The following is a 72,089-nucleotide window of genomic DNA, read 5'->3' on the forward strand; positions in this document are numbered from 1 at the left end:
ACTCGTGCGCCTGCCTATTGAACCATCCAGTGCAGATGACGGCTGATAATATATGATAATTTGCCTCCAGTTTGTTGGAAGAAAACTGGGCTTCCCAAGTAGTGACTTGCGCATAATCAATAAATAACTCATCCAGACAAGTGCGGCCCGGCGTGTTGATATAGACCAGGCCACGAGAGGCGGATGGAAAAGATGACCTCAGCATCAGAGGTGGCTCAAACAGATGAACCGGCCGTGGTGTTGTAAACCGGCGGGGACGGGCGAGTTAACCACGTCGTTTTGATATAGTGAACAATTGTCCTGCATCAACAGTATTGCAGACCAAGACAAAGATAAACTGCTCTTTGACAAAAAATTAATATGTACCAATAAAATATATTTTAGATGGATATCACCTGATGTGCCAGGCCGGAAATAATCCGCCATGAAATTGATGATTGCTAGGTGAGGTTGAAGTCGCTCACGGGTGAACCGGCCGCGGCGTGGTAAACCGGTGCGGACGGGTGAGTCGGCCGCGACGTTTGTAAGCTGGCGCGGACAAGCGAGTTGTCCGTGGCGTTGTAAGGCGGTGCGGACGGGCGAGTTGGCTGGCGCGTTTGATGTAAACGGGACCGCGATACGCGTGTCCATTAAGCTGCGTGGCACAGCCGAACGTGCCTCCATGGTATAATACCACCCTTTTTTTTAATAGTCGTCCTGATATTTTTTTTATCCGATGAATACTGACGCTGGCATTAAATAATGTTGAACAGTATCAGACGACCGCAGGTTGTCATTTGATTTTTGATGTGATGACTTATCCCTTGTAACCACGTGAGAGCTTCCTTGGAGGTCTAATTCCAGTAGATGCCAAATCCTCCACGTGATGGATGCTGGTCTTTCTTGGAAACCGCGCCAAGTGTACAAACAACTAGTACTAATTGTGCTAATAAACATTTTGAGCGGTTGTCCAGAGTCACAGGTGCTGATGCGACCCCCCTTGTGCTGTTTCTTTTGTCTGCCACTGCCAAAAATTATACTGTGTTTGATGGTGACTTGCCAGCGGCGATGGTTCATCCTGGCATAGGCGACGATTTGGTGGTGATGTTATAAGAGAACGGCAGCTTCGAATCCTGCAGCAATGACGGTGAGGGTGGTTCTTCGTCAGTACGTTGACGGCGGCCCAGGGCCGAAGCAAGGCCGCGGACGCGGGCACCGATGATAGCTCAGGGCAGCGGAACCGGGTCGTAGCTGAGACGGGATGAGGCCATGGCGGTTCAGCAATGTCACACTGGCGAGACAACTCACGGCCTGCGGTACGCGGGCAACTCGGTCCTTGCCGACTTGAGGCGACCGGGCGTAGTAGGAAAAGGCGGGGCCGGCGCTCGCGAGCGCTCGGATGGCGAGCCGGTGCTGGCGGCTGTACGTTGACCACAACATTGGCGGCTTTGAGGCAGTAGCAGTAGATGCGAGTCGGACCGCTGTGTGCTCACACCCGTGTGCGCAGAGCCGAGCAGTGGTAGGCGGCGCCAACCCGAGTTGGAAACAGAGAAAGACCGGCCGGCTCTTGACCGTCTTTGACTCCCTTCAGGTAACGGGCAGTAGCACCAATTAGTCAAATCCCCTCGTGACTTGCTAAAACATTGAACTGTCTTGGGATCTCAGCTTAGCCTTGCCTTGGTTGATGTAACCTACGGCAGCTGGTGGGATCAGCAATCCAATTGAGACAAAACTGGACCCTAGTCCTTGGACAACTCGAGGACGCACGACTTGACAATTCCGACTTGACAGCAGTTATCGCTTGGAACTTGACGACTCGGCCAAATAGGTTGCAGCGGAAAACGCCGATCTCGACAACTTTTTTATTTGATCGCTCATCCAGACGAACGACGGTTGATTTGTTTTTTGAACCCAAATCTCGTGATCCCTGATTCAAAGTTGAACAGCAAATTTAACCCGCCCAGTAATTGCTCAGATCTGACTTAGACTGCTGATAAAAAACATAGCCCACGTAGATTTCTTGCAGACTAGCTCCCCTTTACTGTAAAAGCCGTGAATCTCTCGATCCCTGAAAGAGATCCCTTCAAGAACTCAACACCACCGTGCGCGAGCCCCACGGTGGGCGCCAACTGTAGTGGAATTGTCACGGCAGATGTCCTTAGCATGAGGACTTAGTCGTGAGGCCAGCACATCTATGTAGTAGCTTGAGAGGGGTTGATTGGGATGAGAGACGCAGGGCAGATCAACGCACAAGACAAGGGTTTAGATAGCTTCGGGCCCCGGGAAACATCATCCGGTAACAACCCTATATGCTGTTTGAGGCTAGGTCTCATTATGATCATGGGAGAGTCGCCGGCTCCGGCTCTCGGTGTTTAGCCCTAGAGATTATTTCTTGTTGCTTGTCCTCTTTGGGGTGCCCTGCCCCTCCTTATATAAGTTAGAGGGGCGGGTTACATGCGGAGTCCTAGTAGGACTAGGACTAGTCTATCTTCTCTTACAAGTTAATTACAAGTCCGGGTCTTGCTTCCTCGTAAAGGAAATATTCGTCATCCCTTTCTTCTTAAGCCGGCCCATCATAAACGTGAGCCGGCCTTCTGGGCCTTGGGCCTTGTCTTCTATCTGACCCGCCATCGGGGCCATCCATGAGTCGTCTGGTTCATGAGCTGTCTGACCAATGATCCGCCAGACCCATGAGTCGCTAGTCCTCCGCCGGGTCATCAGCGAAATGCCAAGTCCGGCCGGGTCATACTTCCGGCCGGGTCATACCACGGCGTATATCCCCGACAGATCGGGTCTTCCCGGGAGAAGGTTTATCCTTCGTTGACCGTGAGAGCTTATGATGGGCTAAGTTGGGACACCCCTGCAGGGTATTATCTTTTGAAAGCCGTGCCCGCGGTTATGAGGCAGATGGGAATTTGTTAATGTCCGGTTGTAGAGAACTTGTCACTTGACTTAATTAAAATACATCAACCGTGTGTGTAGCCGTGATGGTCTCTTCTCGGCGAAGTCCGGGAAGTGAACACGGTTTGAGTTATGCATGAACGTAAGTAGTTTCAGGATCACTTCTTGATCATTTGTAGCTTCGCGACCGTTGCGTTGCCTCTCTTCTCGCTCTCATTTGCATATGTTAGCCACCACATATGCTTAGTGCCTGCTGCAGCTCCACCTCATTACACCATCCTTTCCTATAAGCTTAAATAGTCTTGATCTCGCGGGTGTGAGATTGCTGAGTCCTCGTGACTCACAGATTCTACCAAAACAGTTGCAGGTGCCGACGATGCCAGCGCAGATGACGCAACCGAGCTCAAGTGGGAGTTCGATGAGGAACGTGGTTGTTACTATGTTTTGTTTCCTGATGATCAGTAGTGGAGCCCAGTTGGGACGATCGGGGATCTAGCAATTGGGGTTATCTTATTTTTATTTGGATTTGACCGTAGTCGGTCTATGTGTGGATTTTGGATGATGTATGAATTAATTTATGTATTGTGTGAAGTGGCGATTGTAAGCCAACTCTCGTTATCCCATTCTTGTTTATTACATGGAATTGTGTGAAGATGACCCTTCTTGCGACAAAACCACAATTTTGTTATGCCTCTAAGTTGTGCCTCGACACGTGGGAGATATAGCCGCATCGTGGGTGTTACACGTCCCCTATGCCTCGGCCATAGGGTCTATTATGTATGCCATGCTGTGTACCAGACCTGATGTAAACCTTGCCGTAAGTTTGGTAGGAAGGTACCAAAGTAATCCCGGCATGGAACACTGGACAGCGGTCAAGAACATCCTGAAGTACCTGAAAAGGACCAAGGATATGTTTCTCGTTTCTGGAGGTGACGAAGAGCTCGTCGTAAAGGGTTACGTCGATGCTAGCTTCGACACAGATCTGGACGACTCTAAGTCACAAACCGGATACGTGTATATTTTGAATGGTGGCGCAGTCAGCTGGTGCAGTTGCAAGCAAAGCGTCGTGGCGGGATCTACATGTGAAGCAGAGTACATGGCAGCCACGGAGGCAGCACATGAAGCAATCTGGATGAAGGAGTTCATTGCCGACCTAGGAGTTATTCCCAATGCATCGGGGCCGATGACTCTCTTCTGTGACAACACTGGAGCTATTGCCCTTGCCAAGGAGCCCAGGTTTCACAAGAAGACCAGGCACATCAAGCGTCGCTTCAACTCCATTCGTGAAAATGTTCAAAATGGAGACATAGATATTTGTAAAGTGCATACGGATTTGAATGTCGCAGATCCGTTGACTAAACCTCTTCGACGAGCGAAACATGATCAGCACCAGAACTCTATGGGTGTACGATTCATCACAATGTAACTAGATTATTGACTCTAGTGCAAGTGGGAGACTGTTGGAAATATGCCCTAGAGGCAATAATAAAATGGTTATTATTATATTTCCTTGTTCATGATAATTGTCTATTGTTCATGCTATAATTGTGTTATCCGGAAATCGTAATACATGTGTGAGCACATAGACCATAACATGTCCCTAGTGAGCCTCTAGTTGACTAGCTTGTTGATCAATAGATGGTCATGGTTTCCTGACCATGGACATTGGATGTCATTGATAACGGGATCACATCATTAGGAGAATGATGTGATGGACAAGACCCAATCCTAAGCATAGCACTAGATCGTGTAGTTCGTTTGCTAAAGCTTTTCTAATGTCAAGTATCATTTCCTTAGACCATGAGATCATGCAACTCCCGGATACTGTAGGAATGCTTTGGGTGTACCAAACGTCACAACGTAACTGGGTGGCTATAAAGGTGCACTACAGGTATCTCCGAAAGTGTCTGTTGGGTTGGCTCGGATCGACACTGGGATTTGTCACTCCGTATGACGGAGAGGTATCTCTGGGCCCACTCGGTAATGCATCATCATAATGAGCTCAATGTGCCTAAGTAGTTAGTCATGGGATCATGCATTACGGAACGAGTAAAGTGACTTGCCGGTAACGAGATTGAATGAGGTATTGGGATACCGACGATCGAATCTCGGGCAAGTAACGTATCGATTGACAAAGGGAATTGTATATGGGATTGCTTGAATCCTCGACATCGTGGTTCATCTGATGAGATCATCGTGGAACATGTGGGAGCCAACATGGGTATCCAGATCCCGCTGTTGGTTATTGGCTAGAGAGGTGTCTCGGTCATGTCTGCATGATTCCCGAACCCGTAGGGTCTACACACTTAAGGTTCGATGACGCTAGGGTTATAAGGAAGGTTTGTATGTGATTACCGAATGTTGTTCGGAGTCCCGGATGAGATCCCGGACGTCACGAGGAGTTCCGGAATGGTCCGGAGGTAAAGATTTATATATGGAAGTCACCATACGGTCACCGAAAATATTCGGGGGCATACCGGTATTGTACCGGGACCACCGGAGGGATTCCGGGGGTCCACCGGGATGGTCCACCTGCCCCGGAGGGCCTTATGGGCTGTAGGTGGAAGGGAACCAGCCCTAAGTGGGCTGGGCGCCAACCCCCCCAGGGCCCATGCGCCTAGGGTTTGGGGGGAACCCTAAAGGGGGGCGCCCCCCTTGCTTGGGGGGCAAGCCACCTCCCCCTGGCCGCCGCCCCTCCCACCAGATGGGATCTAAGGGGCCGGCCCCCCTCTCCCTTGCCCCTATATATAGTGGAGGGGTGGGAGGGCAGCCACACCTTTCCCAAGGCGCAGCCCCTCCCCTCCCCAACACCTCTCCTCCTCCGCGTGTGCTTGGCGAAGCCCTGCCGGAGAACTGTCACTACACCACCATCACGCCGTCATGCTGCTGTTGGAGCCTTCTTCCTCAACCTCTCCCTCCTCCTTGCTGGATCAAGGCGTGGGAGACGTCACCGCTCCGTACGTGTGTTGAACGCGGAGGTGCCGTCCGTTCGGCGCTTGGATCATCGGTGATTTGGATCACGACGAGTACGCCTCCATCAACCCCATTCTCTTGAACGCTTCCGCTCGCGATCTACAAGGGTATGTAGATGCACTCCTCCCCTCTCGTTGCTAGTAAACTCCATAGATTGATCTTGGTGATGCGTAGAATTTTTTTAATTTCTGCAACGATCCCCAACACAGCGCACCCGCGGTTTTGGCGGAGGGGAAAGAGGACCCACCAAATTCATACCGCTTTTTCTGCGCGTATTTCCTCTGCAGCCTCAGCCATCCTTTTTCTAATTTCTTTGAGGCGTTGATGGTGGCGTACGAATTCCACCTCTTGGATTTCACGCCAAATGCAATGGCGTGCATGGAGATTTTTGCCCATCTGTGTGAGAACTTCGTTGGAGTAGCCCCCAACGTGGATTTGTTAAGGCATTTCTTCGTTCCACGGGTTGCAAAGAAGGCCCACCGCTCTGGAAACATAAGTTGGATCCCCCGGGAAAAGTGGAATGCTTGGGATTATCTTCCTGGTCACCAGCGAGGCAGATGGGAAGAATGGCAGGCGGACTAGTGCTGGATCCAGGATGAGGATGCTCCAGAGTACTGCTGGGCACAGACAGAGTGTGTCGTGTGTGGCAACGAGTGGAGAGAACTAGGCCTCAACGACAACAGGCTTCGCCCGGTGCTGAATAGGATTGCTTGTCTTAAAGCTGTCGGGCTAACCATCAAACATGTGGGGGACGATTTTCTCCGACGCCGCATCACGCCACTGCAGAAAAGGGATAGGTTCGCCTGGCGGTATGGATACGCTGCGGACAAGATGCGCCTGTATCTAGGCCTCACCAATAAGTTGTCGGTTTACGCCCACGGCTGGTTGTGCGAACAGCTGTTTGGTAGCCTTGGGCTGTTCAAGTTGCCGGCAAGGGTCGTCCCACTGAATATCAATTTTGCTCGGGACTAGATTTTGAAGTGGATGCCTGATTGCGATGCTTATGGGGTTGCGGCCAATTGGCAACTACCCGAGCTTGATGCAGAGCTCGAGTGGGTCTCTGGTCTGGAGGAAAGGGCCTCCAGAGTGGAGAATAATATGTTCAAGCGCACCTCCACGGCGGAGGCGGAGTTTATCAGGAGGTGAATTGAGGAGGACAAGGCGCTTCGAGCTACCGAAAAGGCAAGGCCCAGAAGAGCAGAGGAGGAGGAAGAGGAGGAGGCCGAAGACGAGAACTCTTCTCAATGTAGGAGAGAGGGGCACGCCACGGAGGAGATTGCCGAGGACGATCCTGTTGAGGGCGATCCTGCCGGGGTCGAGCCTGCCGGGATCGAAGCCTTATATGCTACAGCGGCAGAAGCCCAGGAAGGGGACGAGGCTGAGGAGGTGGAGCCACCCAAGGAGGAGTGGCTCACAGCAGGCCCACAAGCCCCTGAACCTGACTTGGATCAGCGTCCCGTAGGCGGGTGGCCAGACGGAGAACAGCGGCTCCTGCTCCTGCGCCTGCTGCCAAGAAGGTGAAGAAGATTGCCTCCAAGAGCAACAAGCCGGACGTGGCACACCGCCATTCTTCCCGCCTTTCTGGGGCCAAGACCCCTCCCGCCACGCGAGGGGCGGCCACGGGGGACGACCCCAGCTCCCAATCAGGCTCGAGGTCCTCGCGTGGCTCGACCTCGTCGGAGCCCCCTGCGCCTCAGCAGGTCTTGAAGCTTCCGGGAAGCACTGCCCCCTCGACCCTGAAGAGGAGCAGAGCGCCCCTACCACATATGGAGTTTGTGCTGGGCTCCATGCTCATTGATTCAGAGTAAGGGAAACACTTTCTTCCCCTGTTTAGGCCTTATGCATTTATTGGCTTGCTGATCCAACCTTTGTTTGCTGCCTTCGACAGGGAAGAGGAGGAGGAAGAAACCCTCATCCACTGGGCCAAGCGACCCAGGCAGGTGGAGTTGCCAAGGCCCCTGGAGGACATGGGTTTGGCGGGAAGCATCGTGAACGATCCAGCGCCAAGCCCCCAGCCCAGCCCCTGGCATGAAGTCATGGGACAGGCCCTCCCCGCCAGCGAGAGCATGGGAGGGCGAGTCCCTTCTTCCACCAAAGGAGAGGGAGAGCTTGTCCAGAGCGAGGCTCCGCAGGAGGGGCTCACCCTGCCCGATGCCCAAGCCGAGAAATCCCCGGCAAAGGTCTCCATGGAAGGACTGGCCCATGCTGGCGTTGTGACTACTGAGGAAGGGGGCGAGGGTCATGCCCCGACAATGGTTGTCGCCGGGGAAACCGATGCCTTCCCACGGCAAGCACTTCAGGTAGTTCGCTCGCTCTTTTCCTTCGGTCGCTTGTTTTGTTTTTGCTTCAAGTCTCTGGATTTCTGATGCATATTGTTTCCTTATCGTCGCTTGCTGACCTCGTTTGCAATCCCGGTGGTCGAGCAACCAGAGCTGCTGGAGGACGTGGCCAGTATCGGCAAGGATGCTGCTGAAGAGGCGGCCAAGATTGCTGCCGCAGAGGGCCAGGAACGCACTGCCGGGGATATCCGACAGGCCCCAGAGAAGGCCCCCGGCAGTGTGCCAGGACTGGGGATAGTGGTCGAAGAGAAGGTTCCCCTTCAGACCATAAGCCCTCCTCTCCAATTTGGTGCCTCGGTCGTAGCCCTGCAGCCATCTTTGAGCAGTCTGGCGCTGGTCCTTTCCCAACCTGGACTTGGAGCCCCCGACTCGTCTGCGGTTGTAAGCACTGACCTTGATGAAGAGATCCAGCGCATCATGGCACTGCAGTCCCAGCGTGCTGAAGAGGCTGATGACCCAGTCAACGTAGTCCTGGACCTGTCCTTTGATGTCTACTACGCAACCTTCTCCTTGTAGACGTTGTTGGGCCTCCAAGTGTAGAGGTTTGTAGGACAGTAGCAAATTTCCCTCAAGTGGATGACCTAAGGTTTATCAATCCGTGGGAGGCGTAGGTTGAAGATGGTCTCTCTCAAACAACCCTGCAACCAAATAACAAAGAGTCTCTTGTGTCCCCAACACACCCAATACAATGGTAAATTGTATAGGTGCACTAGTTCGGCGAAGCGACGGTGATACAAGTGCAATATGGATGGTAGATATAGGTTTTTGTAATCTGAAAATATAAAAACAGCAAGGTAACTAATGATAAAAGTGAGCACAAACGGTATTAGAATGCTAGGAAACAAGGCCTAGGGTTTCATACTTTCACTAGTGCAAGTTCTCTCAACAATAATAACATAATTGGATCATATAACTATCCCTCAATATGCAACAAAGAGTCACTCCAAAGTCACTAATAGCGGAGAACAAACGAAGAGATTATTGTAGGGTACGAAACCACCTCAAAGTTATTCTTTTGGATCGATCTATTCAAGAGTCCGTAGTAAAATAACACGAAGCTATTCTTTCCGTTCGATCTATCATAGAGTTCGTACTAGAATAACACCTTAAGACACAAATCAACCAAAACCCTAATGTCACCTAGATACTCCAATGTCACCTCAAGTATCCATGGGTATGATTATACGATATGCATCACACAATCTCAGATTCATCTATTCAAACCAACACAAAGAACTTCAAAGAATGCCCCAAAGTTTCTACCAGAGAGTCAAGACGAAAACGTGTGCCAACCCCTATGCATAAATTCACAAGAGGAACCCGCAAGTTGATCACCAAAACATACATCAAGTGGATCACGTGAATATCCCATTGTCACCATAGATAAGCACATGCAAGACATACATCAAGTGTTCTCAAATCCTTAAATACTCAATCCGATAAGATAACTTCAAAGGGAAAACTCAATCCATTACAAGAGAGTAGAGGGGGAGAAACACCATAAGATCCAACTATAATAGCAAAGCTCGCGATACATCAAGATCGTGCCAAATCAAGAACACGAGAGAGAGAGAGATCAAACATATAGCTACTGGTACATACCCTCAGCCCCGAGGGTCAACTACTCCCTCCTCGTCATGGAGATCGCCGGGATGATGAAGATGGCCACCGGTGAGGGATCCCCCCTCCGGCAGGGTGCCAGAACAGGGTCCCGATTGGTTTTTGGTGGCTACAGAGGCTTGCGGCGGCGGAACTCCCGATCTATTCTGCTCCCCGATGTTTTTAGGGTATATGTACATATATAGGTGAAAGAAGTCGGTCACGGGAGCCACGAGGGGCCCACGAGGGTGGGGGCGCGCCCAGGGGGTAGGGCGCGCCTCCCTGCCTCGTGGATTCCTCGAAGCTTCCCTGATGTCTACTCCAAGTCTCCTGGATTGCTTCCGTTCCAAAAATAACTCTCCCGAAGGTTTCATTCCGTTTGGACTCCGTTTGATATTCCTTTTTCTTTGAAACACTGAAATAGGCAAGAAAACAGCAATTTGGGCTGGGCCTCCGGTTAATAGGTTAGTCCCAAAAATAATATAAAAGTGTTTAGTAAAGCCCATAAACATCCAAAACAGATAATATAATAGCATGAATACTTCATAAATTATAGATACATTGGAGACGTATCAGCATCCCGAAGCTTAATTCCTGCTCGTCCTCGAGTAGGTAAATGATAAAAGATATAATTTATGAGGTGTGAATGCTAGCAGGTGCACAAGTTTGATCAATGATAATTTTAATCACCTTTTCTAGCATCATTATATGTCATAACAGTAGCTCAACTCATAAAACTTTTCATGATCAAGTAACAAGTTATTCACATGTTAAAGCATAGACCATAAACTTTCTTGAAAACTAACAAACTATGTTCTCAGTCATCAAACAATTGCAATTGATCTTATTTTCAGGAAGGGTCTATGTAAGAGCTTTGATTTAGCAAATCCCACATACTCAACTATCATATAGTCTTCCATGATTGCTACCACTCAAAGCATATGTTTAGAACAAATAGCATTCATCGAACACAGAGAAAGATAGGGGCTTAATGTTTCGCCTCCCAACTTATTTATCATATAGATAATTGTCAACAATAATAATTCATGATCAAATATATTTGAATGGTCATATATGCTTAGATCTTCCATCACATGATGCTTGCCAACTAAAGAGTAGGTTGGAATGAGAAGGAATACTACTGACTCTTGCATAAAAATAAAAGATAGGCCCTTCGCAGAGGGAAGCAGGGATTTGCAGAGGTGCCAGAGCTCGAAGCAAAAACAGAGATGAAAATAATTTTGAGAGGTATGCTTTCATTGTCAACATAACGACCAAGAGTTCCCAATATCTTCCATACTAGATACATTATAGGCGGTTCCCAAATAGAAAGGTAAAGATTTTACCCCCCCCCCCCTCCACCAACAATCACACTCCACGGCTTGTCCGAAACAATGGGTGTCGTCCAACTATCAACAATCCTGGGGGAGTTTTGTTTAAATTATTTGCAATTTTGTTTTTGATCTTTTGATCGTAGGACTGGGCATCCCAGTTACCAGCCATTTTCTGGTGAATGATGAGCGGAGTCCACTCATCGTGAGAATAACCCACCTAGCATGGAAGATACTGACAACCCCTAGTCGTTACATGAGCGATTCGGGCATACAAAACAGATTATTATTTGAAGGTTTAGAGTTTGTCACATGCAAATTTACTTGGAACGACAGGTAAATACCGCATATAGGTAGATGTGGTGGACACTCATGGAAGAAACTTGGTTCAAGGAATTTGGATGCACAAGCAATATTCCCGCTTAGTGCAGATATTTTGGCTAGCAAAGGATTCTAAATAGCAAGCACCCCATGTTAGAGGATCCATAACAATATAACTTGTATACAAATATACCCAAGCATAACTCATTATGTTGTCTTCCTTGTCCAACTTCAACTAATTTGCTCAGGTTTGAAAATAATTAATGGGGCTCACAATCATAGAAGATGTCCAAGATAGTATATGAATTGTTCAAGTGACCAATACAATGTTTGCTAACCTTCAATAAATTTACCACCTCTACTTCTTATATGAGAAGTCATTACTCCCCATGGGATAAGCACATGCAACATATATAATTTCAGATTTATGACATTCAAAATCATTCAACCATTTACTCATAGGATATATGTGAAGCACACGAGTAAATGACAAACTACTCCAAAAAGATATAAGTGAAGATCAATGAGTAGTTAAATAATTATGTAGCTATGTGAAGACTCTCTCTCTCATTTAAGAATTTCAGATCTTGGTATATTATTCAAACAGCAAGAAAAACAAAATAAAACGACATTTCAAGGATAGCACTCATCATGGGAAGAAGCAAAAACTTAGGCTCAACCGATACTAATCGATAATTGTTGAAGAAGAAAGGTGGGATGCCTACCGGGGCATCCCCAAGCTTAGATGCTTGAGACTTCTTGAAATATTATCTTGGGGTGCCTTGGGCATCCCCAAGCTTGAGTTTTGTGTCTCTTTAATTCCTCTCATATCACGGTCTCTCTAAATCTTAAGAGCTTCATCCACACAAAACTCAACAAGAACTCGTGAGATAAGTTAGTATAAACCAATGCAAAAACCTTATCATACTCTACTGTAGCAAATCACTAAAATTATGATTCAACATTGCATACTAAATGCCTCTGCATATTTAATAGTCTTATCCTCAAATATAATCATTAAACAAGCAAACATATGCAAACAATGCAAACATAACAGCAATCTGCCTAAAAAGTACTGTCTGTAAAGAATGAAAGATTAATCATACTTACCTAGCTACAAAAATTATGAAAGAAAATTCCCACTGTATTAAATTTCTCAGAGCTTATTATGCAAAAGGTTTCAACATTTTATCACATTCTGACTTTTCTAGGGAATTTTTGCAACAGCGGCAAACTTTCTGTTTTGAAACAGCAACATGTATACTTGCAAAATAAGCATGGTAAAGGCTATCCTTGACATTTTTATTGAAAATAGAGATGCAAAACATTATTATAAATAACATCAAGAAAATACTAACAAAATAAAATGACACTCCAAGCAAAACACATATCATGTGGTGAATAAAAATATAGCTCCAAGTAAAGTTACCGATGAACGAAGACGAAAGAGGGGATGCCATCCGGGGCATCCCCAAGCTTAGACTCTTGGTTGTCCTTGAATATTACCTTGGGGTGCCTTGGTCATACCCAAGATTAGGCTCTTGCCACTCCTTATTCCATAATCCATCAAATCTTTACCCAAAACTTGAAAACTTCACAACACAAAACTCAACAGAAAATCTCATGAGCTCCGTTAGCGAAATAAAACAAACCACCACTTTAAGGTACTGCAATGAACTCATTATTTATTTAAATTGGTTTTAAACCTACTGTATTCCAACTTCTCTATGGTTCATAACTTCCGATACTAGCCATAGATTCATCAAAATAAGCAAACAACACATAGAAAACAGAATCTGTCAAAAACAGAACAGTCTGTAGTAATCTGCATCAAACGCAAACTTCTGGAACTAATAAAAATCTGCCAAAATAGGAAGACCTAGATAATTTGATTATTGATCTACTGCAATTGGAATCAGTATTTTATCACTTTCTGGTGATTTTTAACAATTGTTTTCGTGAGCAGAAAGTTTCTGTCTTTTTCAGCAAGATCAAATAATTATCATCCAAGAAGATCCTATAGGTCTTACTTGGCACAAACACTAATTAAAACATAAAACCACATCTAACCAGAGGCTAGGTGATTTATTTATTACTAAACAGGAACAAAAAGCAAGGAACAAAAATAAAATTGGGTTGCCTCCCAACATGCGCTATCGTTTAACGCCCCTAGCTAGGCATGATGATTTCAATGATACTCACATAAAAGATAAGAATTGAAACATAAAGAGAGCATCATGAAGAATATGACTAGCACATTTAAGTCTAACCCACTTCCTATGCATAAGGATTTCGTGAGCAAACAACTTATGGGAACAATAATCAACTAGCATAGGAAGGCAAAACAAGCAAATCTTCAAGATTTTCAACACATAGAGAGGAAACTTGATATTATTGCAACTCCTACAAGCATATATTCCTCCCTCATAATAATTTTCAGTAGCATCATGAATGAATTCAACGATATAACCAGCACATAAAGCATTCTTTTCATGATCTACTTGCATAGAAATTTTACTACTCTCCACATAAGCAAATTTCTTCTCATGAATAGTAGTGGGAGCAAACTCAACAAAATAACTATCATGTGAAGCATAATCCAATTGAAAATTAAAATCATGATGACAAGTTTCATGGTTATCTTTATTCTTTATAGCATACGTGTCATCACAATAATCATCATAAATAGGAGGCATGCTTTCATCATAATAAATTTGCTCATCAAAACTTGGGGGACTAAACATATCATCTTCATCAAACATAGCATCCCCAAGCTTGTGGCTTTGCATATCATTAGCATCATGGGTATTCAAAGAATTCATACTAACAATATTGCAATCATGCTCATCATTCAAATATTTAGTGCCAAACATTGTAATGCATTCTTCCTCTAGCAACTGAGCACAATTATCGGAATCCTTATTTTCACGGAAGACAGTAAAAAGATGAAGCATATGAGGCACTCTCAATTCCATTTTTTTGTAGTTTTATTTTATAAAATAAACTAGTGATAAAACACGAAACTAAAAGATTCGATTACAAGATCTAAAGATATACCTTCAAGCACTCACCTCCCCGGCAATGGTGCCAGAAAAGAGCTTGATGTCTACTACGCAACCTTCTACTTGTAGACGTTGTTGGGCCTCAAAGTGCAGAGGTTTGTAGGACAGTAGCAAATTTCCCTCAAGTGGATGACCTAAGGTTTATCAATCCGTGGGAGGCGTAGGTTGAAGATGGTCTCTCTCAAACAACCCTGCAACCAAATAACAAAGAGTCTCTTGTGTCCCCAACACACCCAATACAATGGTAAATTGTATAGGTGCACTAGTTCGGCGAAGAGATGGTGATACAAGTGCAATATGGATGGTAGATATAGGTTTTTGTAATCTGAAAATATAAAAACAGCAAGGTAACTAATGATAAAAGTGAGCACAAACGGTAGTGCAATGCTAGGAAACAAGGCCTAGGGTTCATACTTTCACTAGTGCAAGTTCTCTCAACAATAATAACATAATTGGATCATATAACTATCCCTCAATATGCAACAAAGAGTCACTCCAAAGTCACTAATAGCGGAGAACAAACGAAGAGATTATTGTAGGGTACGAAACCACCTCAAAGTTATTCTTTTGGATCGATCTATTCAAGAGTCCGTAGTAAAATAACACGAAGCTATTCTTTCCGTTCGATCTATCATAGAGTTCGTACTAGAATAACACCTTAAGACACAAATCAACCAAAACCCTAATGTCACCTAGATACTCCAATGTCACATCAAGTATCCGTGGGTATGATTATTCGATATGCATCACACAATCTCAGATTCATCTATTCAACCAACACAAAGAACTTCAAAGAATGCCCCAAAGTTTCTACCAGAGAGTCAAGACGAAAACGTGTGCCAACCCCTATGCATAAATTCACAAGAGGAACCCGCAAGTTGATCACCAAAACATACATCAAGTGGATCACGTGAATATCCCATTGTCACCACAGATAAGCACATGCAAGACATACATCAAGTGTTCTCAAATCCTTAAATACTCAATCCGATAAGATAACTTCAAAGGTAAAACTCAATCCATTACAAGAGAGTGGAGGGGGAGAAACATCATAAGATCCAACTATAATAGCAAAGCTCGCGATACATCAAGATCGTGCCAAATCAAGAACACGAAGAGAGAGAGAGATCAAACACATAGCTACTGGTACATACCCTCAGCCTCGAGGGTCAACTACTCCCTCCTCGTCATGGAGATCGCCGGGATGATGAAGATGGCCACCGGTGAGGGATCCCCCCTCCGGCAGGGTGCCGGAACAGGGTCCCGATTGGTTTTTGGTGGATACAGAGGCTTGCGGCGGCGGAACTCCTGATCTATTCTGCTCCCCGATGTTTTTAGGGTATATGGACATATATAGGCGAAAGAAGTCAGTCAGGGGAGCCACGAGGGGCCCACGAGGGTGGGGAGCGCCCAGGGGGGTAGGGCGCGCCTCCCTGCCTCGTGGCTTCCTCGAAGCTTCCCTCACGTCTACTCCAAGTCTCCTGGATGGCTTCCGTTCCAAAAATAACTCTTCCGAAGGTTTCATTCCGTTTGGACTCCGTTTGATATTCCTTTTCTTCGAAACACTGAAATAGGCAAGAAAACAACAATTTGGGCTGGGCCTCCGGTTAATAGGTTAGTCCCAAAAATAATATAAAAGTGTTTAGTAAAGCCCATAAACATCCAAACAGATAATATAATAGCATGAATACTTCATAAATTATAGATACGTCGGAGACGTATCATCCTTCCTAGAGTCTGTGACAACAGGCATCAAGGAGATGCATAACAGATACAGCAAGAAGTGGTAGGCGCTCAAGGAGCAGCGTAACTCTGCCAGCCTCATGGATCAGAAGCTAAGGGACAAGGGAGGTGAGTTGCGCGAGTGGCACGACAAGCAGTTCCAAGTCCTTCTGCGGCAACAGGAGGTGATATCCATGGCGAAAGAGGACGTTACTACACGCGAAGCTCGTTTGGCGGAGCGCGTGGCGCTTCTGAACGCCAAAGAGAAGGACATCTCTTCCCGGGAAGAGAGCCTTGCGGCCACCCTCCGCAACAAGGACGAGGAACTGGAGGCCCTTGTCCAGCAGCGCACCAAGGATCTGGAGGACAGACACAAGGCGGCCCTTGATACGCCCACCCTTGAGTCTGCTACCCACCTAAAGAGGATTGCTGATGACCTTGCCGCTGTATCCATTGCCAAAGCTGATCTCGACCAACAGGTGGCCAAACTGACAGAGGAGCTTGCCGGGAGTGCCAAGGAAGCTGCATCCCTCAAGGAGGAAGCGCAGAAGGCAGAGATCCTTTTGAAAGAGGTGCAATCGTAGGTCTCCTCCAAGAGCCAGGACCTTGATACCGCCAATGGCACCATTACTGACATGAAGGAAAGGCTTGGCACCTTGGAGAGTGGGATCGAGTCCGCCGGGGTTCGGGAGAAGCAACTGATGAAGTATTTGGAAAACGCGAGGATCCTCCGGAAGGATGTGGAGGACAAATTGGCGAACCAAGTTCAGTAGCGCGACCTTTGGATCAAGAGCCTGGTTGACATTGTCGAACGCCTCACTGCCTAGATCGCAACGATGGGCATGGAGAGCCCAGCCTTCTCAGTTAGTAGACACGAGGTCCCGAGCGTCAAGATAGCGCTCTTCTTCGACAGATTAATCGAAGGGCTGAAGACACACGAGGAAGGAAGAGCCGCTCATTTTGCAAGCTAGTCCCAAAAGCTTGCCCGCGATGCCCTCTTCATGGTCTTGAGCAACCTTGCCTATCGCCACCCCGAGCTCAACCTCGCCGACAGCTTTAGGAGGCTTCCGGCACGCGCTGATGTTTCTGCTACCGAAGAGAAATCTGGTCCCTTTGCCGACAAGGTCCCCTCCGTCCTTAGTGTTTCATAAGGCCGCCAAGCATGGCCCTGAACCATTCGCGTCGCCGTTTTGCCCTGTAAAAAAACATTATGCATGTCTCGTGTTTAGATCCCGTACTACATTTATTCAGACTAAACTGGTGTTTAATTAATTTCAAATGCATGATATCCCTCCTATGTTTTATCCATGGTTGTTCGTATGGTTAGTTTCTTTTTGTGTGTTTTGGTTGCCCACCGGTAGCATGCTGCCACGATTATTGCTAGGAGTGGGTCCTTAGCATTCAGCTGGCGAGGTCATGCCCCGGCAGGTTTTTCCTTAGGAGTCTTTGACGCAACCGTCCGTTCTTTGAGCATGCCCGAAATAGAGCGGGGGCGCAGACAAATCCGGCAAGGTGCCATCACACGAAAGATTTATCCATACGAAGCACCCTGGTTATCCGAGGGATAAGCAAATGTGAACTCTGGAGAGAAAGAATCAGTGAACATGTGGACTTAGCTTTCGTTCACGCTTCCCTCCTCCCTTAACCGCGGTCATTCATCACGTCCACATATCCCGAGGGGATGGCATTTGTGTGTCGGCCTCAGGCCTGCAAAAGTTAACAATGGAAACATGCGCAAGAAAGAGACTTAGCAGTTTGTAAGTTGTACGCACCCCATGCAAGGGCTGTAAGGGGTAACCGAATACTTGCAGGTGACAATGCACGACGAAAAGGAATGGTCGGTTCCCCTTTCCTCTTCCTTTTGCTGTTGACGACATTACGGCCATGGGCATAAAAGGTCACCTGGCCCAGACAGCCTTGTCGAAGCGTGCTTGCCGGGGCGTCAATCAACGGATTTGCACCAGCGCTTCACTCAGAATTTCCCCTTGGCGGGGTAAATGCTGAACTGAGTTTCGCGTGGGCTCCTCGACGTTGAAGACATCATCGCATGCGCGGCTCGATCATTGACGAGCAAACGTGGAGGAGAAGGGAGTCATATACCACGCTTTCCGCTTGCCTTAGTGATTCTCTTAGTCACCTGCCATGCTTGGCGGAAACCCGCCAGGAGGACAGCGTCGCCGCGTGCCTGGCTTTTATCCTTCGGATAGGGGCAGTGTAGAGGCCATGCCGCTTGAGCGATTCGGGACCATCGTAATGCCGCCACCTCCCTTTTCTGCCGCCGCCTTAGTTACGGTGGGCATGGGCGACGGAGCCCAGGCAAGACGAAATGAGGGAAGCGGCGTCGCCTCCCTCCTTAGGAGCCGCTGATGATGCGAACGTCGACGCTGATGCCGATGTATCTTGACGCCCTGTTTATGACCTCGGGTTCGCACAAGCGCCGCCCCTACCTGGCGCGCAAAAGATGTCGTGGCAGAACACGATCACCTATGGGCCCATTAGCCCCTTGTGGTTCGGCAAGGGGGAAGGGCGCATTGCACAAAGAGCGGAGACCATGGTGCAGCATGGTAGTGGTGACGCAGGTGGTTTTTTACCCAGGTTCGGGCCACTAAGAAGCATAAAACCCTTCTCCTGCTTTGGTGGATTGATGGAGGTACCGTGAAGAACGCGCGACACTCAAGCCCGGCAAGGTCGCCTTGGGGAGAGCAGCTACGCGCGCACGAGTACACCAGGGTCCGAATCCTTTCTAAGGTTGCCACGGTCCTCCTTTTATAGGCTAAGGGGTTACCACAATGGCATAACTGTCGTTATCTAGTGATTAGATAGTTAACAGTGCTATCAAACCTAACTCTGGCAGTTAGGAAAAAGCGCATTAAATGCACTGCAAGGTGTCACGCTACGGATGCGGCCCGATAGGCCTTCCGCGCCGCTTATTCACCTTCCACCTGTCCGCTTGACACGCCACTGGGCGGGTGTCATATAGAGGTGATCTTCCGCCTGAAGGAAATATGCCCTAGAGGCAATAATAAAGTTGTTATTTATATTTCCTTATATCATGATAAATGTTTATCATTCATGCTAGAACTGTATTAACCGGAAACTTAGTACATGTGTGAATACATAGACAAACAGAGTGTCACTAGTATGCCTCTACTTGACTAGCTCGTTGAATCAAATATGGTTAAGTTTCCTAGCCATAGACATGAGTTGTCATTTGATTAACGGGATCACATCATTAGAGAATGATGTGATTGACTTGACCCATTCCGTTAGCTTAGCACTTGATCGTTTAGTATATTGCTATTGCTTTCTTCATGACTTATACATGTTCCTATGACTATGAGATTATGCAACTCCCGTTTACCGGAGGAACACTTTGTGTGCTACCAAACGTCACAACGTAACTGGGTGACTATAAAGGTTCTCTATAGGTGTCTCCGATGGTACTTGTTGAGTTGGCATAGATCAAGATTAGGATTTGTCACTCCGATTGTCGAAGAGGTATCTCTGGGCCCTCTTGGTAATTCACATCACTATAAGCCTTGCAAGCAATGTGACTAATGAGTTAGTTGCGGGATGATGAATTACGGAACGAGTAAAGAGACTTGCCGGTAACGAGATTGAACTAGGTATTGAGATACCGACGATCGAATCTCGAGCAAGTAACATACCGATGATAAAGGGAACAACGTATGATGTTATGCGGTTTGATCGATAAAGATCTTCGTAGAATATGTGGGAGCCAATATGAGCATCCAGGTTCCGCTATTGGTTATTGACCGGAGATATGTCTCGGTCATGTATACATAGTTCTCGAACCCGTAGGGTCCGCACGCTTAACGTTCGGTGACGATCGGTATTATGAGTTTATGTGTTTTGATGTACCGAAGATAGTTCGGAGTCCCGGATGTGATCACGGACATGACGAAGAGTCTCGAAATGGTCGAGACATAAAGATTGATATATTGGACGACTATATTCGGACACCGGAAGTGTTCTGGGGGTCACTAGATATTTATCGGAGTGCCGGAGGGTTATCGAAATCCCCGGGGGAACTAATGGGCCAACATGGGCCTTGTGTGTGAGAGAGAGGAGAGGGCCTAGGGCTGGCCGCGCCCCCCCTTTGGAGTCCGAATTGGACAAGGAGTGGGGCGGCGCCCCCTCTTTCCTCCCTCTCTCCCTCTCCTTCCTTCCCCCTTCCCCCTTCCTAGTTGGACTAGGAAAGGGGGAGTCCTACTCCCACTAGGAGGAGGACTCCCCCCTCTCCTTGGCGCGCCCCAAGGCCGGCCGGCCTTCCCCTTGCTCCTTTTTATACGGGGGCAGGGGGCACCCTAGGACACAAAAGTTGATAATTGATCTCTTAGCCGTGTGCGGTGCCCCCTCCACCATAATCCACCTCGGTCATATTGTCGTAGTGCTTAGGCGAAGCCCTGCGCCGATAGCTTCATCATCACCGTCATCACACCGTCGTGCTGACGAAGCTCTCCCTCGACACTCTGCTGGATCGTGAGTTCGTGGGACGTCATCAAGCCGAACGTGTGCAGATCGCGGAGGTGCCGTACTTTCGGTACTAGGATCGGTCGATCATGAAGACGTACGACTACATCAACCGCGTTGTCATAATGCTTCCGCTTTCGGTCTACGAGGGTACATGGACAACACTCTCCCCTCTCGTTGCTATGCATCACCATGATCTTGCGTGTGCGTAAGAATTTTTTTGAAATTACTACGTTCCCCAACAGTGGCATCCGAGCCAGGTTTATTCGTAGATGTTATATGCACGAGTAGAACACAAGTGAGTTGTGGGCAATAATAGTCATACTGCTTACCAGCATGTCATACTTTGATTCGGCGGTATTGTTGGATGAAGCGGCCGAACCGACATTACGCGTACGCTTACGTGAGACTGGTTCTACCGACGTGCTTCGCACACAGGTGGCTGGCGGGTGTCAGTTTCTCCAACTTTAGTTGAATCAAGTGTGGCTACGCCCGGTCCTTGTTGAAGGTTAAAACACCACATACTTGACGAAAAATCATTGTGGTTTTGATGCGTAGGTAAGAAATGTTCTTGCTAAGCCCGTAGCAGCCACGTAAAACTTGCAACAACAAAGTAGAAGACATCTAACTTGTTTTTGCAGGGTTTGTTGTGATGTGATATGGTCAAGACATGATGAGATATAAGTTGTTGTATGAGATGATCATGTTTTGTTCAAGTTATTGGCAACTGGCAGGAGCCTTATGGTTGTCTCTTTATTGCATAAGATGCAAGCGCCATATGATTGCTTTACTTTATCGCTATGCGATAGCAATAGTTGGCGAGACGACCATGTGACGACACATTGATAAAGATCAAGATGATGTAGATCATGGTGTCATGCCGGTGACAATGGAGATCATAACGGTACTTTGCAGATGGAGATCAAAGGCACAAGATGATGTCGGCCATATCATGTCACATATTTTGATTGCATGTGATGTTTATCTTTTATACATCTTATTTTGCTTAGTTTGGCGGTAGCTTTATAAGATGATCCCTTACTTAAATTTCAAGGTATAAGTGTTCTCCCTGAGTATGCACCATTGCGACAGTTCTTCATGCTGAGACACCACGTGATGATCGGGTGTGATAAGCTCTACGTTCACATACAACAGGTGCAAGCCAGTTTTGCACACGCATAATACTCGGGTTAAACTTGACGAGCCTAGCATATGCAGATATGAGCATGAATCATATAGTAGATATGATCAACATAGTGATGTTCATCATTGAAAACTACTCCATCTCATGTGATGATCGGACATGGTTTAGTTGATTTGGATCACGTGATCATTCAGATGACTAGAGGGATGTCTATCTAAGTGGGAGTTCTTAAGTAATATGATTAATTGAACTTTAATTTATCATGAACTTAGTCCTGATAGTATTTTGCAAATTATGTTGTAGATCAATAGCTCGCGCATAGCTTCCCCGTTTATTTTTGATATGTTCCTAGAGAAAAATAAGTTGAAAGATGTTAGTAGCAATGATGCAGATTGGATCCGTGATCTGAGGATTATCCTCATTGCTGCATAGAAGAATTATGTCCTTGATGCACCGCTAGGTGACGGACCTATTGCAGGAGCATATGCAGATGTTATGAACGTTTGGCAAAGCTCGGTATCATGACTACTTGATAGTTTAGTGCACCATGCTTTACGGCTTAGAAGCGGGACTTCAAAAATGTTTTGAACGCCTCAGAGCATATAAGATGTTCCAAGAGTTGAAATTGGTATTTCATACTCATGCCCATGTCGAGAGGTATGAGACCTCTGACAGGTACTTTGCCTACAAATGAGACCTCTGAGTACTACAATTGCTTGAACCAAGTGGGAGTTAATCTTCCAGATAAGATAGTAATTGACAAAGTTCTCTAGTTACTATCACCAAGTTACTAGAACTTAGTGATGAACTATAATATGCAAGGGATGACGAAAGTAATTCCCAAGCTTTTCGCGATGCTGAAATCGGCGAAGGTAGAAATCAAGAAATAGCATCAAGTGTTGATGGTTAACAAGATCACTAGTTTCAAAGAAAAGGGCAAAGGGAAAGAAAGAGGAACTTCAAAGAAGAATAGCAAGCAAGTTGCTGCTCCCATGAAGAAGCCCAAAGCTAGACCCAAGCCTGAAACTAAGTGCTTCTACTACAAAGGAAATGGTCACTGGAAGTGGAACTGCCCTAGATACTTGGCGGATAAGAAGGATGGCAAAGTGAACAAAGGTATATTTGATGTACATGTTATTGATGTGTACTTTACTAGTGTTTATAGCAACCCCTCGGTATTTGATACTGGTTCAGTTACTAAAGAGTAGTAACTCAAAACGGGAGTTGCAAAATGAACAGAAACTAGTTGAGGGCAAAGTGACGATGTGTGTTGGAAGTGATTCCAAGGTTGATAAGATCACCATCGCACACTCCCTATACCTTCGGGATTGGTGTTGGGCCTAAATAAATGTTATTTGGTGTTTGCGTTGAGCATGAATATGATTTGATCATGTTTATTGCGACATGGTTATTCATTTAAGTCAGAGAATAATTGTTGTTCTGTTTACATGAATAAAACCTTCTATGGTCATACATCCAATGTAAATGGTTTACTGAATCTCGATCGTAATAATACACATATTCATAATAGTGATGCCAAAAGATGCAAACTTGATAATGATAGTGCAACATATTTGTGGCGCTGCCGTTTAGGTCATATTGGTGTAAAGCGCATGAAGAAACTCCATGCCGATAGACTTTTGGAATCACTTGATTATGAATCATTTGATTCTTGCGAACCATGCCTCATGGGCAAGATGACTAAGACTCTGTTCTCCGGAACAATGGAGCGAGCCACTGACTTATTGGAAATAATACATACCGATGTATGCAGTCTAATGAGTGTTGAGGCTCACGGCGGGTATCATTGTTTTCTGACCTTCACAGATGATTTGAGCAGATATGTGTATATCTACTTGATGAAACACAAGTCTGAAACACTTGAAAAGTTCAAAGAATTTCAAAGTGAAGTGGAAAATCATCGTAATAAGAAAATAAAGTTTCTACAATCTGATCGCGGAGACGAATATTTGAGTTACAAGTTTGGTCTTCATTTGAAACAATGTGGAATAGTTTCGCAAACTCATGCCACCTGGAACACCACATCATAATGGTGTGTCCGAACATCATAACCGTACTTTATTGGATATAGTGCAATCTATGATGTCTGTTACCGATTTACCACTATCGCTTTGGGGTTATGCATTAGAGCCAGCTGCATTCACGTTAAACTAGCGGATTCACCCGCGCAATTGCGTGGCTAGAATTGATGATTTTTTTAATAAGTTTTGCTATTTTCCTCGTTGGTTGTAATACCTGCATTGTTCGTTTGGTATATGTCACCCTCCCACTACTTTCTTGGCAGCTCATCTTATTATATTTGCTTTGCATGATCAACAATCTAAGCCATTACATTATCGTTATATGCTAAATAAAGTTGTGAAAACTCTCTCTTTCCTTCTTCTCTCCCCTTGTTATAATCATCATCGAATTACTTTGTCATGTCTATCTTATTTTTTGTTGATCTATATTTCTTTGGATAACAAAAAAAGTATCAAATATTCAGCATGGTTTGTCTCTAGTTCATAATTACATTATCTCTTGCTCTGTTTTTCCCACCGAACTAACTTTTCAAGAATATTCTCTATAACTATATAGCTTTCTATCCCTTGTTGTACGGATAAATTTTGTTCTGATCTTACACAATTGGGGTTCGGCTCACCTGCTGGGTTCCCAGCAGGAATTATTGTGCAGGGTGAATAGGTGAGTGCCACGTGTCCTTGTGGGCCAAGAGCTCCAACTAACTTAGATTTTTTTTTTCTTCTTACTGCTTCGGTCCTTCGTCACCTGCCCTCTATGCGAAAGAAAAATACGAGGTTGCCTGCTAGAGCAGAGCCGCGGACGGGTTCTTCTTGCAGGCCCATCGGCGATGTTGTTGGGTCGTCTACTGCTAGTCGATTTGGATCCGGCTCTGGAATTCTGAAATTAATCGAGGCCAAGCACTGTAAATGAGGAGACCAGAAGCCGACATTTTTTAGTCTGGTGGAGCATCGTTGTGTTAATCTCCGTTTCGGTGAGATCCAGCCTAAATGATGGATCGCTATCATAGCAACCAAAGCGTAATGATTGAAACATGGAGTCGATAAATGAATACAAATGGATCGATTTCTAGGTTTTACTTTCACAAGCAGTGACAGCAGAAGCGCACCCATGGCGGTCTGTATGCCGATCTTCTAGATTTCCAGTGCCCGTACTGCCGGCCGCTCCCGCTCTGCACAAAAGAGAAATCAGATATCAGATCGTTGGCGGACAGTGCAGAGCCAAATATATCCTTGACGGTGTTGGGCGTGGGCTCGGGAGCGACGGGTGCAGGTGGGTTGAGCAGCTCCGGCGAGGGGACGGGTTTCTTCTTGCCGTTCTATTTCTTGCGCTTATGCTTACTCTTCTCTTGTACGGGGCCTTGGCCGGGGGGCAGCACGGCAGGGTACCTCGGCCACCAGCAGGGGCGCTGCCATGGGACCCGGCGGACAGGGTGGCCGCCTGCATCCACGACGTCCTCGAGTGGAGGTAGAAGGGCCAACGGTGCGGCGGGCCGACGAGCAAGAACCATTGGCGCTGGCAACCATTCTCACGGTGAGGATGGACCCAAGCAGTAAGAGAAACAAATTAAATCTAAGTTAACTGGAGCTCTTGGCCCACAAGGACACGTGGCACTCACCTATTCGCCCTGCATAATAATTCCTGCTGGGAACCCAGCAGGTGAGCTGAACCCACACAATTGAGATGATTTAATGGATACTTGAACTACGTGATGTTCATTTTCTATTGTTTTTGCTTCTGTATGATATGTTTTTTGCGAGGATTCTGTATGATATATGTTGCTCACACATGTACCACAACACTGAATGTCTTGCATGCATCGATCATGACTCGTCCTGGCGGAAGTAGTGCTCGCTCAATGGACTTGGAATCTCAATGTAATTTATATGTTTAAGATGGTTTGTACTTTTTTTCATATAGAGATGTTACGTACTTCCGGTAAAGTTTACTAATAGATCAGATCATTTTTGAAAAAAAAAACTACAATGCCTTATTAGCAACCGTGAACTCAAGCACAACTCTTCTCCTCTTAAGTTTAACTCATGTCACTTTTTTTTTTGGTGGATGAACGCATGTGACTTCTTTCCTATACTATTCAACCCGATTTTGTAGTTTTGATTATTCTAAGTCTATAATAACCAGTAGTTATGTTTTTTCAGTCCACAAATATATTATTCTACTTTCTGTTCAATATTTTATTCACCAATCAAAACTATTAATTTCAGTAAAAAAAAGAAATCTAGAGTTCTATATGATTTCTGACGTACATGTTTAGATACTATTTTTTTTAGCTTTCCTCCTAAGTGATGGACGTTTTGCTTTTCTTATTATTGCTGGTATCATTATGATGTCACCACTTGGAGTACGATCAAGAATGCGTAGCCTCGCTGAGAATCATGCAGCTTCTTTCTTTCTTAGGAAGAGAAGCATACATTTTTTATTACTCCATCTAGTCGGACAACTTCCCTATTACTCCTACTTGCCATGTTCATTTTATATTTCCGGTTAGCACATATCAGGTCTCTCATCCCATAACGTGTTTTCTTTTCAAGGGCATAAATCAGGCCCTGATGTACGTATATAACTGTACATATTTTAGATGTGTTATTAATTTTAATCTCTGACATTAATTTTTACAATAACAGATGAAATATTTCAGCCTTATTTCTTCTGACTGATATTTATAATTCCAGTCATTGTAATTAGAACAAACATCAATCATCACCAAAAAAATAGAAAATATACCATGATTCACTATCAAAAGTTTGCACCAATAGAAATATAAATTATTGCACTTAGAGATGCACGCATTTTTGGCATGAGTTGCCAATGCATGAATTATCACGGGTAACATCTTTATTATGTAAAAAAATTGTCTTGCCAATTTTTTTCACCCCAAACTCATTGCTATATATGTACTATGTACGTACGAATCTATTTTGTTTTATTTTAAATCCAGGTAGAAAAGTTTTTATCCCAGCAAGAAGCACTACAACTCAAAAAAATTGACGCACTAATTAATCAAGAGTCCGTATAGGAGTTGGCTTCCCTATTGCAATACCAACACGCATGCTTATGCATGATTCCAATCGGACAGATTTTTTTAGTCTTTCTTAATAGGACAGGCGTATAAGTTTGACATAACAGGTGTTGACATATTCCTACATACCATGTCAAATTATCTTGTACGTGATAATATTTGTATGTAACGCTACTTCTTTTATATCTCGACCGTTAATATCTAAAATAAATGATTGAGATAATTTAATCTGTATGGACGAACATGATGGCTTGTTTGTCTCTTCTTTTAATTATATATTATATGTTATAATATTTTTTCCATTAATTTAGGTTTTTTGGACTTCATTTGAGAACGGAATTTCTATCTGGGTCACTCGCATATTTCACCAGTATTGTTTGACAATATGGTTTTCCATTAAAATATGTTTTTACATGTTCAAGCCAACATAGTATATCATAAAATACTGGTTAAAAGCTTGATTAGTTAACTAATAATTACTCGATAAACTGTTAAGGTACTGTAAAGATGAAATTTACCCTTTCTGTAAACAAAAAACCCACCTATAGTTTAAGGAATAGGGATTTTAGTCTTGGTGCGATGGAAGAATCGTGGCTTGCCTTTGTGTACTCACCATATCATATATGCATTAATTTTCAATTTCTAATGGTTATTTTTTAAAATTTTATATTAGTTCACATTGAATTATTACTTTTTGGTCATTTGTGCCTTTCCATCAATTTTAAATCTCGTTGTGCCATGTTTTTTTGTTTCATTATAGGTTGTAGAAAGTCCACCACACTCGCCTGCAATATTTTTTGTTCTCTCTTACAATAGTAACACGTCGTCGTTTATTCACCTATTCTTCTAAAAGAATGTCATGAATGTGGTGTATGCAATGCTTATACATATACAAACTCTTTTGTTCTTCCTAGTATATGACCTTGCGTGTTTAAGATATTGTGAAACCTATCTCTCATCGGTAATTATTTCTTTAGAGACTGGCCGCTAATTCTGCATAACTTGGTTCATCTTAATTGCTTTGAATATAGAGTTTGACTGGAATTTTGTTTTGGAGTCCTACTTCTGAAAAAAAATTAAAATATATTGTTTGAGTGTCAAAAATCTTAAAGCCAGTCCACACGTATATATACATGTATTCGGCTTGTGTGTAAATCTTGTCATATATATATATATATATATATATATATATATATATATATATATATATATATATATATATATATATATATATTGACTTCGGGCTCCAAATTTGCTTGACTCAGCTCGTCTTTGTCTTGCTTCAAATTTTTTTTTGCTTACTAAAGACATAGTCTCGTCGGAATTGCATTTTTTAGCCAAGGCTCTCGTGACCCTAGTTCCACATGTATATATTGATATATTCGACATATGTATTATTTGTCGCTAGGCGATACTAATGTACAATAAATTATTCCACGGTACTAAATTATTTTTAACGGGATTTTTGAAAAAGATCATATTACTTTTTAATTGTAGCCTGAGCTCCAAATTTATGAATGGCTTGGCTACAATTAACATCGTGGCCCTACAGAATGGTTGTGTTACATCATTCAGCCACAGCCCACACACACGCTCGACTCCTTGTGTGGTTGGGCTTTTTCTTTGAGTTGGACTTAGTTTTGTAGGTGGCCTGGGCGGTGTTCTGTTTGGATATAGTGGCCGGTGTTTAGTTTTTCTGAAATAACCGGTGTTCAATTTTGATATATGAGTACTACTGGTACGTATTTCTAAAAAAAACTACCGCTCGGTCGTTTGGCTTTCCAAGTCCGACTGATGTAATGTACGTGCCTTTGTTGTTGTTTTAATTCATGTGTACTTGTCATTAGCTGCATGCAAACAGAATTGTAGTATACTTCCTCTATGTAGAAACGTGATGGTTTTTTTAGGAAGAAACGTGATGGTTTATGGTTTTATGTTCCCGATTTTGTACACGTGATTTGGCATACGTGTCCCTTAGTCTGCTATAGTTTCCAGCTCCTTGATTTAATTTCACTTTGCCTTATATATGCATATACGTGACAACTCAATGTGCTGGCACATGTACATGTTAAATATGTGTTACGTAAAAACTATTAAATCTAAGCTGTTACTATTCTCATCAAACGGTGCAAATAATATTAGCATATGTGGACAAACGTAATAGCTTGTTTGCCTCTTGTCTTAATTATATAATAGATAGATAGATAGATAGATAGATAGGGCATCATCTAAATCCGTTGAGATGACACCATATGAACTGTGGTTTGGCAAGAAATCTAAGCTGTCGTTTCTTAAAGTTTGAGGCGGCCATGCTTATGTGAAATAGTTTCAACCTGATAAGCTCGAACCCAAATCGGAGAAATGCGTCTTCATAGGATACCCAAAGGAAACTGTTGGGTACACTTTCTATCACAGATCCGAAGGCAAGATATTCGTTGCTAAGAATGAATCCTTTTTAGAGAAGGAGTTTCTCTCGAAAGAAGTGACGGGAGGAAAGTAGAACTTGATGAGGTAATTGTACCTTCTCCTGAATTGGAAAGTAGTTCATCACAGAAATTAGTTTCAGTGATGCCTACACCGATTAGTGAGGAAGTTAATGATGATGATCATGAAACTTCAGATCAAGTCACTACCGAACCTCGTAGGTCAACCAGAATACGTTCCGCACCAAAGTGGTACGGTAATTCTGTTCTGAAAATCATGTTACTAGACCATGACAAACCTATGAACTATAAGGAAGCGATGTTGAGCCCAGATTCTGCGAAATGGCTTGAGGCCATGAAATCTGAGATAGAATCCATGTATGAGAACAAAGTGTGGACTTTGATGGACTTGCCCGATGATCGGCAAGGTATTGAGAATAAATGGATCTTCAAGCGGAAGACGGACGCTGATAGTAGTGTTACTATCTACGAAGCTCGAATTGTCGAAAAAAAGGTTTTCGACAAATTCAAGGTGTTGACTACGATGAGATTTTTCTCACTTGTAACGATGCTTAAGTCTGTCCGAATCATGTTAGCAATTGCCACATTTTATGAAATCTGGCAAATAGACGTCAAACTGCATTCCTTAATGGATTTCTTAAAGAAGAGTTGTATATGATACAACAAGAAGGTTTTGTCAATCCTAAATGTGCTAACAAAGTGTGAAAAGCTCCAGCGATCCATCTATGGACTGGTGCAAGCATCTCGGAGTTGGAATATACGCTTTGATGAGTTGATCAAAGCATATAGTTTTATACAGACTTGTGGTGAAGCCTGTATTTATAAGAAAGTGAGTGGAAGCACTACAACTTTTCTGATAAGTATATGTGAATGACATATTGTTGATCGGAAATGACGTAGAATTTTTTGGAAAGCATAAAAGGAGTGTTTGAAAGGAGTTTTTCAAAGAAAGACCTCGATGAAGCTGCTTACATTTTGAGCATCAAGATCTATAGAGATAGATCAAGACGCTTGATAAGTTTTCCAATGAGTAGATACCTTGACAAATTTTTGAGGTAGTTCAAAATGGAACAGTCAAAGAAGGAGTTCTTGCCTGTATTGCAAGGTGTAAAATTGAGTAAGACTCAAAGCCCGACCACGGCAGAAGATAGAAAGAGAATGAAAGTCATTCCCTATGCCTCAGCCATAGGTTCTATAAAGTATGCCGCCGTGTACCAGATCTATTGTATACCCTACACTGAGTTTGGCAAGGGAGTACAATAGTGATCTAGGAGTAGATCACTAGACAACGGTCAAAATTATCCTTAGTGGAATAAGGATATGTTTCTCGATTATGGAGGTGACAAAAGGTTCGTCGTAAAGGGTTACGTCGATGCAAGTTTTGACATTGATCCAGATGAATCTAAGTCTCAATCTGGATACATATTGAAAGTCGGAGCAATTAGCTAGAGTAGCTCCATGCAGAGCATTGTTGACATAGAAATTTGCAAAATACATACGGATCTGAATATGGCAGACCCGTTGACTAAACTTCTCTCACAAGCAAAACATGATCACACCTTAGTACTCTTTGGGTGTTAATCACATAGCGATGTGAACTAGATTATTGACTCTAGTTAATCACATACGGATCTGAATGTTGCAGACCCGTTGACTAAACCTCTCTCACGAGCAAAACATGATCAGCACCAAGACTCCATGGGTGTTAGAATCATTACTATGTAATCTAGATTATTGACTCTAGTGCAAGTGGGAGACTGAAGGAAATATGCCCTAGAGGCAATAATAAAGTTGTTATTTATATTTCCTTATATCATGATAAATGTTTATTATTCATGCTAGAATTGTATTAACCGGAAACTTAGTACATGTGTGAATACATAGACAAACAAAGTGTCACTAGTATGCCTCTACTTGACTAGCTCGTTGAATCAAAGATGGTTAAGTTTCCTAGCCATAGACATGAGTTGTCATTTGATTAACGGGATCACATCATTAGAGAATGATGTGATTGACTTGACCCATTCTGTTAGCTTAGCACTTGATCATTTAGTATATTGCTATTGATTTCTTCATGACTTATACATGTTCCTATGACTATGAGATTATGCAACTCCCGAATACCGGAGGAACACTTTGTGTGCTACCAAACGTCACAACGCAACTAGGTGATTATAAAGGTGCTCTACAGGTGTCTCCAATGGTACTTGTTGTGTTGGCATAGATCGAGATTAGGATTTGTCACTCTGATTGTCGGAGAGGTATCTCTGGGCCCTCTCCGTAATGCACATCACTATAAGCCTTGCAAGCAATGTGACTAATGAGTTAGTTGCGGGATGATGTATTACAGAACAAGTAAAGAGACTTGCCGGTGACGAGATTGAACTAGGTATTGAGATACCGACGATCGAATCTCGGGCAAGTAACATACTGATGACAAAGGGAACAACGTATGATGTTATGCGGTTTGACCGATAAAGATCTTGTTAGAATATGTGGGAGCCAATATGAGCATCTGGAATCGGAACTAGTGCGCAGAGTGACCACTGCGTGATACTCATACACTGAATCAGCTAGACGCTCTCAGTACACACGATAGACTGGGTCGTCTCCGAGAGGGTACAGCCGACGCCACACATTGCGAAGGAGGTGCGGTGACGTGTACGGCATCAGCTGCAACTGGCACGAATACGGCACTGGAGCCATCTACACTCACAACCATTAGCAGGTTAGCATAAAAATATAAACCAAATGCATGCAATGCAACAACCAGCTACAATTGCTACCGGCACTCAACTTAAACTCGTATCTAACGTCCAGTTAACACGTCGTAGTCTAGCGTGGCCTAAAGTCAGCGCGGATCTGATACCAAGCGTTGTGGCACCCCGGCTCAGAGTGACCGGTTTACCATGCATTGCTAGCCCAGAGACCATGTCTTCTGGGAACACACAACATCTTGGTACAGAAAGCAACCGCTTTATTGATGCTAGCGGACCAGAGTTTATATTACAACAGATGTCGAGGCCAAGCAGCACGCCCGGTGCGACTGAACAATATGTACATTATTTAGTGAACATAAAGGGGCCTCGATCATAACAACTACGCGGCAGCGGAACAACGTCGTAGCGGAAGCTCCATATCACAGGGACACCGATGTGGACACGATCTAGACTCGAGCAGCACTCCTTTCCAACGAGACTTTCCTGAAATCTGGCATGACACGCCAGGTCAATACATTGAATGTACTTGCAAGCTCACAACAGGCATAATCATAATGGCAAACAATATCATGATAATTAACCAATTAATAATAATGCAACACTATATGTCCAACATGCTGTGATCATGCTCGAACGTCCCTCAGGACGGGCTTACCAACCGTGATCATTCTTGGATCACAAACAAACCACCATCGTGGTCTTGACAAGAGTAACTCGTGATCCTTACGGCGATCACAACCACGACCAATATTTGGTCCTGAACATCTCGATGGCCTTTCAGCCATCAACAACAGTGCAAAGTTCATAACTTAGTGTGCAAATTTTATTAAATGTTGACTCATGGTGGGACCTACTACGAGGTGTCCGTGACCATGGACTCGGCTATCGATAGATTATACACTCTGCAGAGGTAGCACACTGTACCCACACCATGGAACCCATGGCCTTGCACTCCCATTCGGGTGGACCAACGACATTCCGACAAAACCCTTCCATTGCCATGGCACTCTCCCGGCCACTCCGACCCAATCCCCAACGGGCTAGTCCTGGGTGGCCCCGTGTCTACCAAAGACACAACGACCACCGTCATGGCCAAAACGATCCCACTCGGGGACCCGGTACCATAATCTCAACAACGGGCACACAAGGTTATGCCTGCTTACCGGGCCAGGGTAAGCATGCCATAACCTTCCCTAGTTGGAGGCACCGACCAGAGGCAATGTCAATGGACCGAATCAAGGCCTTCCCACAAAGGCAAATGTGGTTGCACTTGGAAAAACTCGATTCAGCGGCACCATGACCCAGTCAACGATATATTCAAGTTGGGTTATATTTAGGTTCAACTTAAAACGAAAATGACCGGTGTCATAGCATGCCATGAAATGCAAAACTATATGTGCATCACATATAAATGAACATGACTGATGTCAACCATATTCACACTAAGCATAAACATCAACAACTTATATTACTTTCCTGGTCAGGGTAGCTCACACTTTAACCAAAATATTTTGCAGCAAATTTTATTATTTTCTCATGCAAGAAAGTAACTTCGATTAATTTCTTACATGCATAGCAAGGATGATACCACAAACAAATCCTAATTTCTTTACCAACCAAGTTAGGTTCAAACATTCTGTAAGGCAAGTAAAATGACTAAACAAGTACTTAACAGAATATTTTCTAGCAAATTTTACTATTTTATTTATGCAAGAAAATAACTTTAAGTAATTACTAACATGCACAACAAAATTATTCTTATCATTAACACAAATAGATCTTAGCTTTGCTTTACCAACTAAGTTAGTTTCAACATTATGTAAATCAAACATAATAACTAACAAACACTTAACAAAATATAAATAACATAATAGTTATTTAAATGCATGGATTAATCATTTCATTGAAGTAATAAAATCATAAATATTGAAATGACACCATGAAAATGTTGCTGTGGCTTGCCTTAGTGCAGATGAGGTTCACAAGTCTTCTGGTGATCCTCAAGATAAGCCTCACCCTCTGAAAATAATTTTAAGCACAAAAAGAAAATATCAAGAACACTTCTGAAAATCACTAGAAATTCTAAACAGCTCAGAGAAATCTCATCTTTGGTGAGCTGGTAGATTTCTTTGCAAAGAACAAAATGCAAAAAGAATCAATTCATTTGGACTTATGGTTGAAGAGTTATGGCTGTTTGAAGCGTTCTGTAAATTCAAATGAATTTGAATAAAAATAAACAAACTGGGGGGGGGGGGGTGACGTCGAAAGCGTAAAGCCCAGGGGAGCCACCACTCGTACCGCTTCGCGTGCGTACAGAGTGGCTGACTAGCAGGCCCTGCTAGTCAGGTGAGGAGGGGGGGATAAGGAAACAGAGGGAGTCGCGGCTTCGCCACAGCTCTCGCCGGCGACGAGGGCTCCTTGGCCAAAACAAGAGGGAGGGATGGCGAGAGGGGACGGATGAGCACCTGCCCGTACCCGCAGCGTGGCTAGGGGTGGTCGGACGGCGTCGGAATCGACCTCGCAAGCGGAGGCAGAACGCGGTGGTCGCCGGAGATGAGGAAGACAGCGAGCAGAGGCAACTCCAGGGGCTCCAGGGGGACGGGATGGCTTCACCGGAGAGAGGCGGAGGCCCTGGAAGGGTCGCCCTGGCCTGGGAGGGGCTGGAGCTACCGCGGCGACCAGAGGGGATCGCTGGTGAGCTCGATCTCGAGGACGGCGGCCCGCGGCCCGCTCAGCTGGGCTACGGTTTCCTACACGCTTGTGGGGTGTGTGTGAGTGGAGGATGGTGCTCGAGGATGCTGGGGGCAGCTCCGTTTATAGGCGAGCGGAGAGGGGCGTTCGGGCTCCGCCGGTGGACACCTGTCCACGGCGCCCGGTGACGAGCGGCGTCAGTGAGAGAGGGAGAAGGCGACGCAGCTCACGCGGTGACTGTTGGCGAACGGGTACGAGCACAGGAACGAGGAGAAGGCGACGAGCACAGTGCGCACCGCACTGTTGGGTTGGTCATACCATGCCCGTGCTCGCAGCGGCGAGCTCCGGCGTCGGCGAGCGCCATAGGGAAGTTAATGGCGTTGAGACGAGGATGGTGGCGAAGTTTGGCACGCTCGGGCAGGCGGGGGAAACGAGCACGCGCGAACAGAGCGCTCGGCGGCACTCAGAGCGCATCGACACGCAAGCATGACATGGTGGACACGCGTGGTCACCGCGCGAACTCTTCCCTCAGGCCAGCCTACGTCCAAAAATTATGTCTGGCATGTTGTTCGTGGTAGTTTTGAAGTTTACCAGGCTTTGGTTTGGATCCAGGTGCAGTAGAGGAGTTTTTACATGCTAGGTAAGTTTCTGGTCAGTAACTTTGAGAGGTTACTGAGGTCAAATGGGTGGGAGTTGGGGGCTGTGCTTTGGAGGTTAGCCATGATCTACTAAGGTGAAAATGCACAAGAAAACCCAGGCACAATGGAGCAAGTAAAATGGTAGTTGTTGTAGAGACCACCATTTCTGTCCGGAACAGAAAATATTTTCTGTAGCAAAAATATTCCAAAAACTGATGAAATATTTTTGCTCAGGAAGGTGCCCTAGGTTTCAAAGAATATTTGTGAATTATCTCAGATTTTTCTGGGCAATAAAAATTGGGGTTGCTTTGGAGCATATTGATCTAGCTAGGGTTTTTGAGAGAAAAATGAATATTTTTCATTTAAGAAAAATATTCCAAAGGTTATTTTGGGGTGGATCAGAAGGGGAATGATGTTTAGGGAGGGAAATGAAGCACTTGGGTGAAAGCCAAGGGTACCCAAGTGTTTTAAGTCCATATGAAAAGATTCAAAAACTCCAAATTTCAAATAACTCCAAATGAAAATCAAGCAAATGAGAGAGGGCAAAAACCAGGCTGTCACAAACCTCCCCCACTTAGAATGAATCTCGTTCTCGAGATTCGGTTGCTTGGGAAAACCACTCTGGATAATGTGACTGTATAAATTCTTCCTGCTCCCAAGTTGATTCTGACTCTGTGTGATGCTCCCACTGAACTTTGTAAAATTTCCTTACTTTACTGCGAGTGACCCTTTCCATATGATCCAAAATTCTAAACGGTCTCTCTTCATAAGTTAAATCATTTGCCAACTCTACCTCAGCCATAGCAGTCCTTTTCTCAGGCGGGGATATGCATCGTTTCAATTGTGAAACATGAAACACATTGTGCATGTCTACTAATTCAGCGGGTAGTTCCAATTGATATGCAACAGTACCCACTCGAGACATAACTGGGAATGGACCAATAAATTTGGGTGCCAACTTTCCACGAGTCTGAAATCTCTTGACTCCTTTCATAGGAGTGACTCGGAGGTATACATGTTCTCCGGGTTCAAAATTGATCTGTCGGTGCTTTGCATCATAATAACTTTTCTGTCGAGATTTGGCCAATTGCAATCTGTCTATGATTTCCTTAACTTGTTTCTCAGCTTCCATCATGAGATCCATTCCGAAGATACGGCTATCTCCAGTTGGAGACCAATTTAAAGGAGTGCGGCACTTACGGCCATACAGAGCTTCATTCGGTGACATTTTTAGACTGGTCTAGAAGCTGTTGTTATAGGAAAACTCGGCATATGGCAAGCAGTCTTCCCATTTAGGTCCTTGGGCTAAAGCACAGGCTCGCAACATATCTTCGAGTATTTGATTTACCCGTTCTGTCTGTCCATCCGTCTGAGGATGATAAGCAGTAGTATATTTCAGTGTTGTCCCCAAGGCTTGATGGAGGCGTGACCAAAAAGCGGAGGTAAACAGGGAACCTCGGTCGGAAGTGATAGTTCGGGGTACTCCATGCAGACTGACTATTCTGGATACATACAGCTGTGCAAGTTGATCTGCTCTGTATCTGGTGCTGATCGGAATGAAGCGAGCAACCTTGGTTAGGGTGTCCACTATGACCCAGATTGCATCATTGCCTCGCTGAGTCTTAGGCAATCCTGTAATGAAATCCATACAAACGTCATCCCATTTCCATTGTGAAATCAACAGCCGTTGGAGGAGTCCGGCTGGCTTCTGATGCTCTGCCTTCACCTCGTTACATATGTCGCAACAGGCCACAAAATAGGCAATGTCTTTCTTCATTCCATCCCACAAGAATATTTGTCTAAGGTCCTCATACATTTTCGTACCTCCCGGGTGAATGGAATATGAGGATTCGTGTGCTTCTGACAGGATTTTCTTCCTTAAGTCCGGTTGATTGGGTTACAAATCCGTCCACGAAATCGGAGGGTACCGAATTTGTCCTTGGAGAAATCTGGGGTCTGCTCTGCCATCTGGCCCTTGGCACGTCTTTGCAGCTCGGCGTCAGCTGGCTGGGCCTTGCGGATCTCTACCTCAAGTGTGGGGGTAACTTCCAAAATATTAGCGAGGCCAGCATCCACTATGACCAGGTTGAGCTGAGCGATCTCCTCTTGGAGTTCGGGAGGCAAGGATTTCAATATGACATTTAAGCTGACGGGTTTTCGACTGAGTGCATCGGCAACCACGTTGGCCTTACCCGGGTGGTAATTTATTCCAAGGTCATAATCCTTGACCAACTCTAGCCATCTTCGTTGACGGAGGTTTAAATCTGGCTGAGTAAAGATGTATTTGAGACTTTTGTGGTCGGTAAAAATTTGGCACCTTTTTCCAATGAGGTAGTGTCTCCAAATTTTTAGCGCATGAACCACCGCAGCCAATTCCAAATCATGAGTAGGATAATTTCCCTCGTGGGGTCATAGCTGTCGCGATGCATATGCTACTACCTTGTTGTCTTGCATAAGTACGCAACCAATGCCTTGCCTGGAGGCGTCACAATACACATCAAAACTGCGATAAATGTCTGGAAGAGTCAATACATGTGTGGTTGTCAGACGTATCTTCAGCTCATTAAAACTTTCCTCACAGTCCTCCGTCCAATCAAACTTCTTAGCCTTTTTTAGCAGCTCCGTCATGGGTTTAGCAATCTTGGAAAACCCTTCAATGAAACGACGGCAATATCCAGCTAATCCGAGAAAACTCCGGATCTGCGTCACGGTCGTGGGCGGCACCCAATCAAGCACATCCTTTACTTTGCTCGGGTCCACGGCTATACCTTCGGTGGATAGTACATGTCCGAGAAACCCAACTTGCTTGAGCCAAAATTTGCATTTACTGAATTTGGCGTATAGCTGATGGTCGCGGAATCGTTGTAGCACTGCTCGGAGGTGATCCTTGTGCTCTTCCTTACCCTTGGAGTAAATGAGGATGTCATCGATGAAGACTACCACGAATTTGTCGAGGAAGTCCATGAATACTTTGTTCATCATATGCATGAAGAAAGCAGGGGCATTGGTGAGACCAAAGGACATCACGGTATATTCATAAAGACCGTACCGAGTAGTGAATGCGGTCTTAGGAATATCTTCCTTTTTAATCTTGAGCTGATGATATCCGGTCCGTAAATCGATCTTAGAGAATAATTTAGCCCCACTGAGCTGATCAAACAGATCATCAATCCTTGGCAGCGGATATTTATTTTTGATGGTGACCTCATTCAGCTGGCGGTAATCTACGCACATGCGGAGACTGCCATCCTTTTTGTCCATGAAAATAGCAGGTGATCCCCATGGTGAAGAGCTGAGACGAATATATCCTTTCTGGAGCAGTTCATCAAGCTGTTTCTTTAGCTCCATTAATTTTGATGAGGGCATCCGATAGTACTTCTTGTATAACAGTGCAGTTCCGGGCACAAGATCTATTGCAAATTCCAGCTCCCGATATGGTGGCATGCCTGGCAGTTCTTCTGGAAATACATCAGGGTACTCGCTGACCACAGGAATTAATTCCAACTCAGCCACAGTGGTGAAAACCAATTCTTGCTTGGGTATATTCTTGCGAGCATAGAATTTGGTAGTCTGCCCATTCAGACTGGTCAAAGTGACTTCTCGTGTTGCGCAGTTTATGCAAACTTGATATTGGGTCAACCAATTCATACCCAATATAATATCCAACTTTTCAGACTCAATGATTATCAGAGCGGTTGGAAAATAGACTTCGTTGATATTGATTTCCAGATCATGGCAGACCAGATTGCTCTTGATTAAAGATCCCGGGGTTTGTACCAGCATATTTTTGCCAAAAAGCGTACAAGGAAATTTGTTTTGGGCAGCAAAACTCCGAGAAATAAAAGAATGGGAAGCCCCAGAGTCAAATAAAATCACGGCAGGTATGTCATTAACAGAAAACATACCACTGACGACTTCTGGGTTCTCTTGGGCTTCATCGGCTGAGATATGATGCACGTGCCCAGTGAAGTTTTGCTGGGTCGGGCATGACTCCATAAAGTTGACTTGTGGCCTGATTAGGGCATCCGCCTTGTTGTTCTTGGCGCACTGTCTGGCATAATGTCTGTTCTGCCCACAACTGAAGCAAGAATTATTGCGCTGACGCTCCTCATGCATTGGGTTGGTCACGAAATTCTTGACTTGAGTGGTGGTTTTGTTAACATTCTGTTGCCAATTTGGCTTGTATTCCACCTGAGTCTGCTGCCAGGTACGAGCCTTTTGCACTGGTTGCCCATCCTTCTTTGGCTCAAACTTACGCTTGTTGTCGTTGTTAACAGGCCTATTATCTGATATAAGCTTGTGCTCCCGTTCAGCAATGAAAGCCTTGTTCACCAGAGTTTGGAAATCTGGGAAATCAAGCATACTGAGAGTACACCGGAGTTGCGGATTTAAGCCTCCAAGAAATCTGTCAATCTTCCTTTCTTCGGTGGCCACGTCATAGAGAGAGTAACGGGCCAGATGATTGAATTTTTGCAAATATTCACCCACAGACTGATTTCCTTGGACGAGTGCGAGAAATTCACGCTGCTTAGTCTTCATAACTCCAGTAGGGATACGATATTTCCGGAACTGATCCTTAAACTTTTCCCAAGTGATTTCTTCATCAACATGCCACATGGCTTTTGCATTTTCCCACCATATGGCAGCTGCGCCTTCAAGGTAATGAGTTGAAAATGGAACTTTATCATTTTCTTGAGCAATCTCAAGCTTTTTCTCAATGGTACGCAACCAATCGTCTGCATCCAATGGGTCAATAATCTGACAGAAACTGGGTGGCTTGGTCCTTTGAAAATCTGACAGCTTTGAGTGATGACCGTTTTGATTTCCATTCTATCCAACCATAGCTTGCACACTTCTTAATATTTCGATCAGATCATTGTTCCTTCTTTCCTCAAACATACGTAGAATTTGCTCGGTGGAGGGCGGATTTGGCGGTGGAGACGGTGGCGGAACGTACGGCTCGGGAGAATGTCCTGCCTGTCGTGCGGAACGACGAACAGGAGTTCCCTCACGAACGTTGCTACTGCTGCCTCCCCGCGTCATCCTATTGTGGAGTTTTCCCAAGACAACGCAATCGAGATGAGAAACATCCAAGAATAAATTTGGGGAAAAGCCAGCAACAAATCCCGGAAGAAAACAAAAGAGCGAACAAAATACGGCGAATAAAGTCCCAACATAATTATACATAGACTCATACATGAAAGATAAACAACACGCCAGGTTCAACTACTCTCATACATGCAACTAAACATCATGACTCGTATGAGTACATCCGTACATCATCTGGATGACTTCGAATACTCAAAGATACTACTGCTCTGCTGGTGCTGCGGTGTCCTCCCCTGAAGCGGTCTCGGATCCTGAACTGACGAGGTTAACGGAAACCTCCGGGTTAAAGGTAACACGACGGCGCTGCCTCGAGGGCTCTCCCTCAGGGACATGGGTAGGGTGAATCATCGGAGCTACAGGAGTAGCGAGAAGTGAAACCCACTCGGCAGGAGTACTGAGAGGATTCACGGCCGAGACGCCCGTGCTACTCGGAGGAGTAAGCGACGAAATAGGGGAACTAGAACTGGCTGGAATATAAGGAGTAAATCCCAGAGAGGATGGAGTAGTGGCAGATCTGGTAGTGACTAAAGCAGCGGCTAAAGCAGTACGGGCACGAGCCAGCTCTCGAGCCAGCTCGTGGATCATAAGATAGCTAGCAGTGACATAACGAGCAAGGTGGCTAGCAACACTATCAGACTCCGGATCAATGATAGGGAAACGGACACGACCATTGTCGTGCAGAGAAGGGTAGTAATAGAAACCTGGGTGGTTCTGCATTCGGACCTCGTTGTAGCGAAGCTCGACAAGGACCTCGAATGCAGGAAACTGGACAACCTGAGAAGCGGTGGAGGCGTAACCGCTCCAAGAAGTATGAGTGTAAGAGCTGGAATCGGAACTAGTGCGCAGAGTGACCACTGCGTGATACTCATACACTGAATCAGCTAGACGCTCTCGGTACACACGATAGACTGGGTCATCTCCGAGAGGGTACAGCCGACGCCACACATTGCGAAGGAGGTGCGGTGACGTGTACGGCATCAGCTGCAACTGGCACGGATACGACACTGGAGCCATCTACACTCACAACCATTAGCAGGTTAGCATAAAAATATAAACCAAATGCATGCAATGCAACAACCAGCTACAATTGCTACCGGCACTCAACTTAAACTCGTATCTAACGTCCAGTTAACACGTCGTAGTCTAGCGTGGCCTAAAGTCAGCGCGGCTCTGATACCAAGCGTTGTGGCACCCCGGCTCAGAGTGACCGGTTTACCATGCATTGCTAGCCCAGAGACCATGTCTTCTGGGAACACACAACATCTTGGTACAGAAAGCAACCGCTTTATTGATGCTAGCGGACCAGAGTTTATATTACAACAAATGTCGAGGCCAAGCAACATGCCCGGTGCGACTGAACAATATGTACATTATTTAGTGAACATAAAGGGGCCTCGATCATAACAACTACGCGGCAGCGGAACAACGTCGTAGCGGAAGCTCCATATCACAGGGACACCGATGTGGACACGATCTAGAATCGAGCAGCACTCCTTTCCAACGAGACTTTCCTGAAATCTGGCATGACACGCCAGGTCAATACATTGAATGTACTTGCAAGCTCACAACAGGCATAATCATAATGGCAAACAATATCATGATAATTAACCAATTAATAATAATGCAACACTATATGTCCAACATGCTGTGATCATGCTCGAACGTCCCTCAGGACGGGCTTACCAACCTGGATCATTCTCGGATCACAAACAATGCACCATCGTGGTCTTGACAAGAGTAACTCGTGATCCTTACGGCGATCACAACCACGACCAATATTTGGTCCTGAACATCTCGATGGCCTTTCAGCCATCAACAACAGTGCAAAGTTCATAACTTAGTGTGCAAATTTTATTAAATGTTGACTCATGGTGGGACCTACTACGAGGTGTCTGTGACCGTGGACTCGTCTATCGATAGATTATACACTCTGCAGAGGTAGCACACTGTACCCACACCACGGAACCCATGGCCTTGCACTCCCATTCGGGTGGACCAACGACATTCCGACGAAACCCTTCCATTGCCATGGCACTCTCCCGGCCACTCCGACCCAATCCCCAACGGGCTAGTCCTGGGTGGCCCCATGTCTACCAAAGACACAACGACCACCGTCGTGGCCAAAACGATCCCACTCGGGGACCCGATACCATAATCTCAACAACGGGCACACAAGGTTATGCCTGCTTACCGGGCCAGGGTAAGCATGCCATAACCTTCCCTAGTTGGAGGCACTAACCAGAGGCAATGTCAATGGACCGAATCAAGGCCTTCCCACAAAGGCAAATGTGGTTGCACTTGGAAAAACTCGATTCAGCGGCACCATGACCCAGTCAACGATATATTCAAGTTGGGTTATATTTAGGTTCAACTTAAAACGAAAATGACCGGTGTCATAACATGCCATGAAATGCAAAACTATATGTGCATCACATATAAATGAACATGACTGATGTCAACCATATTCACACTAAGCATAAACATCAACAACTTATATTACTTTCCTGGTCAGGGTAGCTCACACTTTAACCAAAATATTTTGCAGCAAGTTTTATTATTTTCTCATGCAAGAAAGTAACTTCGATTACTTTCTTACATGCATAGCAAGGATGATACCACAAACAAATCCTAATTTCTTTACCAACCAAGTTACCAACCAAGTTAGGTTCAAACATTCTGTAAGGCAAGTAAAATGACTAAACAAGTACTTAACAGAATATTTTCTAGCAAATTTTACTATTTTATTTATGCAATAAAATAACTTTAAGTAATTACTAACATGCACAACAAAATTATTCTTATCATCACCACAAATAGATCTTAGCTTTGCTTTACCAACTAAGTTAGTTTCAACATTCTGTAAATCAAACATAATAACTAACAAACACTTAACAGAATATAAATAACATAATAGTTATTTAAATGCATGGATTAATCATTTCATTCAAGTAAGAAAATCATAAATATTGAAATGACACCATTAAAATGTTGCTGTGACTTGCCTTAGTGCAGATGAGGTTCACAAGCCTTCTGGTGATCCTCAAGACAAGCCTCACCCTTTAAAAATAATTTTAAGCACAAAAAGAAAATATCAAGAACACTTCTGAAAATCACCAGAAATTCTAAACAGCTCAGAAAAATCTCATCTTTGGTGAGCTGCTAGATATCTTTGCAAAGAACAAAATGCAAAAAGAATCAATTCATTTGGACTTATGGTTGAAGAGTTATGGCTGTTTGAAGCGTTCTGTAAATTCAAATGAATTTGAATAAAAATAAACAAACTGGGGGGGGGGGGGTGACGTCGAAGGCGTAAAGCCCAGGGGCGCCACCACTCATACCGCTTCGCGCGCGTACAGAGTGGCTGACTAGCGGGCCCCGCTAGTTAGGAGAGGAGGGGGGAGAAGGAAACAGAGGGAGTCGCGGCTTCGCTGGAGCTCTCGCCGGCGACGAGGGCTCCTTGGCCAAAACGAGAGGGAGGGATGGCGAGCGGGGACGGAGGCGCACCTGCCCGTACCCGTAGCGTGGCTAGGGGTGGTCGGACGGCGTCAGAATCGACCTCGCAAGCGGAGGCAGAATGCGGTGGTCGCCGGAGATGAGGAAGACGACAAGCAGAGGCAACTCCAGGGGCTCCAGGGGGATGGGATGGCTTCATCAGAGAGAGGCGGAGGCCTTGGAAGGGTCGCCCTGGCCTGGGAGGCGCTGGAGCTACCGCGGCGACCAGAGGGGATCGCCAGCGAGCTCGAGCTCGGGGATGGCGGCCCGCCTGGCCGGGCTACGATTTCCCACGCGCTTGTGGGGTGTGTGTGAGTGGAGGATGGTGCTCGAGGAGGCTGGGGGCGGCTCCATTTATAGGCGAGCGGAGAGGGGGGTTCGGGCTCCGCGGTGCCCGGTGACAAGCGGCGTCAGTGAGAGAGGGAGAAGGCGACGCAGCTCATGTGGCGACTGTTGGCGAACGGGGACGAGCACAGGAACGAGGAGAAGGCGGCGAGCACAATGCGCACCGCACTGTTGGGTTGGCCGGACCGTGCCCGTGCTCGCTGCGGCGAGCTCCGGCGTCGGCGAGCGCCAGAGGGAAGTTAATGGCGTTGAGACGAGGATGGTGGCGAAGTTTGGCACGCTCGGGCAGGCGGGGGAAACGAGCACGCGCGAACAAAGCGCTCGGCGGCACTCAGAGCGCGTCGACACGCAGGCATGACATGGTGGACACGCGTGGTCACCGCGCGAACTCTTCCCTCAGGCCAGCCTACGTCCAAAAATCATGTCTGGCATGTTGTTCGTGGTGGTTTTGAAGTTTACCACACTTTGGTTTGGATCCAGGTGCAGTAGAGGAGTTTTTACATGCCAAGTAAGTTTCTGGTCAGTAACTTTGAGAGGTTACTGAGGTCAAATGGCTGGGAGTTGGGGGCTGTGCTTTGGAGGTTAGCCATGATCTACTAAGGTGAAAATGCACAAGAAAACCGAGGCACAATGGAGCAAGTAAAATGGTAGTTGCTGTAGAAACCACCATTTCTGTCCAGAACAGAAAATATTTTCTGTCGCAAAAATATTCCAAAAAGTGATGAAATATTTTTGCTCAGGAAGGTGGCCTAGGTTTCAAAGAATATTTGTGAATTATCTCAGATTTTTCTGGGCCATAAAAATTGGGTTTGCTTTGGAGCATATTGATCTAGCTAGGGTTTTTGAGAGAAAAATGAATATTTTTCGTTTAAGAAAAATATTCCAAAGGTTATTTTGGGGTGGATCAGAAGGGGAATGATGTTTAGGGAGGGAAATGAAGCACTTGGGTGAAAGCCAGGGGTACCCAAGTGTTTAAGTCCATATGAAAAGATTCAAAAACTCCAAGTTTCAAATGACTCCAAATGAAATCAAGCAAATGAGAGAGGGCAAAAACCAGGCTGTCACAGCATCCAGGTTCTGCTATTGGTTATTGACCGGAGACATGTCTCGGTCATGTCTACATAGTTCTCGAACCCGTAGGGTCCGCACGCTTAACGTTCGGTGACGATCAGTATTATGAGTTTACGTCTTTTGATGTACCAAAGATAGTTCGGAGCCCCGGATGTTATCACGAACATGACGAGGAGTCTCGAAATGGTCGAGACATAAAGATTGATATGTTGGATGACTATATTCGGACACCGGAAGTGTTTCGGGGGTCACCGGATATTTATCGGAGTGCCGGGGGGTTATCGGAACCCCCGGGGGAACTAATGGGCCAATATGGGCCTTGTGAGAGAGAGAGGAGAGGGCCTAGGGCTGGCCGCGCCCCCCCTTGGGAGTCCGAATTGGACAAGGAGGGGGCGGCGCCCCCTCTTTCCTCCCTCTCTCCCTCTCCTTCCTTCCCCCTCCCCCCTTCCTAGTTGGACTAGGAAAGGGGGAGTCCTACTCCCACAAGGAGGAGGACTCCCCCCTCTCCTTGGCGCACCCCAAGGCCGGCCGGCCTCCCCCTTGCTCCTTTATATACGGGGGCAGGGGGCACCCTAGGACACACAAGTTGATAATTGATCTCTTAGCCGTGTGCGGTGCCCCCCTCCACCATAATCCACCTCGGTCATATCGTCGTAGTGCTTAGACGAAGCCCTGCGCCGGTAGCTTCATCATCACCGTCATCACGCCGTCGTGCTGACGAAGCTCTCCCTCGACACTCTGCTGGATCGTGAGTTCGTGAGACGTCACCGAGCCAAACGTGTGCAGATCGCGGAGGTGTTGTACTTTCGGTACTAGGATCGGTCGATCGTGAAGACGTACGACTACATCAACCGCGTTGTCATAACGCCTCCGCTTTCGGTCTACGAGGGTACGTGGACAACACTCTCCCCTCTCGTTGCTATGCATCACCATGATCTTGCGTGTGCGTAGGAAACTTTTTGAAATTACTACGTTCCCCAACACCTCCTAAATGGTAGCCACACGCCAAATGACAGCCACTTTGCTATCTAGGGGCTCGATACCGCACCGATGGATGACTTGCGTTGTGATGCGGTGGAGCGGCGGAGTCTTGGTGGGGGTGCAGGTCGCCAGCGGCCCCGGTAATACTTTTCGGGGAAGTCTTGGGACTTGTTTTCAAGGTGGCCTCGACCTAACCAGGCTCGCCTGCCCGGTAAGGGAGGCTTTTCCTTTGTGACATCTTGCTGTCTTGGCTTGTCTTGGTCTTCTTGATCCGCCCTTTGATTTCTCAAAGAGTTCTCTCTTTCTGGCTTGGTTCTTGTCTTGGATACTTGGTGGAGTTGGCTTCCTTGCTAACAGGTCGGAGGCTTACTGTCCGTGCACAAGTCAGGGGAAACATACACCCCTGTTTGTGTACCCCGACACAAACCAATCTCGCTTAGCATGCATCTTAGTGGTTCTTTCTTTACATTCATCAATAGAAATTCTCATAGCTTTTAGAGACTCATTAATATCATGCTTGGGTGGAATAGATCTAATTTTCAAAGAATCAATCTCAAGAGAAATTGTGTCCACGTTCCTAGCCAAATCATCAATCTTAAGCAATTTTTCTTCAACAATAGCATTGAAATTACTTTGAGAACTAATAAATTCTTTAAGATTGTTCTCAAGACCAGAGGGCATCTTCTTATAATTTCCATAAGTGTAGGAATTACTATAATTATTAGAGGAATTACTAGGAAACGGCCTAGGGTTGAAATTACATCTATACGCGTTATTAACAAAATTGTTCCTACCAATAAAATTCACATCCATAGATTCATTATTGTTCTCAATCAAAGTAGACAAAGGCATACCATTAGGATCAATAGGAGCACTCTTACTAGCAAACAATTTCATAAGTTCATCCATCTTTCCACTCAAAACATTAATTTCTTCAATCGCATGCACTTTTTTACTAGTAGAGGATCTTTCGGTATGCCATTGAGAGTAATTAGCCATGATATTATCTAGGAGTTTTGTAGCTTCTCCTAATGTGATTTCCATAAAAGTACCTCCCGCGGCCGAATCTAAAAGATTTCTAGATGCAAAATTCAATCTGGCACAAAAATTTTGTATGATCATCCATAAACTTAAACCATGAGTAGGGCAATTTCTTATCATCAATTTCATCCTCTCCCAAGATTGTGCAACATGTTCATGATCAAGTTGTTTAAAATTCATTATAATGTTCCTAAGGGAGATGATCTTAGCGGGAGGAAAATACTTGGAAATAAAAGCATCTTTACACTTGTTCCATGAATCTATAATATTTTTAGGCAAAGATGAAAACCAAGTTTTAGCACGATCTCGTAGTGAGAACGGAAATAGCTTCAATTTAACAATATCACACAACTCAATGAAAGTATCTAGATGGGATGCGGCATCTTCACTAGGAAGGCCGGAAAATTGATCTTTCATAACAAGATTCAGCAAAGCGGCATTAATCTCATAAGATTCTGCACTAGTGGCGGGAGCAATCGGAGTACTAATTAAATCATTATTATTAGTGTTGGAAAAGTCACACAACTTGGTATTTTCTAAAAATGCCGTTGCGGAATGGGGTTAAAACCGTTTGTATAGCAGCTCGCTGTTGATATTTGCCTGGCGCCCCTCATATATGCCAGGAATCCCACAAAGACTAGCAGGGCAAAACCTGAACATAATCAAAGGCTTTAAGCCAGTCAACAGGCATTGCACCGATTTTCCGAACCCAAGCGTCAAGCTATGGGTGAAGAACTAGCAAAACTACTCGAAGCCGGATTCATCTGAGAAATCAAACACCCCGAGTGGTTGGAAAATCTGGTCGTGGTGCCCAAGAAGGACAAATCCTGGCGGCTATGTGCTACTTCTTGGGCTTGCGTTGGTTTTTCCCTTGAAGAGGAAAGGGTAATGCAGCAAAGTAGAGATAAGTATTTCCCTTAGTGAAGAACCAAGGTATCAATCCAGTAGGAGATACAAGCAAGCCAATCTATGCACCTGCACAAACAATCAAACACTTGCACCCAATGCGATAAAGGGGTTGACAATCCCTTCATGGTCACTTGCAAAGGTGAGATCTGATAGAGATAGATATAAAAGATTACTAAAACATAAAACAAAGTAAAAGTAAATAAATTGCAGCGAGGTATTTTTGGGTTTTTTGGTTTATAGATCTGACAATATATGATGGAAAATAGACACGGGGGCCATAGGTTTCACTAGAGGCTCCTCTCTTGAAGGAAAATAATACGTTGGGTGAACAAAATACTGTCGAGCAATTGATAGAAAAGTGCAAAGTTATGACGATATCCAAGGTAATGAGTATGCATATAGGCATCATGTCTGTGTCAAGTAGACCGAAATGATTCTGCATCTACTACTATTACTCCACACATCGACCGCAATCCAACATGCATCTAGAGTATTAAGTTCATAAGAACGGAGTAACGCCTTAAGCAAGATGACATGATGTAGAGGGATAAACTCAAGCAATATGGTGAATACCCCATCTTTTTACCCTTGATGGCAACAATACAAATACGTGCCTCGCTACCCCTACTTTGTCCTAGGTGAGGACACCGCAAGATTGAACCCAAAACTAAGCACCTCTCCCATTGCAAGAAAACCAATCTAGTTGGCCAAACCAAACCAATAATTCAAAGAGAAATACAAAGATATCAACTCATGCATATAAGAATTCAGAGAAGATTCAAATAATATTCATAGATAAACTGATCATAAATCCACAATTCATCGGATCTCGACAAACACACCGCAAAAGAAGATTACATCGGATAGATCTCCAGGAACATCGAGGAGAACATGGTATTGAGGATTAAAGAGAGAGAATAAGCCATCTAGCTACTAGCTATTTACCCGTAGGTCTGTGGTAAACTACTCATGCTTCATCGGAAGGGCAATAGAGTTGATGTAGAAGCCCTCCGTGATCGAATCCCCCTCCGGCAGGGTGCCGAAAAAGGTCCCTAGATTTCTGAATTGATAGGCCAAAGATTAGGGTTGGAGGAGTCCCGTGGGGCCCACAAGCCAAGGCGCCCCCACTAGGGCGCGTGGAGCCCTAGGGACTCTTCTTCCTTCCTTTCCAAGTCCCACGTGTGTCTTCTGGTCCAAGAAAAATCATCGCGAAAGTTTTATTCCGTTTGGACTCCGTTTGATATTCCTTTTCTGTAAAACTCAAAAACAAGGAAAAAACAGAAACTGACACTGGGCTCTGAGTTAATAAGTTAGTCCCCAAAATAATATAAAATAGCACATTAATGCATATAAAACATCCAAAATGGATAACATAATAGCATGGAACAATAAAAAATTATAGATACGTTGGAGACACAGTGGTACGCGTCGGTGCTATACAAACGGTTTTTAACCCCTTTCCGCGATGGCAGTTGGAACCGTCGCTAAGTGAGTGTGGGCAATAGGGGGGGGTCCTTCCCACACGACCCAGAAACGGTCGGGGATAGGTAGCCAAGATGCATATATAGTACTCCTACTCGTTTGTGCTTGCATTGCCATCTCAGTCGGTGTTCTGTGGTGCTACATTTACGATGCGTAGGCAGTCACAAATGGTTCACTATTATAGAACGTGTATGATAAGCATACAATCACACACATTCGCTTTACCCAAACCGTATGTGATAACTAATTAAGAAGATTAGCTAATCATCGTACGAGTGTCGAATAGGATTACAAAACGTCGGACCGTCGTAACATCGTCGTACACGACAACTATTGCACATGCTATTCTGTGGTGCAATGTTTATGATGCATACTTCATCAGAAACAGTTCATGGTTGTGAATCGTGTACGATAAGGCAACTATCACAAACGTTTAGTTTACCCGCACCGTTTGTGATATTGTCTGACATCGCACACGCTTTGCAGACGGCAACTGTGTGCACGCTTGCACACGTTTCCTCTCTGTGACCCATCTCGGATTATGGTGTATATCGCAAACGTTTGTGTTTTACCAACCGTGTTTGCTGTAACGACCTGGAGAGCGTAATTTCACCGTAATTTAATTGCTGCTATTTCAAATTGTATTGAATTTGAATTTGAATGTATGCTATAGCTTTATTCATATCCATCAGGTTCAAACAACCAATGCATTATTCGATTCATTGGTACATATCAAGAATTACATAAGAACCAAATAAAGAATGATGAACCACAGTTGTATACTTGTACTATTAAAGATGGTAAAGAAAGAATCAAAATACATTCTGGTTGCGGAACAAGGTGAAGCGGAATGCCCATATTGTGCCCTCCTCCATGCAGATGGCACGCACGACTCTAGTCCAACCCCTTATGATGGCCGACTGCCCATCCTTCACGGTCTTCATGAAAATATCTAGATAACCATCATGTTCCGGTAGAAATACTTTAACCTTTGCATGCCCACCAATCATGTAGTTTGAGAGGTAATCTTGAGTAAACTGCTTTGGGAACCACTGCAAAGGAAAAAAAGATTCAGACATTGTCATCTAACACAATTCATTATGGGCAGTAAAAAGAAGGCTGCAAAGTTCTTACTTACCACCCTGTAGTTCATTGTTGTATTGGATAAAGTGTAAACACATAGTTTAATTGCCATCTTTTGACCCATTTTACTAACAATCTTTATCAGCTTCCTCACTTGATGCTGGTTCATCGATATCTCATTTCCCCATACGCAGAAAGGGTCGAAGCGCGGATCTTTACCAATGACATATGTACCTAAAAGCACCAAGTTAATATTAGAAGCTAAACACCAATTGCACAATGATGTAGTACAACACTCTTTCATAATATCTTATCACATCCAATATACTCACATATTAGATGAACTAACATCTTATATTATGGGCCGGAAGGAGTTTATTGCATCCTTACAAATTATCGGCTGATTAACTGCTGCTGTATCCATGGGTTAGAGTTAGTTTGAGCTAGTTCGGGCTCAAATAGCCCTAAAGTATATCTAAACATGAGGGCTAGTTTGAGCTAGTTGCATCTATAACCCACCCCAAAAAACTATCCAACCCAAGAGGGGCTAATTGGAGCTAGTTCCCCTGGTGCATTTATTGTCAATCTAACCCTGTCATCCAAACACCTCTTTGGATGGAGTTAGTTCAGGGTTAGTCATGAGCTAGAAACTAACTCTAACCTCTACCTAAGTTGAGTATCCAAACAGGGCTGTATTGTTGTTGTTGTTGCTGCTGCTGCTGCTGCTGCTCTTCTATGTATATCTAGACATCATCAGGACATTAAGGTAACACTCTTCCTTGTTGCTATGTAGCCTAGGATTGCATATTTAGGCATTAAGTATAGTGCATATGTTGCTATCTAGCCTCAGATATATTACGTATGGCCCTAGTTAACCTAACGATAAATGGGTTATAGATATATTTAGTTAAGCCCGATTCACCGATTAGTCCCTTATCCGCCCCCGGCCTATATGGTACCAGCTACCGATATCCTGAACAGTGAGCATATATAAGCCATGGGATGAAACTAACCTCGATGGAAAACAACAGTCGTTCCCAAAATTGTCTTGTGTAGGTACATCGAGAAGCATGTTAAGCACAACAGGCTAAACATCAACCAAAATTATCCATGGCAGACAAAATAATCTCCAAAGATAGCTTCAGTGTGCAGGTTTAAGCACGCTAGTAAAGCAAAACAAGTGGAAAGGTGTGTTAACTGCAACATGCCTAACATTTAACAACAAGCAAACATAGTCATTCAAACTGGTATTGTGCCGGTCTAAGTACACTGGTTATTGTTAAATAAAAATGGAAAGGCATGTTAACTACAAGATGCAGCAACCAAATGTAGTCATTCATAGTGGTATTGTTGAAACTGGTACTAATGAAATTGAACTGCGCAAAGTTCATACTTGCACATATAGAACATCATGTTGTGAATAACTGGAATAAACAAGGCATACTATGAACAACCAAAGATAGCATTTGAAACTGGACATATGCTAACTACAAACAACAGAACAATCAAAAAACTTTAAAAGAGGCATATGCTAGCTATAATAGGCTTAACAGCAAGCAAATATATGCATTCCTATCGGTATGTTTAAAACTGGATTGATGAAATGTACTGCATAGTAAATAATTGCACATACATCACATTGTGAACAACTGAAATAAACAAGGCATACTGCAAACAACCAGATATAACAATTAAAACTAGACATACTCTCACTACACTACAAAAGGTACTCGACAAAACAAATCATGGGTTTCCCCCTGTGAAGAGGCATGGCAAAACAAATCATGGGTTTCCTCACTTGTCACAGATGGGCTCGTTCCTGTGGGAAGAGCACGGACCCTGGATGCGCTCCATGTTGTCGCAGATGGGCTCCTTCCCCTTGGAAGAGCACGGCTGTAGGGTGCCCTCCCTGATGTCACAGACGAGCGCTTTCCCCTTGGAAGAGCAGATGGGATCTTTCCCCTTGGAAGAGCCGGAGAGGGTGCCCTCCTCATGGTCGCCGTCGATGAGGTCTGACTTGGAAGCTGTGGATCCCAAGCCAGTGTCGCAGAACGTGTCCTTCAGAAATGACAAAAAGGGCTCGATGGCGATGTAGGATGGCAAAATTCTTGACAACAAGCCAGAGGAGATCGGCGGCGGGGCCGTGGATGAGATCGACGGCGGTTGAACCCGAGGGGTTGGGGGTGGGCCACTTAACCTGTGACATGGCCCGACTCAGGCCGTCGCTGTCGACGACCTCGATGTCATAGCCGGCGTCCGCGACATACCCGCATACTCTAGACTGCTGATTGAGTGTCTGCGGCCAGTAATGGTCATTTGCTTCCTCGGCGATGTCGTGGTGAAGAGACTGCGATACACCTCTTTTGGGCCAGTCGCTCCTCAAGCTCCACGGGAAGCGTAGCCGGGCTTAGGCTGCGACTCTTTGGAGTGGGGGATGGCGATGGGGATCTGTGGGAAAGGGGGCATTTAGCAGGCATCATCTAAGAAACTCATGGCGGCCTGGGTATGGAGATCGGTGGGTAAGCTACACGGGCAAACCGGCAGATGTTGACAATGGAGGCCTTGCGGCGGCGGCAGGGACCCTGCTAGGGTTTCGAGCGAGGGAGGGTGTGTGTGTGTGCATGGGCCCGAGGAGGTTTTGGTGTGTGTGTGGAGGGGGCGGGGTGTGTGTTTGAGGAAATGACGCGGGTACTAAAAAATTTACTCCGCGGGAGTGAAATGCCGGGGCTATTGAAAATTTTGATGATGGTGCATCACACACGGTCTGGAGATAACAGCCGTGTGTTATGAAACAGAAAAACCCTCTAGGCAGGCATATATTTTCTAGGGATGCAGGCGGGATTGGGAACAAGAAACATCGCACACGGTCTGGAGATAACAACCGTGTGTTATGAAACAGAAAAACCCTTGAGGAGGGCAGATATTTTCTAGGGATGCAGGCGGGATTGGGAACAAGAAACATCCCACACGGTCGAAACACAATAACGGTGAGTTATCAAACAGGAAAAAGCTGCAGGCGGGTAGATATTTTTGAGAGGGGAAGCCTCATGGATCCCAATGTACTGTGCGGATGTGTGCGTGACAGGGGCACTGGCGTGGCACACAATTAGTTTGAGAGAAGCGTGTCTGTTGCGTCATCCGACTTGTCTAATGTTCATAAATTTGGCAAAAAATGACACGGGAGAGAGTCAGAACACGAACACACTTGCATGTGGACCAAATTTATGTATGAAAAGGGTGGTTTGATTTTCAAATACCAAATGCAACTTCGATGTCGCACCTATCTCGCAAAGCGCACGATATTGCTTGCCCCCCATGCCCCCAACCGAGGTTCACCTAGCAAAGTGCAAAGTAGCTAGCAGCCTCCCCTCCCTCGTGTCGGCACGAAGGGAATCCTAAGCTATGAATGGATGCCCCCAACCGTGGTTCACCTAGCAAAGTGCGAAGTAGCTAGCAGCCCCCCCTCGTGTCGGCACGAAGGGAATCCTAAGCTATGAATGCATGCCTCCCCCAACCGAGGTTCACCTAGCAAAGTGCAAAGTAGCAGCCCCCCTGCCCCCACACACACTTTCAGTTGGCAGGCCAGACATGCATCTCACCAAGATTGATCATAAAATGGACCAAGAATAATCCACCTTGGTCGTACAACCTCTCTCTTTTTGTTGGTTAAAGTTATGGTTGTCCATGTGACCCCGGAGATAGGCTAGCTCGCCAATAATCATGCAAGTAGCTAGTCCCCGAAGACAACCACTGCATGCGTGTGGCCCAAACATATGTATGGAGAGGTGTGTTTTTGAGTACACAATAGAACAACTTTGATGTGGCACCGTGATTTCGAACTAGAAATCCCCACACCGAGTGAGGGTTAGGTTGACGATGCATATGTATGTTACACCACACTTCAAGCCGACGACGGGGATTCATGCATGCATGCGTGCATAGTATATGCGCTCAAACTTAATTAGGCCTGAATCTCACCATGACCTATACTACGATAACACGAACCAAATGAACAATCTGCCATGGTAACCTATCTTGTTGTCGGTCAAGGTGATCATGGATGTCCACGCAGTCCCACGACTATATAGGCTTGTTGCCGATAACCACGCGAGGGAGTGTACCATTCGAAGACAACCACTACATGCATATGTATGGAGGTGATGCGTGCATGCATGTTTGAATACCATTTCACATCATTTATGTGGCGCGTGCATCGAAAATTGTACACTCCCCACATAGAGCGAGATCGGTTCACGATGTGTCGTTGTATTAGCCAGTTTGACTCGATGGGAGGGATTCATGCGTACACATGCATGTGTGTGTGCTCAAACTGTATCATGCATGTCATCCCAGAGCATGACCTATATATACCGTATTACAAGCAAAAAAATAATCCCCTCCTAAGTCAAATTAACCTCTCTCGTTGTCAGGCAAAAAGTAGTGATGTACCAAGCGAGCCCACAGATGGAAAGCATCGATATCGCTGATAACCGCTTAAGTGGGTGCGAGAGGACAACCACCATCGCTTTGCATGTGGGCCAAACATATGTTGAATACCCAAAATGCACAACTTTGATGTGCCACATCCCTCAAAAACCATAAACCATGCATCCACACAGAGCGAGGTTCATGAAGCGTACTACATATGATGGTCCCCTTTGCCCTTTTTGACGCATACTATATGCTCCTACCATAATACAACCCAAAAAGAATCCTCATCATTGATGAAATTAATTAACCTCTCCCGATGTAGGTCAAAGTGATGCATGCATTGACGATGGCCTCGTGGGCCCACAGATGGAAGCGTTACACGTGAGTGTCCTAGCTAGGATAACCACCGCCTGCATGCATGTGGCCCAAAGAGGTGTTGTGTGATGTTTGAATAGCCAATTTCACAATTTTGATGTGGCACGTGCCTCGAAAACCAAAAAGTCCCGACACTGAGTCAGGTGTACTTGTTCACGGACGCATACGTATATTATATATGCTAGTCCCCTCCCACCTCTTCGACGCGTATTATATACCACCATAACACAAACAAAAAAGATTCTACCTTGCTGGTCAAATTAACCTCACTGCCGGCTGTTCGTCGAAGTGATGGACGACAACCTCGCGGGCCCACACAGAAAGCGTCACACGCGAGTATCGAGTGTCGTGTAGGACAACCATCGACTGCATGTGGCCAAAACATGTAAGCATGGAAGGGTTGTGTAATGTTTTAAATAACGAATTCACGACTCTGATGTGGCACCGGCCTGCCTAACAAAACGGCCAACCCACACGGTGGCTCACAACTCGTAGTGTACTGCGAGCCACCCGCCACCCCCAGACACACACACCCACACACACAACACGAATCCACCGCAACTATGATGCATGTTAAATTAATTACCCCGCGGTGAACATCTGTTACCAAAGGAGGGACGTTTTAATTTCGAAAAAATAGAGATCATTAAGACGTTTTAGTACATTAATTGATTGATTTTCTATGGGTCTAATGTGCAAAATTCAAATTCGAGCTACATGCACACGTGACAGTGCACCTAATTAAATGGATTGCAAAAACACATGTGTCTCACTGGGTGCATGTTTACTCCCCGTGCAACAAATTTCAAACATTGAGAATCTTGATTTTTAAATTCTAGTACATCCAAAACTTATTTGAAGTACTTATTTGAAGTTCATGAAACTTATCGTGTTGTCATATGGACACCAATACAAAGTTGCATTGTACTTTTTTTTGTCAAATTTGAGACCAGTTTTGATGTAATCTTTATCTAATTACAAATGGGAGATTATTAATAATTGGGAACCAATATCCCAAACGGATTATTTATTCGAACTGTGAGCGTTAGACCAACAATGGATACGTGCCATGATTCGGTTAAGCAATAAAGCAGCATCATTAATCATCCAAATAGAAAAACAATATACATTCCGCCACACGACCCGTGTGTCGTGCGAGCAGGCGTGAGTTGACGGGACGCATGCGAGCAGTCCGCCGCGCAGGCAGACCGGGAGGCGTGCGTGCAGGTGTGTGAATTGACGGAGGCGTGGTCGCTGCGCAGTGTCATCGAGAGGCATGCGAGTAGCCGTGTGAAACGACAGTAGGCATGCAAGCAGTCCGGTGCGTAGGCTCACCGGGAGGCGAGCCAGCGGTTTGACCGCCACCCGCCTCTCTCCCACTACTCCATATTAATGGTGCGCCCAAGCGGCCGCACCCCCATCCTCGCCACACACACAATCCTCTCTCTCCGCTTGCATCCTCGACGCCGCTCTCAGTCCTCAAAGCCGTCAGTGTATGAGGATGCCGCCGAAGCGCCACATCGGAGGGAGTGGCGAGGTCGGGGCTGCTAAAGCACCGGAGCACGGCGTGGAGATGGAGACAGAGGTTGCCATCACCGCTGGTGAGTTATTGGTGCACCCTGACATCGTCGACAGCGTCGAGCTTCCACAGCCGGAGGCGGAGTTCCACACCGACTCTAGTGACGACTCGGGCGACGACTCCGACGACCACTCCGGCGACGACTCCGACGACGACAGACAACTGGTTAGTCATCTATACCCATTCATGTGTCAAATAGATCCTAGGGTTTCTCTGGTTACTCCTGCCTCCCCCTTTTTGGAATAGAAATCCTATGGTTATGTTCTCCCAATCCATGAAATCTAAGTAAGTTTCGTTATATCCATGTAGTGTATTGATTGTTTAAATGGTACAAGTGATAAGTGATTAGTTGTTTCATCTGTGGAAATGATTTCTGCTAGTAATCTGGCTAGGGTTAGTGTCCGTGCTAATAATTCCTAGCCAGGACTTGACAATTGATTTTGAATGACCTACATATGTTTGTGCCATTATTTTCTTCAAGGTTGGTCTTTACATAGACAAATGTGCTTAAAAATCGAACCATAATCTCTGGATATGTATAAATAAATAGCCATAAATTCCCAATCCTACTTCACGGCATGTAATCGTTGATTTGATGCCAATTAATGTTCGCTAGAGATTAGTTTGTAACCATCAATTTGATGCCACATTTTTTACTATTTGTATAGGTGCTGCCTGACGATGTGGACAACGAGGATGAAGATATCCAGAGGAGGTACAAGAGGCAAATCCTGAGGGAGCTTTACGCGGGAATGCATAACAGGCGTATTAGGACCTGGAACAGAGGCTATCGATGCCCATTCTGCAACAACAAGCTACATGACGCGTATCAAAGTGTTCTGGTGCATGCAAGAGGACGGGCCATTGGCTCCTTCAAGCAGAAGTATTCTCGCAGGGTGGCGCACGATGCGTACGCCGAGTACCTGGAGAAGCTTCAGGATCGTGCCGCATGTGAGATGAGATGTGGGATCGAACTATGTATGCTTGAGCATGCTTAATGACGATTGAACTATGCTTGTGTACATGTACGCTTATTATCTATGTCTGAGTATGTTTAATCTATATGTACTTATGTCTAACTGTGGGATATGGATGCAATCAGTTCGGTTGATGGAATCTACCTCCGTCCTCGTTTATTGCCCCCCTTTGTAATTTGTGTTAAATGTTGACCAAAGATTTAACTAACAAAATGTTAGTGCAGGTTAGCAAAAATTATATCGTTGGATGCATATTTGAACATAGTGTCAATGATATAATTTTTGGTGACATGCATAAACATTTCTTAGTTAAATATTTGGTACAAATTACAAAGAAATTTGGTACAAAATTTGAACCGTGTGCAATGACTTTCATTTTGCCCGTTGCTTCAATCACACACGGTTCCCAAAATTGGAACCGTGTGCAATGACTTTCGTTTTGCCTATTGCGTCAATCACACACGGTTGGCTCTAGCAAACCATTGCCTCCGAAATTCTTTGTGGGACAGAAAACCCTCACCACCCAATTCAAAAAAGAAAAAAGAAAACCCTCACCATCCCCATGTCACAAAAACCCTCACCCCCACCCACCACCACACCTGCACAAGCTCCTCCGCGTTTATGCATGGCACCGCCTATCGCGGCGGTAACCACTTAGCTCGACGCCTGCCGACGCCGCTTGGCTGCCGGCAAATCCCACGGCATTTCGCCACTTCCGCTTGCCACCGCCTGTCGCCATCGACTTTCTCGACGCTGCTCGTGGTCGACCCAGCTCCGCTCGGTTGGGGAATCTGCCGTACTGAGGGTTCTTTCTCATGGACAACAAGGTAACTAATTTAATGAGATATTATCTCATCTCTTTCCAGTTCATCTGCCTCCTCTAATCACCCGGGGGAAATCGCCGTGAATTCATTTTTATTCGAGCTGATTTGAGGGTTTTCTTTAATTCATAGAGTGTACAGTGCGCTAAGACATCAGGACTTTGCGGCCTCCGCCAGAGATTCCATCTCACCGTACCAGATGACTTGAGGATGCGCGCAATATGTTCAATCTTACCCTAAATTGGTTGGCATGGCCTACTTTCCTGAACATATTCTAAATATTGCTACATTTGGATAAAAGGTGCCACATGCACCATATAAGTCAAAGGGAATTTCCCCCCTCTTCTTTATATATTAGGCAAATTAATGATGTATTGTTCTTTCGATTACTCTCATATTTCCATGACATCATGTTTACCCTATCTGTTTAATTATAGATTTTTGTCCTTCGATTTCAACTGCTGTACAGTTCTTTCAATTTGGGCCCATATTTGCATGTTACCATTTTTTATAACAATCTACCATTTTCTGCAGCGCGTCCCTTGCTATGCAACAGAATATATAGTGCACAATCTTCCCCTTTACATAAATCAAGACTGCAGCGATGTCATACTGCACACAAACCATGGATTTACAATTGTTGCTACTGTAAGACTTGATGAACGTGGTGACTCCTATTTTGGCACTGACGTTTGGACAGAAATTTCTAAGTTTTATGTACTGAAAGCTGGCACTAAAATTGCACTGCACATAAAAGGGCCTGGTCATGAGATATATGCTAACTTCCCCGACAAAATCATCCGTCTAGACTTTGTTCGAAGTAAGTTTTCTTTTCAACTATCTGCATGTTGACTTACCCAACAATGTCAAATGAATTGTGTAGTATTTAAGCACCCAATTGTTATTCCCTTTTCTTACTATATTCCTTCCTAATAACTTCTATTTACCAATACACTTTTCAATTGCCCTGTTTTAACTAAATATTCCTAGTACTCCCATTTCTATCAGAAAGCGCCACTGATAAGGAGACTCCGGAGGTGGAGAACGGGGCAGCCAACAAGCGGAGGCGGGGCGAGCTAGAATCGCAAGCGACTCCAGCAGGCCTAGACTTCATCAGTAGCCTCCCCGATGATATGTTGACAGTCATCATCTCCCTCCTCCTAATCAAATATGGGGCGCGGACAACCGTCCTTTCCCGGTGTCGGGGGAAATCGACACCTATGGAATCACTGGGATCCCTTCTACGGTTGGCGGGCGTGGGGTTGTGCAAAGAGCGGGTCTAACAGGAAGCACACAGATCGTTTACCCAGGTTCGGGCCGCGAAGATGTGTAATACCCTAGTCCTGCTTTGGTGGATGTATTCGAGTGTTCTTGTGTTCTTGAGCTAGCTACGGGGTGTGACTTGCCCAAAAGATCCGAATCCTTCTCCTGGTCGCCTCGGGCCTCCTTTTATAGACAAAAGGGGTTGCCATAGTGGCACACAGGAGGTGGAAAGGTGTACAGTGGATGAGTCTATCCTCTGGCACCGTCGGACAAACGCATTTAATGCATTGCCGACGTGCCCCTCTAGCTTTATCGGGGACGGCAAGGAAGCACGTACCAGTTGTCGCCACTTTGCCTGGCTTCGACACGTGCCCGAGCTGACGAGGTGTCGTGGTGCCACGTTGGCTGGCTGCTGGGCTGGCGCGGTGGTGGAGCCTTCACAAAGATCTGCATGTCACCACGCAGGTGCTTGCTGGGTCGGTGTAGGGGCCGCTCGTCGCCACGTAGGTGTCTGCCCAGCTGGTTGAGCTAGCAGCTGCACGGGGAAGGCGGCGGTGTCTTGGCAGGCGTGGGCCTGGCTGTGGTCCCGCTCATGCCCTCGGCAAGGACCTTGAAGGGGGCCCGGCAAGGGTCTTGCCGTGGCGCCGCGGCCGTCCCCGTCAAGGCGCTTGCCGGGGGTCTCGTGGATTTCGTCGGCTAGGATCCCGCCGAGGGTCATCGTCTTCCGGTTCTCATCTGATCTCGCGTGTTTATGATCTTGACAAATATCTGCATGCCACCACGGAGGTGCCTCCCGAGCCTTGGTCCCAATGTGGCTGATGGCGTTGGTACCCCTGGGCTCAAGGGAGGCGCGCTCCGTTGGCGTCAGGCAAGTTGCCCCGGCAAGGCTCTTGCCGGGGCTGCGGAGGCCGTCCCGGCAAGGGTCTTGCCGGGGGAGTCCACCTCACCCTCTTTCTCTTTTGTGATTCTAGTCTTGGCATTGCCTTGTCAGTCTTGTGCTTCAGTTTCCCTCCGGCTTCCCTCATCTGCCCTGTTAAGTGTGGCCGTGGGCGCGGCTCTGACTGCACGTGCACAAGTAAAGGGGTCAAAAGGAGAGCCCCTACTTTTGTACACCAACACCCGGTGGTGGCGCCCCCTATGGAATTCCACCCCTCTCGACCTCATAGACACCCACGAGCTCTGCCATGGCTATCGCAAAAGCTTGGATGCATTCTCCAAGATCCTCGGCAGTCACCTTGGCCCAACCAGAGGCCTTAGAATGGGCAAGTTCCATTCCAACGGCAAGGACCGAGCCAATCTTGACGACTAGTTCCGATCCCCCGCCCTAGATCATCTCGAGGAGCTCACTTTTGATGATGGGCATATGCGCTCGCTGCCAATGTTCGTGCTCCGCCTCGCGCCCATGCTGCGCGTCGCCAAGTTCAGGAACTGCCATCCCCCTTAATGACACGCCCGCTCTTATTCTACCATAACTGAAGCACCTCGAGATCGTCGTCGTCTGCCTCTCAAACGGTGACATGGAGCACCTGCTCTGTGGCTGTACTGCACTCGAGTACCTCCGTCTTCGGGTGATCAATGGGTTGAGTACATTCCACATCACCTCCATGACTCTCCGGACTATTTATGTGTGTTGCTGGTTCGGCAGGAAGACATCACAGGATGTGTACCACAGTATGGTCATTGAGGACACACCTGCACTTGAGAGATTACTTGTACTTGATCAAGTAGGTCCAACAAGAATCAATGTCATTTCTGCGCCGAAATTGACAGTGGTGGGCTACTTGTCTGACAAATACTCTGAACTTGTTATTGGATCCACACCCGTTCAGGTACAACAGCCGCCTTCTACCTCTCCTTCTACAAATTAACATTATTTCTAATTTTGAAGATGTTTGTTCGTCTATCATTCAGAAAATGATTCCGACAAGCTTGACCCCGAAACTGCGCATAGTGAAGGTCTTGGCACTAGAATCTATCGGCCCCAACCAGGAGCAAGTTGTCAGTTTCATGACGTGCTTTCCGTGCTTGGAGAAGCTATATATCAAGGTGATGTTCCTTTCCTATTAAATGTTAACCATAAGGGAGTTCAATTTGTGACACCTTTTCCAAGTTTACAATGACAATGTACTATGATTTCTAGAGGATTCTTTTGGAGGATTTCAGTACATACATGCCCCCTCCCATATTGGTTGCTTGATCCATATGGTTACAATCCATATGCATTTCTCCTTTGGATTCATCTGTACTAGTTTTCTTAGGGAACTTTTCATCCACTCCAACCTCTTGTGAAGATCGAAGATGGCATGTTAATGCCCATGTTAATCATGTCAGATCGAAGATGGCATGTTAGTGCATTTTACAAATCCTGCAAACCAAATAGGCATGTAGTAGTGTTCAAAACTGCATGTAGGCACTAACACGTTTTCTTCTTTTGCACATAAGATTAGGCCTAGTGGTGGATAATGTGATACAATATAACAATCACGTCGAATGCCTAGATCTGCATCTCTCAGAAATTACTTTGAACTCCTACCGAGGGACCTTACCGGAGATTATATTCGCCAGGTTCTTTGTTGTCAGAGCAAGGGTGCTGAAGGTAATGAGGTTTGCCCTACATTTATTTTGCAAAAATGAATGGTTTGTTGATCAGTGCCGGTGCCTACAGCAGAATGGAATAGGCTCCTAAAATGCTGAATTTCATTTTGAAACTTCAGATGACAGAGTAATCAGAAGTCATCGTGTCAACCCCATACATGACTTCTCAGTGGCTGACCCCTTTGCAAACATTGTAATATTAGTTTGAACCTCTCTTATATCCATGTTCTGCGGATCTGCATGAGCGTTTGCAGCTGATGAGCTGAATTTCATTTCTAATATTAGTTTGAACCTTGTAATCTTCGAATTTGAGCCATATAACTCTGGAATTTGAACCTTGTAATATTTCGAGCTTTTGTGGTACAATCGTTGTAATGGCATCGTATGAGACTCGTATATTGGTAGCACTATTTTGACCTTAATATCCAATGGTCTTAGATTTTATTAACCATTCTCGAATCTGTTTACCTTGTCGATATCACAGCACACGATCTGTATAGATAACTCGACTGCGATCTTCGACATTATTGCATGCAGTTGGTTTCTTCCACCGACTGCCCTGTAGAGCGTAGAATTAATTATCGCACTCAGGTGTCCATCATCACCCTTCTGTGTAACTTTGACCTCATCACCCATGGGTAAACTTATAACCGAAGTCACTCCACACACTTCATTTTTAAAAAGCTTTTTGCCAATAAACGCCCACGATTTGTCCCTCTTCTAGCTGACGCATGGCCAAACTAGCCGGGCGGGAAGCTTGCGTGGTAAACAGCGCGGTAGCGCGGGAACAGGCTCACCGATGATACATTTGGCGCCTCTTCGAGCCCACGCGTGGTCAAACGAAATGCGTGCGGTGCGGTGTTGTCAAGCATGCACTGGGATCCTCCGCTATGAACGCCATGACAAGACGTGACGATTACAGGCCGGCTGGCCCCCATTTGTTACATCGGCCATTTAACCCTTGTGTCTCTTCAACCTTGCGATCGCGCCCCACCATTGCAAGAAGCACACCCACCACGACAAATTCTTAGAGGGTATCCTGCGCGGCTCCAATGGCGCTCCGAGCGGCTGCCAATGACGAGTAGCAGTTCACCATGCATTGCGTGGTGGACACCCACCGAAGGTTCACGGAGCTCTCGGTGGTGTACACCAACAACCCGGTCTGGGTGGAGCACTCCATCCACATCATGGAGTTGTTGCTTGCCGAGGAAAAGTACAAGGTGGTCGGGTTCGACCTCGAGTACACCCGCGCTCGTGCCGGGTCTCGTGCCGAGGTCACCGTCGCCCAGATGTGTGTGCGCAACCACGTCCTCGTCTACCACTACTGCTTGGCCACAAGGCCTTGCGAGCGTTTCGCCAGGTTTGTCAACAGCCCCCACTACATGTTCGCTACGGTGGACATCACCAACGATGTCAAGGTGCTCAAGAATTCGGGCATCGCCTGCCAGAATCTTGTCGACATCCAGGGCCAATACAAGATCTATGGAAGCAAGGAGCATGAGAAGGACTCACTGGTTCATCTCACCGGGGCCATCATGGACCCCTACTACAGAGACATGAAGGATTCATGCAACAAGGACAAGCGTGCCTGGCACTCGGCCTGGATGGAGAAACTCGACAAAGATCACGCCGTGTACGTGGCCAAGGAGGCGTACACGAGCTACGACATGTACAGGCGGATCGTTGACATGAGGAAGTGCCTCCTTCCCCAAAACGGCCAGGGATCCAGCCAGAAGCACAGCAATGGCAAGCGTCGTTGCAACAAGAAGTAGATGATTAGATCCTTGTTTCTCCTCGTTTAGTATGCATGTAATTGCTTACTTTGGTGTGTGAAAATGTTATGTGTGTAGTCACTTGTGTAATTGTATGCTTAATTTGGTTATCCAATGCTGTGTTTTTAAGTATATATGTTGATGCTGTGTAGACCGAGAAAATCACATCGCACATGGACTAAACAATGGAACCCGTTGATGATGATTTCATCAATCACTGACAATTGTATACCAGCAATCGTTTTCTCACAACACACATGGCTTGTTAACAGGAATCATCTGTGTTGTTATCAGTCTTCCCACACATTTTCGATTACAGACCTGTTTGCCGCGTATCACACACATCTTGTTAAGTTGAACTGTTTCTGTTCTCTTGGCTCAATGCAAACAGTTCATCCGAGTGAACTGTATGCCGTATATCGCACACACCTTCATCTGGCTGCCCGTTTCTGTTGTTCCGCCTCATCACAAACAGTTCATCCGAGTGAACCGTATGTTCTACATCGCACACGCCTTCATCTGGCAGCCCATTTGTTTTGTTCCTCCTGATCGCAAACAGTTAATTGAACTGAACCGTATGCCCTGCATCGCACACGCAACCAAATTCTGAACCCTGTTTGATGCATCCGTCATCGCAAATGTTTTCCACCTTTTGACGGTATTTTACACCACCGTTTGCGACTATTGCATTGCACACAGATTCGTCGAAGGGCCTCTGATCGTAGTGTCGCGTTAGAAGCATCCTGCAGTAGTGACGTATCACTATGCGTCGATTTCAAAGACCTAACTAAAGCCTGCCCTAAGGATCCCTTTCCTTTACCTCGCATAGACCAGATCATTGATGCCACCGCCGTACACGACTCAATGTGCTTCCTCGACGCCTACTCCAAATACCATAAAATCAAAATGAAGGAGTCTGACCAAGCCGCAACCGCCTTCATCACCCCCTTCAGGACATTTTACTTCAACACAATGCCCTTCGGGTTGAAAAATGCAGGCGCCACATACCAGCTCATGATTCAGACATGCCTAGAAAATCAAATCGGCAAAACAGTCGAGGCATACGTAGATGACGTGGTCATCAAGACCAAACATGTAAGCCAGTTGATAGACGACCTCCGCCAAACCTTTCATAATCTATGGGCTTACGATATACGGCTCAATCCGGACAAATGCGTCTTCGGAGTTCCCTGATAAACTGATCGGATTTATTGTCTCCCATAGAGGAATAGAGGCCAATGCGGCTAAAACCTGAGCCCTATCCCAACTAGCAATCCCTACGGAGCTGAAGCATGCCCAAAAACTAGCGAGCTGTGTAGTGGCTCTGAGCCGCTTTATCTCCCGCCTTGGTGAAAAGGCACTGCCGCTCTACAGACTGCTCAAACGGACAAAAACTTTGAGTGGACCCATGAAGCAACCGACATACTAGAAGAAATAAAAACTTTATTGGCTGGCAATCCTATACTAGCAGCACCCAGCATAGGTGAACCCATGCTGTTGTACATCTCAGCCACAAATCAAGTGGTGAGTGCGGTTCTCGTTGTAGAACGAGAAGCAGAGGGCCATAAGTTTCGAGTGTAGAAGCCAGTCTACTAGTATCAGAAGTTCTCACCCCGTGCAAATCTCAGTATCCGCATTACCAGAAGATAGCTTATACAGTTTTTATGGCATCCCAAAAACTCCAACACTACTTTCAAGAGTGTTCGGTTGCGGTAGCATCTGAAGTACCACTGAACGACATAATCTACAATAGGGATGCCACCGGCCGCATTTCCAAATGGGCTATAGAGATCCTTCATTCCGAAATCATGTACAAACCACGCCAAGCTATTAAATCTCAGATGTTGGCCGACTTTCTCGCCGAATGGACAGAACTTGAGGTCCCGAGAGAATATAGTACATACTCACATTGGACAATGTACTTTGACGGCTCCAAGATGCTAGCCGGATTGGGGGTGGGGTATGTACTAGAGATCCTTACATCCCCCACTGGCAACAATATCTGGTATGTACTAGAGATTATGTACACTGATTGGAACAATGCAGCCGAATATGAGGATCTGTTGCTTGGACTTTGGATGGCAACATCAATGGGCGTACAACGGCTTGAGTTGCGGGAAGAATCTAACCTCACCATCTCTCAAGTCAACAGCGAATTCGATGCTAAAGATCCAAAGATGGCGGCATATCGGAATGTCGTCCTTAAAATATCCGCCTGGTTCGAAGGGTTAGAATTTCACCATGTCTCCAGAGACAGTAATCAAGCTGCTGACGTCCTTGCTCTCATGGGCGCCAAGCGCGACCCGGTCCCTAAGAACACCTTTTTGGAATGGCTTTTCATGCCACTCGTACTATGGCAGGACGAGGGCAAGGACGTTGGAGTCAATGGCCCATAACAGATGATCCCTCCTATCATCGAACCAGATGAAGAAACCATCGGAGGCTCGGCATTCGAAGAAACACCTTCGGCTCATGAATTCATGGCAGTAATTGCGCCATGGACCGAGCCCTTCCTCTCCTATCTTCTCCGTCAAGAGCTCCCCGATGACCAGACCGAGGGACGACGCATAATTCGGCGCTCTAAAGCTTATAAGGTCCATGAGGGTGAGCTGTAAAAAAAAGCACCACCGGAGTCCTCCAGAGATGCATCTCCGAAGAAGAGGGGCAGCAACTTTTGGCCAAGATACACGCTGGCATGGGCGCTCACCACGTGTCAGCTCGGGCCCTGGTCAGCAAGGCCTTTCGAGCCGGGTTCTTCTGGCCCACCGCTCGCGCAGAGGGCCACACACTAGCTCAACATTGCGTCGAATGCCAACTCCTTGCAAATCAAAGCCACATGCCCCCCATGACTCTTTGGACGATACCGATTACCTGGCCTTTGACGGTCTAGGGGCTGGACATGGTCGGACCACTTAAAGGGGGACCAAGAAAAAGAAATATCTACTGGTCATGGTTGATAAATTAACTAAGTGGATCGAGGCGAAACCAGTAACTTCAGCTAAGTCCGGACCGGTCATCGACTTTATATCTCGTGTGGTCCACCGTTATGGTGTCCCGCACAGTATAATAACGGATAATGGATCCAATTTCATAGCCCAGGAGGTAAAGGACTGGTGCGCTAAAATGGGCATCAAGCTCGATTATGCTTGAAGGAAATATGCCCTAGAGGCAATAATAAAGTTATTATTTATTTCCTTATATCATGATAAATGTTTATTATTCATGCTAGAACTGTATCAACCAGAAACTTGATACATGTGTGAATACATAGACAAACAGAGTGTCACTAGTATGCCTCTACTTGACTAGCTCGTTGATCAAAGATGGTTATGTTTCCTAGCCATAGACATGAGTTGTCATTTGATTAACGGGATCACATCATTAGGAGAATGATGTGATTGACTTGACCCATTCCGTTAGCTTAGCACTCGATCGTTTAGTATGTTGCTATTGCTTTCTTCATGACTTATACATGTTCCTATGACTATGAGATTATGCAACTCCCGTTTACCGGAGGAACACTTTGTGTGCTACCAAACATCACAACGTAACTGGGTGATTATAAAGGTGCTCTACAGGTGTCTCGAAAGGTACTTGTTGGGTTGGCGTATTTCGAGATTAGGATTTGTCACTTCGATTGTCGGAGAGGTATCTCTGGGCCCACTCCGTAATGCACATCACTATAAGCCTTGCAAGCATTGTAACTAATGAGTTAGTTGCGAGATGATGTATTACGGAACGAGTAAAGAGACTTGCCGGTAACGAGATTGAACTAGGTATCGAGATACCGACGATCGAATCTCGGGCAAGTAACATACCGATGACAAAGGGAACAACGTATGTTGTTATGCGGTCTGACCGATAAAGATCTTCGTAGAATATGTGGGAGCCAATATGAGCATCCAGGTTCCGCTATTGGTTATTGACCGGAGAGGTGTCTCGGTCATGTCTACATAGTTCTCGAACCCGTAGGGTCCGCACGCTTAACGTTACGATGACGGTTATATTATGAGTTTATGTGTTTTGATGTACCGAAGGCGTTTGGAGTCCCGGATGAGATCGGGGACATGACGAGGAGTCTCGAAATGGCCGAGACGTAAAGATCGATATATTGGACGACTATATTCGGACTTCGGAAAGGTTCCGAGTGATTCGGGTATTTTTCGGAGTACCGGAGAGTTACGGGAATTCGTATTGGGCCTTAATGGGCCATACGGGAAAGGAGAGAAAGGCCCCAAAGGGTGGCCGCACCCCTCCCCATGGACTAGTCCGAATTGGACTAGGGAGGGGGGGGCGCCCCCTTCCTTCTTTCTCCTTCTCCCTTCCCTTCTCCTATTCCAACAAGGAAAGGAGGAGTCCTACTCCCGGTGGGAGTAGGACTCCCCCTTGGCGCGCCCTCCTCCTTGGCCGGCGGCCTCCCCCTTGCTCCTTTATATACGGGGGCAGGGGGGCACCCCAAAGACACACAATTGATCAACGATCTTTTAGCCGTGTGCGGTGCCCCCCTCCACCATATTACACCTCGATAATATCGTAGCAGTGCTTAGGCGAAGCCCTGCGTCGGTAGAACATCATCATCGTCACCACGCCGTCGTGCTGACGAAACTCTCCCTCAACACTCGGCTGGATCGGAGTTTGAGGGACGTCATCGAGCTGAATGTGTGCTGAACTTGGAGGTGCCGTGCGTTCGGTACTTGATCGGTCGGATCGTGAAGATGTACGACTACATCAATCGCGTTGTGTTAACACTTCCGCTTTCAGTCTACGAGGGTACGTGGACAACACTCTCCCCTCTTGTTGCTATGCATCACCATGATCTTGCGTGTGTGTAAGAATTTTTTTGAAATTACTACATTCCCCAACAGTGGTATCAGAGCCTGGTTTTATGCATTGATGTTATATGCACGAGTAGAACACAAGTGAGTTGTGGGCGATATAAGTCATACTGCTTACCAGCATGTCATATTTTGGTTCAGCGGTATTGTGAGATGAAGCGGCCCGGACCGACATTACGCGTACGCTTACGCGAGACTGGTTTCACCGTTGCGAGCACTCGTTGCTTAAAGGTGACTGGCGGGTGTCTGTCTCTCTCACTTTAGTTGAACCGAGTGTGGCTACGCCCGGGTACTTGCGAAGGTTAAAACAGCACCAACTTGACAAACTATCGTTGTGGTTTTGATGCGTAGGTAAGAACGGTTCTTGCTAAGCCCGTAGTAGCCACATAAAACTTGCAACAACAAAGTAGAGGACGTCTAACTTGTTTTTGCAGGGCATGTTGTGATGTGATATGGTCAAGACATGATGCTATATTTTATTGTAGGAGATGATCATGTTTTGTAACCGAGTTATCGGCAACTGGCAGGAGCCATATGGTTGTCGCTTTATTGTATGCAATGCAATCGCCATGTAATTGTTTTACTTTATCACTAAGCGGTAGCGATAGTCGTAGAAGCAATAGTTGGCGAGACGACAACGATGCTACGATGGAGATCAAGGTGTCGCGCCGGTGACGATGGTGATCATGACGGTGCTTCGGAGATGGAGATCACAAGCACAAGATGATGATGGCCATATCATATCACTTATATTGATTGCATGTGATGTTTATCTTTTATGCATCTTATCTTGCTTTGATTGACGGTAGCATTATAAGATGATCTCTCACTAAAATTTCAAGATAAAAGTGTTCTCCCCGATTATGCACCGTTGCGAAAGTTCTTCGTGCTGAGACACCACATGATGATCGGGTGTGATAGGCTCTACGTTCAAATACAACGGGTGCAAAACAGTTGCACACGCGGAATACTCAGGTTAAACTTGACGAGCCTAGCATATGCAGATATGGCCTTGGAACACGGAGACCGAAAGGTCGAGCGTGAATCATATAGTAGATATGATCAACATAGTGATGTTCACCATTGAAACTACTCCATCTCACGTGATGATCGGACATGGTTTAGTTGATTTGGATCACGTAATCACTTAGATGATTAGAGGGATGTCTATCTAAGTGGGAGTTCTTAAGTAATATGATTAATTAAACTTAAATTTATCATGAACTTAGTCCTGATAGTATTTTGCAAATTATGTTGTTGATCAATAGCTCGCGTTGTTGCTTCGCTGTGTTTATTTTTGATATGTTCCTAGAGATAAATTATGTTGAAAGATGTTAGTAGCAAAGATGCGGATTGGATCCGTGATATGAGGATTATCCTCATTGCTGCACAGAAAAATTATATCCTTGATGCACCGCTAGGTGACAGACCTATTGCAGGAGCAGATGCAGACGTTATGAACGTTTGGCTAGCTCAATATGATGACTACTTGATAGTTTAGTGCACCATGCTTAACGGCTTAGAATCGGGACTTCAAAGATGTTTTGAACGTCATGGACCATATGAGATGTTCCAGGAGTTGAAGTTAATATTTCAAGCAAATACCCGAGTTGAGAGATATGAAGTCTCCAACAAGTTCTATAGCTAAAAGATGGAGGAGAATAGCTCAAGCAGTGAGCATGTGCTCAGATTGTCTGGGTACTACAATCGCTTGAATCAAGTGGGAGTTAATCTTCCAGATAAAATAGTGATTGAAAGAATTCTCTAGTCACCATCACCAAGTTAGTAGAACTTAGTGATGAACTATAGTATGCAAGGGATAACGAAAGTAATTCCCAAGCTCTTCGTGATGCTGAAATCAACGAAGGTAGAAATCAAGAAAAAACATCAAGTGTTGATGGTTGACAATACCACTAGTTTCAAGAAAAGGGCAAAGGGAAGAAGGGGAACTTCAAGAAGAACGGCAAGCAAGTTGCTGCTCAAGTGAAGAAGCCTAAGTCTGGTCCTAAGCCTGAGACTAAGTGCTTCTACTGCAAAAGGGACTGGTCACTGGAAGCGGAACTACCCCAACTATTTGGTGGATAAGAAGGATGGCAAAGTGAACAAAGGTATATTGGATATACATGTTATTGATGTGTACTATACTAGTGTTTATAGCAACCCCTCGACATTTGATACTGGTTCAGTTGCTAAGAGTAGTAACTCGAAACGGGACTTGCAGAATAAACAGAGACTAGTAAAAGGCGAGGTGACGATGTGTGTTGGAAGTAATTCCAAGATTGATATGATCATCATCGCACACTCCCTATACTTTCGGGATTAGTGTTGAAACTAAATAAGTGTTATTTGGTGTTTGCATGAATATGATTTGATCATGTTTGTTGCAATACGGTTATTCATTTAAATTAGAGAATAATTGTTGTTCTGTTTACATGAATAAAACCTTCTATGGTCATACACCCAATAAAATGGTTTGTTGGATCTCGATCG

This window comes from Aegilops tauschii, chromosome 1 (genome assembly GCF_002575655.3).
Source record: "Aegilops tauschii subsp. strangulata cultivar AL8/78 chromosome 1, Aet v6.0, whole genome shotgun sequence".
NCBI lineage: Eukaryota > Viridiplantae > Streptophyta > Magnoliopsida > Poales > Poaceae > Aegilops > Aegilops tauschii.